The sequence below is a fragment of the Zea mays genome, chromosome 2 (assembly GCF_902167145.1).
Source record: "Zea mays cultivar B73 chromosome 2, Zm-B73-REFERENCE-NAM-5.0, whole genome shotgun sequence".
Lineage (NCBI taxonomy): Eukaryota > Viridiplantae > Streptophyta > Magnoliopsida > Poales > Poaceae > Zea > Zea mays.
The window spans coordinates 229,378,407-229,449,787 of NC_050097.1; the positions used below are offsets into that span (position 1 = coordinate 229,378,407).

The window sequence follows — 71,381 nt, forward strand, 5'->3', positions numbered from 1 at the left end:
GTTCGCAGAAAAGGGAACCGACTTAAAGATGAAAAGGCCATTTAGACCTCGATAGAGTGCTATAGAATTATCACCAAATGTAAAGGGCATGTATGTAATTTTGTATGGGTTGTACCCCGTGCCTATAAATAGGTGAACAGTACCCCCGTACTGTTCACGTGGACTTGGCATTTGCTTTTGCGTCACACTTGTATTTTTCATCTCCTTTCAAGCCGAAGGTACATTTATAATTCGATATTGTTTCTATTTCTCTATGATAGTATAATAAAGTTAAATGGATAATGTTATATGATTATTCATGTTATCTTTTATGTTTCATATGCTTCGTCTTTCATTAATGTATACTGTGATGATGAAGGTTCGTCCTTCATGACCTTCGTCCAAAGATCGTTATATCCTAAGGGAAATAATGCTTCAAAGGACGAAGGACTTTATCGTTTAACATTCTCTGTGTTGCCTTGTTCTTAACTCATAGCATTTGAGAACAAGTCCCCAACATTACTCTTGTGAGGGTGCAAGCCGCTCATGACCATGAGCACAACTGATATACCAGTATTTCACTCTGCAGAGGTTGTGTATCTTTACCCACAAGCTATGATACCCATCTATAATAGGGTCATACGAACCCCATACACCTCTACCGAGGAGGAGAGGCAGGTAGCACTATGATTTCTTTATAAAGTTACACTAGCATGAGAGAACCTACTTTAGAATCAAGCAGGAGGGTGTGATATTGTAACGCCCTGAATTTGGGGGTAGAATTTTTTTCTTCTTTTCTCTCACCAAATTCGGGCGTTACTCTCTTTTCTCTTCTCGTTTCGCTCCTTCTTCCCAAGTTCAAAACCAGTATAGTGACAAGTGTCCGTGTCATGTATGAACAAAACCTAAGTGTCATGGGTGTTGCATCATGCCGATGCACATTTCTTTGTTTGATGTCGTATGTTCGTCTTGTTCTGTTTCGGTTTTCGACTCGCGATTGGAGTCCGTTTAATGGTCGTGCGTGTCGTGGGTTTCGATCCGCGTTGTGATCCAGTCCAGCCCAGTCTAGCCCAGCCCAGTCCGGCCCGGTCCGGCCCGTGCGCCCCTGGCGCCCCTCCTCTCCCCCATGCCCCCCTTCCCTAGATCTGTTTGGCTCATTTGATTTCTCCTGTGCAGCAACCTCCCTCTCCCTCTTCCACCTTTCTCTCCTCGTGGTGCCCTAGGGTTTGGAGTTGAGATCGCCGGAATTTGGATCCCCGGAGGTGAGTTTTCCCCTCCCCTCCCTCTCCCCCTCTCTCTCCTTCCCCTCCCCTTCTTCTTCCCCTGCGCGCCCTCCCCTGACCCCGTCGCGCGCGCCCCTGCGGGCCCCGTCCCGGTCGCGCCCTCCCCTCTCCCGCGCCGCGCCCTGCGCGCTGGCCGCCGGCGAACCGCCCCGGCGAGCCTCCCTCCCCCGCGTCCGACCGCGCCCGCCCCGGCCGAGCCCCTGCCCCGGCGAGCCCCGAGCCCTGGCCGCGTTGCGCGCCCCGTGTCCCGCGCTCGGCCGCGCCTCAGCCGCGCCCCTGTCCGCGCCCGTGCCTCGGTGACTCGCGTCCCGCGCGCTCCCGCGAGTGCGACCGTGCTCGCGCTGCATTTAACTCTCTTCTAATCCATTTTAATTTGTTTAGTCGATGTGCTGCGTCGCGCGCTTCGCCTCGCGACGGATTATTCTCATTTCATCTTTATTAATGTGTTGCGTCGCGTGCTTCATCGCGCGACGGCCCTCCTAAATTTATATTTATTAATGTGTTGTGTCGCGCGCTTCGTCGCGCGATGATTCGTTTAATTTATATTTATTACAAGTGCTGCATCGCGCGCTTCGTCGCGCGACGATTCGTTTTAAGTGCAGCTCTATTGACGTAAGTCGTCGTGCGTTTTGTCGCGCAACACTTAACGTTTGTCTTTAATTATTGCAAGAATCCTGTTGTGCGCTCTGTCGCGCAACGAGTCATTTATTTCTTAATTTAATTTAAATGTTGTTTCTCGAGTGCCTCTCCGTAAGGACCTGTTTGTTGGATGACCGCCCGGGAAAACAGTGCAACCATGAGGGTGGAATGGGATGCCCTTAGCTGAATAATTAGAGGATCCGGGGTGTAGTTCGCTTAGCCGTCGTGTCGTCAATGGGGCTCGGTGTATGCGGCTCGCTTTGCCAAGCTTGGGTTCGCCCCTTGGAGGAGTGCGGTGCATTTAGGAAACCTAACGAGCGGCTACAGCCCCGGGGAATCTTTGTAAAGGCTACGTAGTGATGCCCTGCTAGGCCACCTAGGTAGTGGTCAATGGGGAGTAGCTCTCTCCGGGTAGAAAGGGAATCATGGCTTGTGGGTGAAGTGCACAACCTCTGCAGAGTGTTATGAAACTGGTATATCAGCCGTGCTCACGGTTATGAGCGTCCAAGGGAGCTCCAGTGATTAGTGGTAATTGATCAGAGATGTTCGGTTTATAGGTGGCAATGAGATTGCTGGTTCTTGGTTTTGACTCTGGTAATGGTAAGTGGTACTCTTTCCGTTTGGAAAGGAGTACGTTTGGGTTAATAACGTGGGTTAATTCTAAAACTTGGCTTTCTCTACTAGTAATAATAATCTGACCAACTAAAAGCAACTGCTTCACTTACCCCCACATAAAGCTAGTCCACTACAGCCAAGCAGGATACTTGCTGAGTATGTTGATGTGTACTCACCCTTGCTCTACACACCAAACCCCCCCCCCCCCATCCCCAGGTTGTCAGCATTGCAACCCCTGCTCAGGAGAAGATGAAGCCGTCGAAGGAGACTTCTAGGAGTTCTAAGACTACGACGAGTTCTAGGCGTGGGTTAGCGGCAAACCCCCAGTCGGCTGCCTGTGAAGGCCGCGTTTATCTACGTTTCGTTTTCGCACTTTGATTATTGTAAAGACTATGTGGATGTCTCAGACATATGATGTAATCGACTATTTCCCTTTTTAATACTATTTGAGCACTGTGTGATGATGTCCATGTTATGTAACTGTTGTGTACGTGAATTGCTGATCCTGGCACGTACATGGTTCGCATTCGGTTTGCCTTCTAAAACCGGGTGTGACATAAGGTGGTATCAAAGTCGTGCTGACTGTAGGACCGCTAACCTAGAGTAGAATGGTCGTTCTAAGGATTATAGACCTCTGCCCCTGCCTTGACTTTGGTATCCCTTCAAAAGTTGGTCATATCGACCAAACCTATGTTCTACTATATATTATACCTTGCTGAAAATTGTGTTTTATTCTAATCCTTCATTTATTTATGGTTCATTACTTGCTGGTCATACTAGTTCTGTTCTCACTCTTATGCTTGCGTTGTCTTTTGTAGATGGCTCGTCTTAGACACACCGCACGGAAGTCTGTCATCCCCTTCTTACCCTCTCGTCTCGCGGAGCGTCCGCTTCGCCGTCCAGTGACCGGTCAGTCCAGCCAATTGGAGAGGTTGCACCACCGCCTGCATGAGGAGCAGGAGCGTCGACGATAGGAGCAGCAGGGCTCTTCTTTCACGCTCCAGCAGGAGATAGAGTCTGAGGAGCTGCTCCCCGTGCTTCCCCTGGAGGCGCCCCTTGCACCACCACTGGACGCTCCAGCCCCTGGAGTAGCTGCTGGAGGAGACCCAGACAACGGAGGTGGCGACAGCAGCTCGAACCACGACACCGACCTTTCTGCTGACTAGGAGCCAGAAGGATGGGTTGCTCGACCCATCACTCGCGACGCTGCTCGCGGGTGTCACTTCCACGATGCGCTCGACACCCTGCTACATCAGGCACTTGACCGGCGTACTTGGTCTATCGAGTATCGCTGTGTGGTCTTCCAGCACAGTCGCGGGGTCTACCCGGACCGCTGGGAGGCGACCTGCTTGGTGCACCGTCCGGAGAACAGTCTCCGGGGTGCGGAGGTCTGCTCAGAGCACTATTCCATCTCTGAGCGAGACTCAGCTGAGGCAGCCATGCAGGATGTCGCACGGCGTGCGCTTTCGCACTACTGCTCAGTTCTCGGCGGGGTAGCCGACGGTCTCAACCTGAAGTATTACCCTCACCGTCCATCTGGCAGCACAGGAGGCGTGATTGTTTCACCTGTCGGTGAGGACAATCCTAGGTTGAGCAGCACAGTCAACCTAGCCGCCGTGCTAAACATGGAGCTGGACCATGCGCTAGACGAGCTGAGTAGGGCTCGTGCAGAGATCGCCCAGCTGCGGGTTGAGCGCGCGGAGCGTCGTCACCTGGACGATGGTTCCCGCGCTCCCGTCGGGACTCAGCACCCATACCGCTCACCTCGGCGTGGACACCAGCCTTATGGCAATCCCGACTGCAAGACCAAGATAGACTTAGAACCATAGATCGTCAGAGTCGGATCTTGTAATTAATGTGAAATATATACATAGAAGCTATAGTCTTAGCGTTAGCCTCGCTCTTAGTCTTAGTTAGACAGGGTAGTTTGCTATATCTTGTGCATTTATGTTTGTCATAATGAACTATGTTTGATTTGGATCTTTGTAATGACTGTCACCAGAGTGTGGGTATCCCCCGCATTTTGGTTTACCTATTATATGTTAATGGAGTTAGTTATCTAGTTGGGAAGCCTTTTATCCCACTTTCCTCTTTATCTGAGAAGCTGTGTTGGTCTGTGTTGGAGATCAGTGAAGATGCTCGTTTGTTCAGTGTTGTGGAGAATTCTATACTCTTTTCTTATGCTGCAAGATTTGCGAGATCAGTTCTGATGTGTGGTTGCATTCTGCAGATGTCAGAAAATAGGCGCAGAGGAGGAAGGCGTGCTCAGCAGGAGCAGGCAGCTCAGCAGGATGAGGTACCCCAGCAACAGCAACTGCCGCCCCCGCCCTCGATGTCGATCGAGCAGATGTTCCTGATGCAGACTCAGGCAGTTCAATCCATCGGTCAGACTCTGGCCGCCATTCAGCAGCAGCAGCAGCCACCACCTCAGCCTCAGATGCCTCAGATGCCCAGGGACAAGCGTGTTGAATTCATGAGAGGTCATCCCCCAACGTTTGCTCATTCTTCTGACCCCATGGATGTTGAAGACTGGTTGTGCACTGTGGAGCGGGAGTTGCATACCGCTCAGTGTGATGACAGGGAGAAAGTTATGTATGGTCCCCGTCTGTTGAGAGGAGCAGCCCAGTCTTGGTGGGAGTCTTATCTCGCCACCCATGCCAACCCCGACACCATCACATGGGAAGAGTTCAGAGGTAGCTTTCGTCAGTACCATGTGCCTGCAGGTCTGATGACAGTGAAGAAGGAGGAGTTCCTGGCACTCAAGCAAGGGTCATCGTCTGTCAGTGAGTACCGGGACAGGTTTCTGCAATTGTCTCGCTATGCTCCTGAAGATGTCAACATCGACGCCAAGCGACAGTATCGTTTCCTGATAGGCTTGGTCGACCCTCTGCAGTATCAGCTGATGAATCATACCTTCCCGATATTCCAGCACCTGATTGATAGAGCAATCATGATAGAGAGGAAGCGTTAGGAGATGGAGGATCGCAAGCGTAAGATCAGTGGACCCCAGCCTGGGAGCAGCAATCGTCCTCGTTACTCAAGCAATCAACCTCAGCAGTTCAGGCAGAACCAGCGTCCACCTCAGCATCAGCAATTCCAAAGGCAGTATCCTCAGCACCAGTATCAGAATCGCCAGAACAATCAGTCAGGAGGAGGTCAGTTCTAGAGGAAGAATCAGAAGGCACCTCGTCTTCCTGCCCCAATAAACCAGCAGAACAGTCAGGCAGCACCAGCTCAGGTTGGAAACAGGGCATGTTTCCACTATGGAGAGCATGGTCATTAGGTGATGCAATGTCCGAAGAAGGCAGCCCAGCAGCAGTCAGGCCCCAATGCCCCAGCAAAGCAGAATGTGTCTCAGCCTGGAGCAGGCAACCGCTCTCAGCCACGCTATAATCATGGGAGACTAAACCACTTGGAGGCTGAAGCAGTTCAAGAGACCCCCGGCATGATAGTAGGTATGTTCCCAGTCGACTCCCATATTGCAGAAGTGTTATTTGATACTGGAGCAATGCATTCATTCATTACTGCATCATGGGTAAAAGCACATAGTCTTCCAATAACTACCATGTCAACCCCCATTCAAACTGACTCAGCCGGTGGTAGAATTTGAGGTGATAGCATTTGTTTGAATGTAAGTGTGGAAATAAGGGGGATAGCGTTTCCCGCTAATCTCATAGTAATGGGTACTCAGGGAATAGATGTCATCCTAGGGATGAATTGGCTAGATAAGTATCAGGTAGTTATCAGTTGTGATAAGAGGACAATCAAGTTGGTGTCCCCACTAGGAGAGGAAGTGGTGACCGAGTTAGTCCCGCCTGAGTCGAAGAAAAGAAGTTGTTATCAGATGGCTGTTGATAGCAGTGAAGCAGACCCAATTGAGAGTATCAAGGTTGTGTCCGAGTTCCCAGATGTGTTTCCAAAGGACTTACCAGGTATGCCACCAGAGCGAAAAGTCGAGTTTGCTATAGAGCTTCTTCCTGGCACCGCTCCCATCTTTAAGAGAGCTTACAGAATATCCGAACCAAAGTTAGTTGAGCTTAAGAAGCAGATTAGGGATGAAAGTAGGATGGGAAAATCCCGAATCGACCGTTATCGTATAACCAATTTTGTTAGTTTTGTCCCGATCGATTTCGAACCCGATGTAAAAAACGAAAACGGAACGAAAACGGGATATACAAAACGGTAAACGGAAACGGAAACGGTAGAGTTGTTTTCCCGACCGTTTAACCGGGATCCCGTTTTTAATCGGGATGATCCCGTTTTGTTACCGTATTTTGTAATTCAGAATCACTTCAATACAACCTACTGCAATCCAGACATCACTTTGAGGCCCAGCCCATCTAAACAAAAACCTAACCTAGCGTCGTCCTGCTCTCTCCTGGCGTCCCAGCCGTAGCACAAGCCGTCGTCCGCTCGTCCCTAGTGTCCTCCCTGCTCTCTCCAGGATCCTAGCCCGCCAGCCATACCGCACGCCGTCCAGCCGTCCAGGGGCTCCACAGGCCACGGCCAAGCCATCCTCCACCACACGTCGTCCTTCCCTCCACTGCTGGCCAGCCTCCAGAGTCCACCTCCACGGCTCCACCACACGCTGTCGTCCCTCTACTGCTCCACAGGCCATGGCTCCCTTGGTCCCTCGCAGTCGCAGCACCAGCACGACATGACACGGCAGCCGACAGCCCGACAGGAACTCTCTCCAGGGCTCCCAGCATCCGCCAGTCCGCCGGTTGGAAAAATCTGTTTATAACAGTGTTGAAAAGAAAAGCTGAAGCCTCTTCTAGTCGGATTCAGAATGTTGTTGTTTGATACTCCCTGCATGCTAAGTGATAGTCTATGCATGCTAAGTGATCCAGATGTGAGCAAGTGATTATAAATATGTGTTTTAAACTTTATATTGTGTCATGTGTGCTAGTAGATTTATATGGCTTCTTATGTTAGCCAAGAGCCCAATACTTATGTGCTACATTAAATTATGTGTGCTCCGGATTTATATGGCTTTTATCTATGATTAATTAAGACTTATGTTTACAATTTTTTATATTTGTTGTTAAGTTTTGAATATATGGTTTCAAGGTGTGATTTTACCGAACAAAAATACCGGTTCCCGTCCGATTTTGGCTTTAACCCGACCGGATCGTATCGTTTTTCGATTCCCGTATTTATCCCGTTCGTTTTCGTTACCGATATATCCCGTTTTCGTCCCGCAAGGTAAATATGAAAATGAAAACGGTAGAGGTATTTTTCCGACCGTTCCCGACCGTTTTCATCCCTAAAGCAGATTGATGAGTTGTCAGAGAAAGGTTACATTCGGCCAAGCACATCGCCTTGGGCCGCCCCTGTCCTATTTGTGGAGAAGAAAGATGGCACCAAAAGGATGTGTATCGATTATCGAGCTCTGAATGAGGTCACAATCAAGAACAAGTACCCTTTGCCCAGAATAGAAGATCTGTTCGACCAGTTGAGAGGAGCCAGTGTGTTCTCCAAGATAGATCTGAGGTCAGGTTATCACCAGCTTAGGATTCGACCTTCAGACATTCCGAAGACGGCATTCATTACCATGTATGGGTTGTATGAGTTTACCGTGATGTCTTTCGGTCTAACCAATGCACCGGCCTTCTTCATGAACTTGATGAACAGTGTATTCATGGACTATCTTGATAAGTTTGTGGTGGTATTTATTGATGATATTCTGATTTATTCTCAAAGCGAAGAAGAACATGCAGATCATTTGAGGATGGTATTGCAGAGATTGCGAGAGCACCAGTTGTATGCAAAGTTGAGCAAGTGTGAGTTCTGGATCAGCGAAGTTCTGTTCTTGGGTCACATAATCAACAAAGAAGGATTGGTTGTGGATCCGAAGAAAGTGGCAGACATTCTGAACTGAAAAGCGCCAACAGATGCTCGAGGAATCAAGAGCTTCATTGGAATGGTCGAATATTATCGGCGATTCATTGAAGGGTTTTCGAAGATTGCAAAACCAATGACAGCTTTGCTAGGCAACAAGATTGAGTTCAAGTGGACCCAGAAATGTCAAGAGGCCTTTGAAGCGCTGAAAGAGAAGTTGACTACAGCGCTTGTCTTAGTCTTGCCTGATGTGCACAAGCCCTTCTCGATGTATTGCGATGCCTGTTACACCGGTTTGGGATGCGTGTTGATGCAAGAGGGAAGAGTTGTGGCTTACTCGTCCAGACAGCTGAAGGTTCATGAGCAGAATTATCCAATCCATGACCTAGAGTTGGCAGCAGTGGTTCACGCATTGAAGACATGGAGGCACTATCTGTATGGACAGAAATGTGATGTTTACACAGACCACAAGAGTCTGAAGTACATATTCACTCAGTCAGAGCTGAATATGAGGCAAAGAAGATGGTTAGAGTTGATCAAGGACTATGAATTGGAGATTCACTACCATCCAGGCAAAGCGAACGTAGTGGTGGATGCTCTGAGCAGGAAGAGTCAAGTCAATCTGATGGTCGCTCGTCCGATGCCTTATGAGTTGGCCAAAGAGTTTGACAGGTTGAGTCTCGGATTTCTGAATAATTCGCGAGGAGTCACAATTGAGTTGGAACCTACCCTGGAGCGGGAAATCAAAGAAGCGCAGAAGAATGATGAGAAGATCAGTGAGATCCGGCGACTGATTCTGGAAGGCAAAGGCAAAGATTTTCGGGAAGATGCAGAAGGTGTGATATGGTTCAAAGATCGCTTGTGTGTTCCCAATGTCCAATCTATTCGGGAATTGATTCTCAAGGAAGCTCATGAGATAGCCTATTCGATTCACCCTGGTAGTGAGAAGATGTATCAGGATCTGAAGAAGAAACTCTGGTGGTACGGAATGAAGAGGGAAATCGCAGAGCATGTGGCTATGTGTGATATATGTCGGCGGATCAAGGCAGAGCACCAGAGACCCGCTGGATTGTTGCAATCGTTGCAAATTCCTCGGTGGAAATGGGATGAAATTGGTATGGATTTCATAGTCGGACTGCCTCGCACTCGAGCCGACTACGATTCCATTTGGGTAGTAGTGGACCGCTTAACCAAGTCAGCCCACTTCATACCTGTCAAGACCAACTACAGCAGTGCAGTATTGGCAGCGTTGTACATGTCTCGGATCGTTTGTCTTCATGGTGTGCCAAAGAAGATAGTGTCAGACAGAGGAACGCAGTTCACCTCTCATTTCTGGCAGCAGTTGCATGAAGCCTTGGGTACACATCTGAATTTCGGTTCAGCTTATCATCCGCAGACAGACGGACAGACCGAAAGGACCAATCAAATCCTTGAAGACATGTTGAGAGCTTGTGCGTTGCAGGATCAGTCCGGATGGGACAAGAGATTGCCTTATGCAGAGTTCTCCTATAACAACAGTTACCAGGCCAGCTTGAAGATGTCACCATTTCAGGCGCTTTATGGAAGGAGTTGTAGAACTCCATTGCAATGGGATCAGCCTGGAGAAAGGCAAGTGTTCGGGCCAGACATTCTGCTTGAAGCTGAAGAGAACATCAAGATGGTTCGAGAGAATCTGAAGATAGCACAATCAAGGCAGCGAAGCTATGCAGACACAAGAAGAAGACATCTAAGTTTCGAAGTCGATGATTTCGTCTGTCTAAAAGTGTCACCGATCAGAGGAGTCAGAAGATTCGGAGTCAAAGGCAAGCTAGCACCCCGCTACATTGGTCTGTATCAGATTCTCGCAAGGCGTGGAGAAGTGGCCTATCAGCTCAATCTGCCAGAAAATTTGTCTGTTGTGCATGATGTCTTTCATGTATCTCAGTTGAAGAAGTGTTTGTGCGTGCCAGAAGAACAGTTGCCAGTGGAAGGTTTGGAAGTCCAGGAGGACTTGACCTACATAGAGAAACCAGCGCAAATCCTTGAAACTGCAGACAGAGTCACCCGAAGGAAGACCATCAGGATGTGCAAAGTCAGATGGAATCATCACTCTGAGGAAGAAGCAACCTGGGAGCGTGAAGATGATCTGATGGCTAAATACCCTGAGCTCTTTGCTAGCCAACCCTGAATCTCGAGGGCGAGATTCTTTTAAGGGGATAGGTTTGTAACGCCCTGAATTTGGGGGTAGAATTTTTTCTTCTTTTCTCTCACCAAATTCGGGCGTTACTCTCTTTTCTCTTCCCGTTTCGCTCCTTCTTCCCATGTTCAAAACCAGTATAGTGACAGGTGTCCGTGTCATGTATGAACAAAACCTAAGTGTCATGGGTGTTGCATCATGCCGACGCACATTTCTTTGTCTGATGTCGTATGTTCGTCTTGTTCTGTTTCGGTTTTCGACTCGCAATTGGAGTTCGTTTAATGGTCGTGCATGTCGTGGGTTTCGATCCGCGTTGTGATCTAGTCCAGTCCAGTCTAGCCCAGCCCAGCCCAGTCCGGCCCTGTCCGGCCCGCGCGCCCCTGGCGCCCCTCCTCTCCCCCATGCCCCCCCTTCCCCAGATCTGTTTGGCTCATTTGATTTCTCCCGCGCAGCAACCTCCCTCTCCCTCTTCCACCTCTCTCCCCGTGGTGCCCTAGGGTTTGGAGTCGAGATCGCCAGAATTTGGATCCCCGGAGGTGAGTTTTCCCCTCCCCTCCCTCTCCCTCTCTCTCTCCTTCCCCTCCCCTTCTTCTTCCCCTGTGCGCCCTCCCCTGACCCCGTCGCGCGCGCCCCTGCGGGCCCCGTCCTGGCCGCGCCCTCCCCTCTCCCGTGCCGCGCCCTGCGCGCTGGCCGCCGGCGAGACGCCCCGGCGAGCCGCACCCCGGTCCCTGCGCGCGTCCGACCCCGACCACGCCCTCCCCGTCCCGCGCGCCGGCGAGCCGCCCCCGGCGAGCCTCCCTCCCCCGCGTCCGGCCGCGCCCGCCTCGGCCGAGCCCCTGCCCCGGCGAGCCCCGCGCCCTGGCCGCGCGCCCCGTGTCCCGCGCTCGGCCGCGCCCGTGCCTCGGCGACTCGCGTCCCGCGTGCCCCCGGCACGCGCAGCGCGCTCCCGCGAGTGCGACCGTGCTCGCGCTGCATTTAACTCTCTTCTAATCCATTTTAATTTGTTTAGTCGATGTGCTGCGTCGCGCGCTTTGCCGCGCGACAGATTATTCTCATTTCATCTTTATTAATGTGCTGCGTCGCGCGCTTCGTCGCACGACGCCCTCCTAAATTTATATTTATTAATGTGTTGTGTCGCGCGCTTCGTCGCGCGATGATTCGTTTAATTTATATTTATTACAAGTGATGCATCGCGTGCTTCGTCGCGCGACGATTCGTTTTAAGTGCAGCTCTGTTGACGTAAGCCGTCGTTCGTTTTGTCGCGCAACGCTTAACGTTTGTCTTTAATTAATGCAAGAATCCCGTTGTGCGCTCTGTCGCGCAGCGAGTCATTTATTTCTTAATTTAATTTAAATGTTGTGTCGCGTGTCTCGCCGTGCGACCACTTCCTTTCATTCCCCTTATTTAATTATAATGATTAAATGTAGAACATGACTTTACTTTATGCTCAACGCAGTGGCCAAATTAATACCATTCTGTTAAGCGAGTGGTTTAATTTATAATTACGTAACGTGATCGCTTCTCGACCGTAAACTCGACTGTCTTTTCATCTTTCTCTCTTAACTGTAATTGCGAGCCCCGCGTGGAACGTCTATTTATTTATTGCATTCTATTGTATGGTGTATTGTTCTCTTGTATTAAACATGTGGATGTATGTATGTTTGCGCTCGCATAGAGAACGATCCGGTCGGAGAGCCCGAAGAACTCGCAGGAGAAGCCCCTGAGCAGCAGTCGGTTGGTGGAGGCAAGTGTCCCTTGACCCATCTCTGTCCTATACATTCTTCAATTCACCTCCCGCATTACACATTTATACCTAAGGATTGACTAGCTTTTGTTATCCACATCCTTGTTTACCTATCTGGGTTGGATTATTATTGCTTAGTTTTATGCTATTGCTCAACTCTAATCAATGAACATGATGAGATTTATTTATGATACGTTGTTTTCCCTCTTATTCATGATTATATACTTGTGGCATTCAAGGGGGCTCGAGCGGTTTCTCGAGTGCCTCTCTGTAAGGACCTGTTTGTTGGATGACCGCCCAGGAAAACAGTGCAACCATGAGGGTGGAATGGGATGCCCTTAGCTGAATAATTAGAGGATCCGGGGTGTAGTTCGCTTAGCCGTCGTGCCGTCAATGGGGCTCGGTGTATGCGGCTCGCTCTGCCAAGCTTGGGTTCGCCCCTTGCGGAGGAGTGCGGTGCATTTAGGAAACCTAACGGGCGGCTACAGCCCCGGGGAATCTTTGTAAAGGCTACGTAGTGATGCCCTGCTAGGCCACCTAGGTAGTGGTCAATGGGGAGTAGCTCTCTCCGGCCATGTGGGTAAAGTGCACAACCTCTGCAGAGTGTTATGAAACTGATATATCAGCCGTGCTCACGGTTATGAGCGGCCAAGGGAGCTCCAGTGAGTAGTGGTAATTGATCAGAGATGTTCGGTTTACAGGTGGCAATGAGATTGTTGATTCTTGGTTTTGACTCTGGTAATGGTAAGTGGTACTCTTTCCGTTTGGAAAGGAGTACGTTTGGGTTAATAACGTGGGTTAATTCTAAAACTTGGCTTTCTCTACTAGTAATAATAATCTGACCAACTAAAAGCAACTGCTTGACTTACCCCCACATAAAGCTAGTCCACTACAGCCAAGCAGGATACTTGCTGAGTATGTTGATGTGTACTCACCCTTGCTCTACACACCAAACCCCCTCCCATCCCAGGTTGTCAGCATTGCAACCCCTGCTCAGGAGAAGATGAAGCCGTGGAAGGAGACTTTCAGGAGTTCCAAGACTACGACGAGTTCTAGGCATGGGTTAGTGGCAAACCCCCAGTCGGCTGCCTGTGAAGGCCGCGTTTATCTACATTTCGTTTTCGCACTTTGATTATTGTAAAGACTATGTGGATGTCTCAGACATATGATGTAATCGACTATTTCCCTTTTTAATACTATTTGAGCACTGTGTGATGATGTCCATGTTATGTAACTGTTGTGTACGTGAATTGCTGATCCTGGCACGTACATGGTTCGCATTCGGTTTGCCTTCTAAAACCGGGTGTGACAGATATAGGAATCCCTCGCTCGAAAAGCTATCACGAACAAATCGGCCCAAAAACCTCCCTATATCGGTAGCTCCCAACACGCCGCTCATGTCGGAAAAGGATTAACTCACACTAGCTTTCCTAATTAATCGACCAAGGGCGTCCCCTTTCAACCTTGTGGTAGCACTATTTTCTTGGGTGGTCGCTCTGTGTTCTAATTAACACAATAATCTTATCTTGATCAATAATTAAACCAACAATAATAATGGAGCATGATCATAATTGAGATATTAATCCTAAAATCAGGTAGAGCAATAGCAAGACTATCCAAATAGTTTAGTTTGCATGGTGCAGGGTAAACAAAACTAGGGTAACATATTAGGTCCCATCAAGTTAACTTGAGTATGTCGCGGTGATTATCGAGAACATTATTAGGTAAAAAAAGTGATCAAGGGCACAACTTGCTTTTTTGGTGCAACTCCATGTACTTCTCCAATTGGACTTTGGGTCCCTCGTGACCTCGCTTCTAATCACAGCAATACATAAAAATAAACAAATAATTGATATAATAACATTACACCAAAACATGAGAACAAACTTCGTAAGAATATTCTGCACATCGCTACGAAAACATAGGTTCGACAACCATTAAAATCGGAGTTAAAATGAGAAAGTTATGAATTTTATAAGTTTCATTGAATTAATTCCACTCTTAAAATCATTTCAGAATTATTAATATATATGAGTCAGTTATATGGAATGGTGCGCACTAATTTCAGGAAGCTTGGGGTGTGTTTTGTATATAAACGTATTGAATTTAAACAATTCTATATTGCATGTGGACCGTGGGTTAGTTTCCAAGAAGATGAGGGTCTCTAGAAAGATGGCCCTGACCGAAGGGGTATCAGTCAATTTGAGTCGTTTGATCTAAAGCCTACGGCTAGATCCGACCTCCTCATATTATGAAATGGTACGAATTCTTAGTCACTAGATCTAGGATCCACGGTAGGGATTTTAGATATGCGCGATTTAATCCTATACATCCATAGCCGATCCAACGAACACTGCATCTCCATATGCCTCTCTCTCTCTCCCATCTATCTTGTCATCTACCCTTGGCAATCCGAGCACGGCGGCGAACACGCCTTCGCAGCGGCGCCCTGGCCGGGGCTTGGCTCCGTTCATCTTTGCGACCTATTCCTTAGGTGAAAATCGAGCTACATGTTGTTGAGATCAAGGCGAACTGGTCTAGTGCTGTCTTACCGGGAGTTATGGTGTCATGGTGCTCTGCCCACGTCGAAGGGTGAATCTGTGATGGCCGACAGAGCCCGGTGAGCAATTCCTTGCTCAAAGCACAATCATGCCCCCCATCGACCACCACACCATGTACGTCTCCTGTCGAACATTATAACCAAATCTCTGGGCAAAGTGCATTGGAAGGGTCGAGAATCGATCGCGGCGACGGTCTCTTAGTTTTCTTCACGCGACGACGCTCTTCGGCCCTCCTTCCTCGGTGATGACTTCAAGATGGTTAATGATGGGGAAAAAAGCAGCTTCATATTTACACAAGTGGAAGGGACCGACTCTATGTGCTTGGTGTGTGTGCCCCATCGTGATCCTTGACGAGTTTGTTATGCCTGAGTTGAGCTCCGTGTCGCTCCGTGGGAGATGAGCCCAATGGGCGGGACTCACAAGATCAGAGAAACAAACTTACGTACAGGTGTGTGGAAGAATGTCGCTAACGCGACAAACCCACGCGCCAGTGACCGACTACGTGCCCGCGCGGGGTGAGAACCCATGGTGCATCAACTCCTTCGGGGAGTGGAGGGTGTGCCAAAAGTTGGGCCGGGTGGGGGAAGAAATTGGGAGATGGGCTGACTAGAGATGTGAAGCAGGGTTCAGACTGTCAAGGGTGCGGTGATTTGTTTTTTTTTCTTTTTCTTTTCTATTTTCTGTTTTCCTCTTTTTATTTTAATTTATTTTTCAAATCCTATTTCAGATTTGGTTCTCATCGTTAAATTCAAACTAAGTGCACACAAACTCCATCATGAGATGCAACAATGTATAGTTTTATTAGCACTTATTTAATTCCCATATGCATAAGAAAGCAATAAGAAAACATTAGTTTACTCACTAAAATTAATAGAAACCTCTACTAAATCAACCCTAAAAAAACTATCTCATCTCACAAGAGCATATTTTAAGGGTTTACAATATAACGCATCCATCATATTTCTTTTTTCTCTCGATCGAGCAGGAGAGTTGTGCATCATTAAATTAAAATAAATGCTAAGTCCAAAATAGACCAGAACAATACAATAGGTCACCCACTTAGGCCTAGTTTGGATACTTTGGGATTAGAGTGTTTTAGAGGGATTGAAGAGGGTGTAAATCCCTAATAGATTAAATACTCTCTCAATACATCTCAATCCACTCTAATCCCACTCATTACTAGAGTACCCAAACTAGGCCTTAGGGAGGCCAAAAACATAGATACCCAAAAGGATCCATTGGCAAAAAACAAAAAACACCACCACTACCACTAAGATCTTGTTCGGTTAATCCCGTTACCCATGGATTGGATGAGATTGAAAAATTTTAAGTTTGACTTGCTTAGGATTTAAACTCTTCCAATCTCACTCAATCCACATGGTGGATTGAGAGCTAACCGAACAAGTCCTAATTAGGCTATCAAAACAGGGATTGGAGTAGTTAAGAGGAAAAAGTTCTTAGCCCCTGCCATCCTCCAAAACTCCATTTCTTGTTCAGCCATCCTGAGAGCAGCATCCAGGTTGGGGCTGGTTTTATAAAAAAAAACAAAGCCATTACGATGTTTCCAAATTATCCATACTCCCAACCACAATCCATTAAGAACTTGTTCGGTTATTCCAATCTCATATAAATTGAATAGAATTGGAAAAAAATTATGAAAGATTTTACCTTGTTCAGGATTTAAACTCATCTAATCCCAACCCAATCCACATGGATCGATAGCCAATCGAACAAGCCATAATCTAGCCAGTAACCTATCTCGACCACTCCATATTCATCTACAAAATATAGACTCGATAAAGAGACATTTGGAACCATGTTCCCCAAAACAAAAGTTTTTAGGGAGCCATTTTTACATGCAAGGAGACCAAACAAACATAGCAAAATGTTTTCAGCTTTAGGTCGCAATGTTGAGGACCACCTAGCTCAGTAGCCAGTATTAGCCAGTAGTACCGATGTTACTGCTAAGACATCTAGCACTATATAAGGTTTCGACCTAGCAACAAAAGACAATAAAATGGTTATGACTGCAAAGAGTAGGGAGACATGCAATGAGGGGAAGGAACATGTATAGGATGCATCGGAGAGGGGACTTCTTTATACATTCAGTTAGAATCATCAAAACAACAAAAGAGCAACACACTGTTACCTTTCAAACAAATCAGTAAAAGAGGCGGACGGGGAAGACAAGGGGCTGCAAGGCGATTCAGGCCAGCCGTGGAGGATGGGCTGATGGGGCGGCTGCGAATGAAGAGGCCACAGCAGGAGACGAAAGGATCCTACGGGGGCCGGCGGAGGCGTCACGCGTGGCAGGGATGGTCGGCACTGTTTTTTCAAGCCTGCTCTTCATCTTCAACTTCTCGCCTCTCGGCGGCGGCAGCAACCATCAACTCATCGAATTTGTCACTCTTTCCCAAGATTATCTCAATCTGTGGAATTTGAGGTTCACGTTAGCTCAACCCTCAGGAAAAGAATTGCATGCAGTTTAAGATAGAATGACCAAACTGACAAACACCGCAAGTAGATAGTCCAGAAGTGTTAAAGCAGTAGTAGGGAAGTCCCTATATAAATCGTTCACATGTCGGCGGTACGGAAAACTCCCTGCATACAAAAGGAAACACTGAGAACTCTTTGTGTGTGTGGTAGTGAAAGTGAAGAGAGGAGCTCTACATGATCTTCGCTGGCAGTTTGAACCGCTTGAGTACATCAGCGTGCACCTCATGCTCACTCTCACTATCAACAATAGAATGGCAAACAAAGATGAAAGAACTTGCTAGCCATGGCATCACAACAAAGCAACTTTTTATTAGCTCAGTGAAAGGGGAACTACTAAATTTAACACAGGTAAGCGCAGCATCATATTTTCATTAGAAAAAGGTGGTTATGTTTAATTTAAACTTTAAATACAATAGATGCATGGTCCTACAAACATCGTCCTCAGGTTCAAATCCAGTCGCAAGGAAAATGAAGAACAGCCTTAAATCAGGGTATAACATCAACAGGACATGCAAAGTAGCACAAAAGAACAAGCACTTGTCTGAAATAACAAGGTTGGCGAATTAACACACATCAACAGAATACACTGCAGATCCCGTATTTCTCATGGAAACTGATTATTTTATATGTGATAGACCCCAGGGAAAGAAATACAGATAAAAATATAGCCCAGAGATCAATACCTTCTCATCTAGTTCATGGATGAAACTTTCTGTAGGGCTGAGTACTCTTCCAAAAGGTAGAGGGAATTCTATACCTCCCCACCTGCACAATTGATAAGAGTAAATCCAACAATGACAACAAGAAATGGTATCCCTGTTTATCAGATTCACTTCTTGAAGTTTTTGAAGGCTGTTGTGTCATCTAGTTCTCCTCTGATGTCCAGAGGATATGTCTCCCCGTTGACCATAGTGAACGGATTCATCTCAAGAAATGAGAAATCCATATGGAGATGGAGCATAATTATTATAAACATGGCAAATAAGAAAATATAGTGACATGAAAAATTCTTAATTCACTACAGCCAGCAAATAAACATTTCCCAAATCTGTGGTACCTTGGAAGACAGCAAATACTCCTTTAATGAAGTCGCCAATTTTTCTGTGTGCCTGATCAGCAAATAAGGAGTGCCTCCAATGTGAGAAATGAGTTAACATGGAGGTATTGAGGTTAGAACTGAGGAGAGCAACAAGTACCTCCAATGGATGGGTCGCAATCAAAGGAGCACATGAATCAGACGTCGTTGCCTCGTTGGCTTCTCAGTAGGAAGAAAAATAGTCTTAACTTTGTCCCAGTTCTCCTCGATCTCAATCCCTCCACACTCTGAGAAGCTGATGGTGCTGCCCAACCTCTCTGAAATAATCGAAAGCTAGTAGTCTTGATCATGTGGCACAAATGGCTCGACGATGAAGGTCGTAATTAAGCCTTGCAACCACCCATCTCAACCTAAAAATCAATAAATCACAGGAAACAGAATCAAATCATGTAGCTTGTCTCTAGGACAAGTTTTTTTTTCACACAACCAGCTGCTATACCTCAATCCCCAGCCGCTCCTTGATAAACTTCTTGACTTGATCGAAATCCAAGTTGAGAGCCACGAGACCACTCTTCCCAGGCTCCCCGAACAGCATATCATGCCTTGCGGAGCAAGCCAGGGCATGTAGAGTTGAGGTGGCGGGAGGTCGAGGCCAGAGACGATCCACGCTAACCGGTGCGCCCATCGCCACCATGCGTCCGTCGAGAGGGCCTCCCTGTGCGGATGCTCTTCACGAGACGCGCCGGCATTGCTTGCCTCGCGTCATAGAGGTCGAGCTTCCGCGACGCTGCGGCAGCCACCCCTGCCCCGAGCAGCGACGTAAACACAAGGGGCGATTCGAGGAATAAGAATAACATGGCGAGCGCGTCGATCAGGGAGAACGCCACCAGCACCTAGATCGCGCGGAGACGGATGCACAGAGCGCCGGCCCCAACGGTTTCCGCATTGCACCAGGCGCCACGGCCCCCCGCGACGCGAGCCCTAACCCTAGGAGGATGAGGCGGCGACGGGTGGGCAGACAGAGAAGTGTGGAAGGCTAGGCACGTGAGGAAGCTGCGTCGGAACCCCGCTCAGAGCGCAATTGAATGAAGATTTCACGTCTGGGACTTACAGGTGGAGGCACTCCCACCCCGTCAGAAAACGCTCTCGTGCGAACAATCCGCACCGGGTTTCAAAATAAGAGATGCGAAGGGAGAATCCAAGAACAATTCCAGGTTCCAGCCACAACAGCACTAGATGCCACTAACACAAGATGTCTTTTTCATTATCGATCACAAGTACACCAATACACCATCATTCAAAAAAGATGATATCAAATCCACCAGCAAATTGTTACTAATGTGCTACAGAGAACACTGGTGGTTTCGGAGACAAACAAGCAGCGTTCTGTGGCAACGCGATAAACACAGCCGGTAGAGCTGATGGTGGTCAAATATTCCAGATTTCAAGAAATGCTATTGCAATATAAGTATGCCAGGTAGGTCATTAGATAATGTGGCAACCAAGAAACCAAAATGGGTAAAACGAAAACCTGCAACGCCATAGTCATGCTATGGGTATTGTGTACTGGTAGGCCCAAAAATTAACATAGTGTTCCTCATCCAGCTCAAGCAGCATTTCCCTGCCAGAAGAGAAGCCAAAAAAGATCAGATGAAAAATGGATTCAAATGCTATTCTGGGGGTAAGCAGAGGCAGGATAACACCTTTGATTTGGACTTGTTTGATTTGGAGTCAGAAGCTTGTTTGACATCCAAAGGTTGCTTGAAAGGAAGAAACTCTATTCCACCCATATAAGGTTGCAGTGCCTTTGGCACCTCGACGCCGTCCTCCTTTTGGAAATTCTCCAGAATACAACAGAGGGTCCTCTCAGTGGCAGTCAAGGTAGAGTTCAGCATATGAACAAACTGCTTGGACTGCTCATCATTCTGTTCGGAAATGTTAAGATTCAGCAATTAGTAATATTTTAGCCCACTCTGGGTGAAGGTGCTGAGAGCAATGACACATCTACAATAATCTACGTGGCACAGAACCTTTTACCTTTTTCTGGCCATACCCAATTCCAAGTCTCCTTGACTGAAAGTCAGTGCAGTTTGAACAGGATACTAACTCTCGGAAGGTCTTTGATGCAGGGAACCATGCTTCCAAATCATATTTCTTAGCAGCAGCATCATTAAGAGCGCCAGAGACAATGGAAACAACTTGGTATGGTAGCCCAATCTGCAAGATGGACATTAAATAAAAATTTAGACAACTCAGGGAGGACAAACTAGGTTATAAAGATCACAACATACTGATTATTACCTCCTTATAGTAATCTTCTGAGTTTTTTAGCATCTCTTCATGCATCTCCCAAGAATCGTTGTCATTTGGGCTTGTAATGCAGAATTGTTCGATTTTTTCAAACTGGTGGACTCTGAAGATACCAGCTGTGTCCCTTCCATGCGAACCAGCTTCCTTCCGGAAGCATGTGGAGTACCCAGCATATCTATATGTATGTAATTTATTTATGATTAAATTTGATAGTGTGTCACTAAAAGATAAAGAAACTGAAGATCGAAATTACTCACTTGATTGGAAGTTCAGCAGGGTATATTCTATCACCTAAGTGATAAGCACATAAAGGCTGCTCTGATGTAGCTATGAGATATTTGTCTTCACCATCACCTGTAACCTGACAAATGAAACTGCTGGTAATGTACTTGTAATAAAAAATATGAGATACTATTATCAGAGAACTGACATATTTTGTGGATGAAACCTTTCAACAGATATATAGATAGTCCATAAAATATATTCAAAACCAAAGCTCAAAACTAAAACATTCATCCAAATAATCAAACTATTATTACGAGTAAAAACTATCATACCCACAGCAATCAAAATGGAACAGATGGGCTGAAAACAAAAAAAAAAATCAATACAGGAACGTATTATGGTAAAACCAATACATGAAGAGAATGTGATGTCTTTCTCTAATAAAATAGGGAAGCATAATTTACGTTAAGTCACAAAACTATGAATGTAGGTAGTTGTACTGTAACAACTAACAATATATGCACATAGGGAATATTTAATCAGACTTACTTTGTAAAGCTCCTCATCAAACTGGGCCAACTGGGCACATTTTGCCATAGTTTCCTTTCTCATGAAAAAGGGAGTTTGCATTGGTTTAAATCCCCGTTTTCTCAGAAAGGCTAGCCCAAAATTTATCAATGCCAGGTTAAGGAGGACACCTTCATCCTTTAAATAGAAACCCCTACCACCAGCCACATCAGCACCTGCAAAAAGTGTAAATAGGAAAAAGGTTGTGAGAGGCGAACTTGACAACCTGTTCCACAAATGTTCTTACAGCAAAAAAGCAAACAAAGAGCACAAGCACATCAAATTAGTTGATGCAGGATAATTGTTAGAAGCATGTTGAATATATAAAATGTGTGGAACCATGCATTCTCTAAGAAAGGGATGTTAAGTTAACGGAGACAGCATACAATCACATGCAGACATACCAGAATGCCAGCAACGAAGAAAACTAGCAAGTTACTCCAGAAAACAATCAGAAAGAGAAGAGAAATAGGCAATTGGTTTGTAATAACTTTGAAGCATGCTTAAACAAGCAATCACGGCGGTAAAAAAGCACATGTAAATAGAGAAAAGTTGAGAGCATATACCCTTCTCCAATGCGACAATGTCAAGCATCCTGCAAAGGTCCACGTGATTCTTCAAATTTTCCTCTACTCTCTTCTCTCCAAATGTCCGTACAATTTTATTGTTTGCCTACAAGTAGTAGTATAATCACTTCAGCTCAAATTTATAATAATTAGGTCAAAATCAGAGGGACCACTTGCAATTTCAAGACTGGGCCAGAATAGGAATGCAATATTTTTCTGTATCTTCACATAGAACCCTAAAGTACAATAGGAATTCCAACAATCAACGGGTGAGGCAATGTTTTCAGATCGTCCAATTAAACGCGATTAATCGACGGTTAATCGACTGATCGTAACTACATAGACGATCAGGGATAACAACGCAATCAGAGTGATCAGAAACCTGATCGTCCGAATAATCATCAGTTAATCGCAATTAAGCGACCGATTAGGTCGTGGACGATAAGTCTGCTTTGTTTGTGGATTTTCAGTTTCGGCCCACTTCAATTTTTTATCAATCGTTTTGGCCCAGTCCACCCCAGCCCACTGGTAAACCGAACGGGGGAAAACACACACAGGTACAAGCGCTAATTCCACACGCAGCCGCCGCTCTGGCTCGGTGCTCTGCTGCTCGCTGACTTCGGAGACTGAAGATTGAGGAACCCTAACACTGCAGCAGCACACGGGCAACAGCGGCACACCACTGGCGACGGGATTCAGCGCCCCCCCCCCCCCTCCATCCCCAGCGCGGCGAGGCCCTGCAGCAGGTAGCCATGTACCTCCACGGCGCCCTGCTGATGAGGTTTACCAGTCCCCGTTCATCATTTCGGTTTAGACTTTAGGCTGCAGATTTGCTGAATGCTGATAAGGTGATACTATGGAAGGATTTACTAGTTGAATAGCAAGAGAAATTAATCATGCGCTAGTCGACTATCTCTGTGCTGTTCGGTTTTGGTGTTCTTGTCATAAATTTATAATTCTTTAAGGATTATCAAAATTAGAAGTCAGATAACCTTAGCTAGCTTGACCTGATGTGGAAGCCTTCTCTTCATGACAATAAGATGGGGGCGTCCCATTGTGCAGGCAAGTAACGATGATACATGATACTCTGGCACTCTGCTAGCATACTCAACAAGTTATTTGATGTGTTGTTATATGTAGATTAACTTCCACAAGTTATTTGACTATGCTTTACCTACGCTAATGTCTGTAGTAATATATATACAAAAGCCTGATTGGTTTCCATGTGTCCGGACGATTTGGAGGTCTGATCGACTGATCAGAAAGCGATCAGATTAATCGACGGCTGATCAGCCCTATGGCAATTAGAAACGATCAACCAATCAGGAAACATTGGGTGAGGGTGAGAATCAGTGCAGGAGTTGACAGTGGAGCTAATAGTTAGGCTGCCACATTACAATCTAACAGTTACTTCAGTGGAAAGGAAATAGCCAGAACAAGCACCAACTAAATTTCCAGATCACCTCGTCTTCGCTGACTGGCACGGACTCATGCACGATGTTCCCAATCGTCGTGAGCTTGGCGTCGAGGGTGCTCTTGGCCTCCTGCACCTCAACTTCTTTGGCTGCCAACCTTTTCTTAATTTCGTCTGTGCTCTCCATGAGCTTCTTCGCTTCCTCTTCTTGCTTGCTCTGCAAAGAAACACGCCACCGAACACATACTCACACAAAACCCAGAACCCCGAGAAGGAAAAGGGATGATGAGTGCATCGCAATTCGAGACAGAACGTACGGCTTTGAGCTTGCCAATCTTCTTGCTGGTAGCGTTGAGCTCCTGCCGGATCTTGTCCAGCTCGAACTGCCCTGCAGCAGCGACGCGAACCACTGAGAGTCAGAGACCGACCGGGATCTGGAAGACGTTTGAGGGAGGGGGGCGGGGGCCAGGGTAATGAGGGGAGTGGACACTTACTTTCGCGCCATGCCTTGTCGAGGGCGATGACCTCGTCGACGAGCTCGACGGAGGCGAACCGGCTGCGCTGGGACTCACGAATAAGCTCCGGGTTGCCGCCCTTGTCGGTGCGGAACAAGTTGATGTCGAGCATCGTCGCTTGCGACGGCGGCGGCGGCGATGGGGTGAAGTCGAGCAAGGGAAACAGGCGGGCACGTTGCGACGGCGGCGATGGGGTGAAGCCGAGCAAGGGAAACACGAGGTTAGGGCAGGCTTGACGTCGCGGGTGAGCTTGGGCGCTTGCCCCTTGGCATGCTATTTGGGCCGACTAGTACAAAGAAGCTGAGCTGAGGGCCTGTTTCCTAACATGGTTTATTTACGGTTTCAATACAACTAGTTTTTTCTTGTGATTCCTTCCTTCACCCATACAGATATGAAGAATTTTTCTTGAGGCAGTTCTTCGACTCTGAATACGATACGATGAATACGCACAAAGACTACACTCTGGAATACCATTTATTAAATGAAAGTATGGCATTTGCCAAGTATGCTCTTGAATCCTTGACTTTTAAGCTCCCATTTGATACCGTGTACTTCAAATTTTAAGATTTAGTTAGCTGTTCTAACATGTTTTCTTTAATTTCCAAACCGAGAGGTAGTGCTATAACAAAACAGAAGGATGCATGCTTTCTCATAGAAGAAAGAGAGCTTGAACAATAATCTCATAGCTTTGTTTCTTTTCTCATAGGAACATATGTAGTTTGAATATTTTATTCCTAGCCCTGAATTATAGTTATTTTGTACACAATAATTTCTCACAATTAATTTTCAAATTTAAAGTGTTTTTACACTATATTAAAAATTATGTGTTTTTCTCAGTCACGCAAGAGAGTTATGTATCTTTGCATTAAGAAGAAAAAAAAGGAAAAGAAACCAATTACAACCACCTCAACCTCTCACACGCCATCTCTTTAAAAAAAGGGCAAACAAGCTAGGGACAACTCGCACACTACGACAAACTACCAATGCAACCTAGTCTATTGTCAATCCTCTCGCAAGGTTGTTAGGAAAGCAATAACTCTAGCCCCAACCAAGCTCTAGAAAAGTGTCTCTTTCTTTGCTCAGAGCATAGCCCTTTCCAAGTCAGGAGAAACCCCATCAAAACATAAGTGCCACGAAAGTTCTACGAGGTCCAGAGACAACGGAATTGAAACCTTTCTGAATTTCAACGCCGACTCTTTGGCTCCTCCTCTGCTGCCAGCTAGCAAAGGATTCATCCTCATTTGTAGGTGGTAGCTCTTGCAAATTGAAGTGGAGAAGAAGGAACCAAAACCGCCTGACATAAACACAACTTGTTAGCAAGTGTTCAATTGTGTCCTCTTGTTAATCACACAGGGGACATGCAGCAGGGTTGGTAGGTTACGTCGGGCTACCGATCTGCTGTCGAGCACCTCTTGTATATCACTAGCCAAATAAAGAATTTGCATTTGTTTGGTGTCCAAGATTTCCAAATACGTCCCCAAGCTTCAAAAACTACGGATCCTTGTAAGAGTATGTACTGTTCATAATATAACATATCCTTGTGGCTTGACATCTCACATTTTACATGCACATAATTATGAGCAAATGTGACTCTGAAAGTGCATTCATCCCTTTTGTGAGTTTTGGTGATTTGGGTAACAACACATTTAAAGGCCTAACAAGTTTGCTAAGTGTTTGAACAGGAGATTCAGTATGATGAACATACTTGAATAATGTATAATGATCAGTGAACAAAGATTCAACACAAGGTTAAATAACCAGTGAGACAATGCAAATGGATATAATATGATCTCTATATTGGTTTGAATATATGGACAATACCTGAGAAATCACTGCATACATATGATCAGAATAGAGGATGAAGTGATTAAGAGGATTGGTCAAGCCAAAGTGAATAAGATATGAGGAATCGTGAATTGGCTTGACCATATTACTATTTGTCCATATATGCTTCTATGAGAATCAAACTAGAGCTTGATTAATCTTAACAGGTATATGTAGAAGACATTCAAGCAAGGTTCACAATATTGAAGAAATGATTCTCGCAATGGATGCTCAATATGATGTGACTCGAGAATGGTTTGATAGGGTGCAGATAGCAAGGAAAGGGCTTCGAGGAACTAAGCGAAGGTGGAGGCCAAGCGACGGTTTGTGGACCGAGGTACCATGGCTAAGGTGAATAAGAGAGTACTTGCACTAAGTCGATAAACTAATCAGCTATGAAGAGTTATAATATGTTGATGTATCAGTAAGGTGATTTGAAGTCATGATTTGAACTCATATATGGTGAAATGGTACAAGTCATAGGGTTTGATTTGTGTTTGCTTCAAAAGGTGAGACAAAGATGTTTGTGATCCTTATGAAGCAATGCCATGGAGAAATCACACGTGAGACACCAATTACTCAAGGAGTTTACTTAATTATATTTTATTTAACTTGAGTATAGGAATCGTCGTACTATCAAGGGGGGTCCAAATAGAAAGTTGATGTTTGCCAAAGCTCAAGCCTCTATATTCAAAAGCTATTTCGAAAAATCAAAATCCCTTGGACACTCTGTGTCTGACTGTTGTTAGGATTGAGAAACTAAGTGTGTTCCTATTGAAAAGAAGTTGAGCTTTTTCCAACTGAGTTGAGCTTCTTCAACTGCAGTTGAGCTTTTTCAGCTGAGTTGACCTTCTTCAACTGCAATTGAGCTATTTCAGCTGCAGTTGAGCTTTTTCAACTACAGTTGAACTTCAACTGTGAACCTCTCTGACCATACTCTAGTTAAACTTGCCTCCGGACCAGTTGAACTGGGTTTTCACTCCTGAACTTTCTGATCAAGACCAGTTGGACTGGTCCCCAAGGGCGGTTCAACTGGTCCCTGACCCCTCTGCTCAGATTGTCTAGTAGTCTGCCAGTCAGACTAGCAGACAGGCTGACAGGTCTGCCAGGGGCAGTTCAACCGCCCCCTATGGCGGTTCAACCGGTCTTGGTCAGTCTGACCAAACTGTGCAACAGTCAGACAGGCTCACAGTCAGACCGGAGGCGGTTCAACCGGTCCTCGCCGGAAAAATCAGTCCAACGGCTAGTTTTGAAGCCCCATCTATATATATACTCACTCCTACCTCTTTTCCAAAAGGGGGAGCACGATTTGAACTCCATTTCTAACCTAAGAAACACCTCCACTCTCTCTCACACATCTCTTGTCTCTCCCATTTCAAATATTTGGAGAGAAATCTTTGAGTGAGTTTGAGAACTGCGGTTTTGTGCTTTATCTCTAAATCCCTCTTGCTCTTTTCCATTCGAGCTTTGGTACTACATCAAGTTCTTTGTGGATTCATTACTCTTAGAGCTTCTAGCTTCTAGACGACTAGGTGTCTCTTATGAGTCTCCAAATCTTGTGGAAGACCATGAGAAAGTTTATATTACCCGCTCGTTTGAGCAAAGATTAGGGTGTGGGCTTGACCTTTGTGGTCGGTGAAGGGAGGATTAGGGTTGAAAGAGACTCGGCTCTTTGTGGGCGCCTCAACGAGGAAGTAAGCACCTTTTATGGTGTGACCGAACCTTGGGATAAATCTTGTGTTCTTGTTCATTGTGTTTGTTCATGTTCTTCGTTCTCTCACCATTCCGTGGAAGAACTGTTCATATGTTTTTGGTGTGTGGATTTTGAGAAGTGCCCTTCTCAGATCTACTACTTTGAACCATGTGGATCATCTAAGACATCCCATTGGCAAAGTTAACTGGGTGAATTTTGAGATCAATTCAGTTTTATATCTCATTCTATAGTTGCGCTCGTGCAAACTGGTTGAACCGGTTGAACCGGTTTTACCCAGTTTGTTTCTAGTTTTGTTGAAAAAGTTTCTGCTTGCCTATTCACCCTTCTATAGGCAACTTTCAATTGGTATCAGAGGCTAATCCTCGTTCTAACGCTTAACCGCGTGAGGAAAAGATCATGTCGAGGGGACTAAGAAACGAAAGTGCTTCTAAGCTTGAAAAGGTTGAGGTTGTCTTGACTCCATCTTTTGGTGCAGATGTTGATCCTAGGGCAATAGACCTTGCCATGAAAATTGCCGAAAGAATGTTCCTCAAAATGAAGAAAGATGAGGCGAAGAACAGGATTGAAGAAGAAGAAAATGATCGATGGGGACCAAATGACGAATCCACCTCTTCATAAGGTTCGTCTTTCAAATCCACTTCTCATATGTGCTTTGTCGCTAATGGGAGTGACAGTGAAAGCGAAAATGAGGATGAGGAGCAGCATGAAAGTGATAGTGAAGATGAGGATGATCTTCAACAATTCTTCGCTCAACTAAGCAATAAAAATAGATTAGCTTGCTCAAACTCATGAAAACAGCAGAAGAACAAAAAGAAATGCTTCATAAGCAAGAAGATTTCCTCATCAGAAAAATGAAGACTTGGAGAAGTTGACCAAAGAGCATGAGAAGCTGAAGTGCTCTCGTGATGATTTGGTCCAAATGTATGAAGACATTTCAATTGAGCAAATTAGAATCGTTAATCATTCATCATATATTGCTTAATTAGAAAATAAAAATGTTATTCTCAAGGACACGATAAAAAAGCTAAATATAAAATCTAGCTTTGCAAGAAAAACATGATATGCTTGTGTGCTCTCATAATAAATTTATGGATTCACATATCATGTTAGAAATGGCTCATGAGGTTGTGTTAACTAATTTGAAATTATACCAACCTCACATATGCACATGTGTTGAAATTGAAACTATATTACCATGTGCTAATAATTGTTGTTATCAAGCAAGCCAATTTTCCATTGAGCTAGAAATTTCAGGAATTAGTGATATTTCTATCACACAAGAAAATAAAGAGCTCAAGGAAGAAGTTGGAAGGGTAAGAAGGAGCTTAACTCTTTTAAAGGGAAAGTGTCATCCTCAACATTATCACGATAACCGTGCTAACATGGTGAAGAAGCTTGAGAAGGAAACAACGGTAGCATGCACAAACCCCCTTTAAAACAATGCTAAGTTCCCTAAGAAGGACATGAGCAAGACTCAAGGTGAGAAAAATAATGCTCGTACTATTTGCTCTAACAATGTACCTATGTGCTTCAACAAAGAAAGGTCAAAGAGAAACGATAGGAGGTGTTATGGATGCAAGGAGAAGGGTCATGAAATTGGTTCATGCCCCACATGAAGAACCAAGACCTTGCACGATCAAGAAAGATGATCATCAAGAAAGATGAAAGCAAAAGGCAAATGCATTGCAAGGACAAGCACCACATTTGCTACAATTGCCGTAAAAAAGGTCATTTATTCAAGGTTTGTCCAAAGGGTAAAACTCTGAAGCCTAACTTGTCAATACATTCAAATATGCTTAGGAGACCCAAATTTGAATCTTGTGCTAGAAAGTTGATGAGTTCACCACATTCTAGGACCAAGGCTATTTGGGTGCCTAAGTCCTTATTGACTAACCTTGATGGACCCATCATGAGATGTGTACTAAAATATGTTTGAAAGAATTTATAGGTACCCAAAGATGATATGAAGCTTTGGGGTGCTTGAGCGGTTTAACTCAATTCTTATATCAAGCTATTAATCTTACATTGACTATTCTTTTAAGATTGACCCAAAGAAGAATTGAGTTGTTATATCTCTAACTTTATATTCATCTCTAGCAAGAATTTGTGTTGTAGGGAATAAGGATTAACCTTTGTGGGAATCAAGCAAAAGGCCTACAACTAAAGGATATCCAAAGGATGAGATTGTGCCCTTTCAATTGGTAAAAACAAGCATTAAAGGTTAATCTTCACCTAAAAGAAAGATTAGGAATGCTCAAGGCAAAGGTATGGAACTAGTTGTTTCATTTGGTATGTGATCAATAATAGTTCCTTTCAAGTGGCATTCTTTCAATTGGTGATAATTTATTCCATGGAAAGAAATGTCAATATGAAGGTTAAATTCCTTTTGGCTTAAATATTAAATTGGTGTATATTGTTAATTCACTCCTCCATGTGCACTAACTTAAAAAGAATTTAATTTATGCCTTTATGCCTCACAAATGATGATTTGTTTGCAATTCATATCTAAAGATCACCATTCATTAAATACTTCATTGTACTACTAATATCTCTTTTCAAAGTTTTTGTTAACTAGTAATAAAAGGAAAAGAGATAACAAGCTAAAGAAGGAAGTCTCTGCAAATGAAGAAAAGAAGAATACTTAGATGACACCATCTCATATAGTAAGATCTTTCAATTGATATAACAAATAGTACGTTCTATATGGTGGTAAGTATTTGAAAGTCGGCTAGAGGGGGGTGAATAGGCAGAATCTAAAAATTATAACTTAAAACACACTACAAGTCGGGATTAGCGTGTAAACTTAAACCATTTCAAATTTGTCATGCTTTGACCAATATATGTAATGTACTCCTCATGAGACTCTTAACTGAATTGAAAGTGCCTTTGGCAAGTCATTCAAATACTTGATGCACATATCTAGTGGGAGCACCTTATATATATTGTGTTGTAGAAATAAGTTTCCCTTGAGTAAGCTATCCTAAGACAGTCCATAATGGTAAATTTGTATCTCATTCATATGGATTTTAATCTTTGTTTTCTAAATAGCTACTCTTGATGCAAATTAAAATTCCCTTATCGTTAAATCTAAAAGTGCATAAGAATCTTTTTTTGTTGATATTCATCACATGCATATGCACTAACATGGATATTATTTTTAAACTGTAAAAGATGCAATTAGTGATCCATACTCTCTAAATTTTGGAAACCTACAAATTGATATTTTAGGAACCTACTTCAATCAATATCTATATGCTTCACACTGGATTGGATCACTAAGTTGTAAATTCCATGCATAACTTGTCCTCATTGGTTAAGATATGATATGAATGCTTGTGTGACTAACCTTGATATGCTAGGTGCACTCAAGGTCAAGTGAGGTACATTATCAAGAAGACGTTCACCAATGATGATTTATCAATAAAAGTTAATGCCAAGTACAAACTCCTAAGAAACAACCATGGAAGAAGGGCACTTGGCAGCAACCCATCCAAGCTCATAACAGGATCAAGATGGGTTTTTTGAAGAGCAAGATAAGAGAAATGTAACAAAAGGAGAAAAGACTCCTATTCTTAACTCTAGCTCTTATCTGTGTGATTAAATATTGACTTGAAACCACGTAAGATGGTTGTCAAGTATATGTGGGTGCCTACACAAAGAGAAAGGCCACAATAAGGATTGTGTGGTTACTCAAGGTTCTTACTACTAATCTCAAAGGACCAAATTTAAATTGGGTACCAAAATATGAAGCTTAAACTTGTTTTGTAGGATCACTCCTTCAATGGATCAAGTTGGGTGCTCGATAATGAATGTATAAATCATATTTGGAGATAGTAGCAAGGGTGGTAACAACTGAATCTCAAGTGCATATTATTTTCAAATTTTATCTCTTTTGTGAATTGTGTAGCCACTAAGAAAAAAGAAGCACTTGAGGATATACATCAGTTATTGATTATGAAATAAAGGTCCAATTGGAAGATAAATGAATATTATCATATGGTCGACAATCCAAAATTATGTGATGTATTCTTTCTCTCTAGTCAATTTGGATTTGATTCTTCTATATTAGACACTCACCATAATATGGATTAAGTCAGCCATTTAGACTTCATTGAATAACCATGCATATTATCCATGTCATTCAAAATATATTGTGCATGAGGGCTAAAGGGAAATTTAGTCCATATTATGAGGTTTCTCTATTTTAGCAACTCGCTTGCTATCACACCCAGTTTTGGAAGGCAAACCGAATACGAACCATGTACGTGCCAGGATCAGAAACTCACGTACACAACGATTACATAACTGGACATCATCACACTTTGCTCAAAGTAAATAGCAGAAAGGTACTTTATTACATCAAGATGTCAAAGACATCCACAGAGTCTATAACATAGTCATTATCATAATCAAAGTGCGGAATACGAAACGTAGAAGATAAGGCCTTCATAGGCAGCTCACTGGGGTTTGCCACTAAGATAACTAGAACTCGTCGTAGTCAAAGTCCTCCATGTTGCCAGCATATCCTCCTGAGCACTGAATATAGTGGGGACAACCTAGGGTGGGGTGGTTTTTAAAGCAAGGGTGAGTACACATCAACGTACTCAGCAAATGTCCCGTTTGGCTAAAGTGGACTAGCTATATGTGGAGTTAAGGTTAAGCAGTTACTTTTAGTTGGTCAAGTATTTATTGCTATTAATAGAGCCAGATTTTAGTAATAAACCCAGTTATTACCCAAATGTACTCCCTCCAAGAGGAAATATCAGAGATCATAATTATAACCATCATCTTTAAACATCATCATAAAAGTTTCCAAAGTTCTTCTAATCAAAGAGGATCCCAAGGTCGCTCTTAACCGTGAGCACGACTGATATACCAGTTTCTTACACTCTGCAGAGGTCGCACACTTTACCCACAAGTCGTGATTCATGTTTTGCCCAGAGATCATGACTCTCTATTGATCACTACCAAGGTGACCTAGCAGGGTCTCACTATGTAGCCTTTACAAAGATTTCCCAGAGGTCATAGCCGCCAGTTAGGTTTCTCCAGTTTGATAAACACAGTACCTCTCCCCAAAGGAAGGGTGACTAACAAAACCAAATCAAAGAACCTCTGCAACCAGCCTCGGCAGAGCAAGTACTATACCCGAACCCCATTGATGGCCCTACGGTGAAGCCAACTACACATTAGGTTCCTCTAATTAATCAGCTAAGGGTGTCCCATTCCACCCTCATGGTTGTACTGTTATCCCGGGTGGTCACTCCACGAACAAGTCCTTACGGAGAGGTACTCAGAAAACAACCTGAGTCCCCTAAGTATCACAAGATCATCATCGGGATAACATCATTGTATCATAAATATTCACATCATGTTTTTTGATTAAGTTAAAGCAATAACATAAAGCTAACCATGATAACCCAAAAGGTAAACAAGGATAAGGTAAATACAGACTAGTCAATCCTTAGGTTTCGATAATGTAATGCGGGACGATGAATTATAAGTATGTAGGACATAATAGGTCAGAGGACACTTGCCTTCACTAGGTTGTTGCTTAGGAAGATCCTCGACAACACGCTCAGGAACCATGGGTTGCTCATCGTCTAAATAAAGCGATCATACATTCAACACATTTGGAAAATGACAAATGAACAACACACCAATCATGTACAAACGATGGAACACATCTCAAAAGGAAAAGTATAAACTCAAAAGGGAGTTTAGGGTATAGGGTGAACTAATCACATTTAGTAGTTTGTTATTCTCTAAGTGTTGTCTATCTCCATGATTACATAATCTAATTCTACTCATTTTAATGAAACATAAAAGTTAAACCAGGGATAGATTCATATACTACATATTATTAATCTCACAAGATTAAATATCCATTCACCACTAGGGCTTTCCTTTTTATTTATCTTATTAAACAAATAAATTATCACATAAACTAACCTATAGCCTAGTCATAAAATTAGAATGCACAGACAGAGGATGAGCATAATTTATATGAATAGAGAATATTTCTATGAACATTTTGCAATTTGAATCACTAAATTTGGAGCTCATATGAAAAATATGAAATAAACAAGTTTTGAAGTTTGAAATACAAAATTAGGTCCAAATATGTGATTATTTAATAGGTCGTGGTTTGTTTATAAGAATCCAGGGGCCTACGCGCAAAACCCAAGGACGACGGGTTGATTCTCGGAAAACCGAGGGTTTCTTTAGCAGCTTTACCACGCGAAGGGGTACGGGGCTATACTGACTGTCTGATCTCTGATCAAAAGCCCATATTAGAAACAGCGAGCGAGGGCGCAGGCGTGCGGAGCGCGGGAGCCTGACAGGTGGACCCAGGGCAAGGCGAGTTGCCGACGCATCGGGACCACGAGCCAGCGGGTTGGGTGGGTGGCTTGGGCGTAGGGTGAACTGACAGAAGGGCCCCAGCAGAATGGGGACCGTTGACTAGTGATGGTTCCGGTGTGGGGTACGCGGCGCGCGATACTGACACGTGGGGCCACGGGGCTCCACCGGTCAACGATGAAGGGTGAGGCGCGGGCGCAACCTGGCGGGTGGGGTCTACTCGTCAGAGGTTCGGAGGGGAGAGTGAGAGCAGCGGTGTGGGAGAGGCTGGCCTGAGGGTCCTAGGTGTCAGGACCTTCGTCCTCCTCCCGCACGCGCACGGCGCATAGCGCCATGACCGGAATCGGCGAACGGCGAGGGTCGAGGGCGGGTCAGTCGGCGGGGATCGCTCGGGGTGCTCGCCTCTTTGGCGTGACATAGCCCCCAGGCGCATTCTAGCGATGGCAGAGAAGGTAGGGGAGAACAGACGGGGAGAGAAACGAGGGAAAGGGGATTAGCGGTTCTCACCCTCGGTGGAGCTCGGCCGAGCAGCTCGACGGAAGGGCGACAGTGCTCCGAGCGTGGCAAGTGCATAGGCGATGACAGAGGTGATCCCAAGGCTCGACAATTGCGCGGACGACAATGCTCCTCGACGAACTTCGGTGAGGCACGGCGGGCGAAGGGGGGAGGAATTGGCTAGGGGATGTGGCGGAATGAAGCGAGCAGGAGGAGGAGATGACCGTCGGGGGGGTTTATGCCTCGGCTCGCGATCGTGGCCACGATCCTCGTGGACGTGGGCACGACGGGCACGGGGCGCGGTTGCGACGAGGAAAGGGGGGGAAGCTGACAGGCAAGACCCATCCGTAAGTGGCTACGCGCGAGCGAAGCGCCTGGCAGTCGGGTCCTACACGGCAGCGAGAGCAGAGGGGCACGCGCGGGCACGCGGTTGCGCTGATAGGGCAGGCCCACCTGGCGGCGAGGGCGGGGGAGGGGTGAGACGGGCGCGAGGTCACGGGCCAAATGGGCTGAAAGGCCGGGGCAGGGGGCAGCTGGGCTTCTTTGGCTTTTCCTATTTCTTTCTAAATTTCCAATTCATTTTCCTTTTATTTTCTCTAATGAACTTAATTCAAATTCAAATCCAATCTAAATTCAAACCAATTCAAACATGTGCATCAATTCAAAGAATATTTTAAGCTAGCATGATGCAACATTTCATGACTCACATTGTTTTGACAAAACAAATAATTAATCCCTCTCCTAATTAACTTAATTCTAGCCAAAAGAAAGAGAGAGACAAAAGGTAACATCTGAATTTGGTAGGCATTTAGAAAAAGAAATTTTATACCCCCAAATTCAGGGTGTTACAAACCTATCCCCCTTAAAAAGAATCTCGCCCTCGAGATTCAGGGTTGGCTACCAAAGAGTTCAGTGTACTTGGCTTTCAGGTCACCTTCTCTTTCCCAGGTTGCTTCTTCCTCTAAGTGATGGCCCATTTTACTTTGCACATCCTAATGGTGCTTCTTCGAGTGACCTGATCTGTTGTCTCCAGAATCTGAGTTAGCTTCTCAATGTAAGTAAGATCTTCTTGAACTTCAAGGTCCTCTGTTGGCAACTGCTCTTCTAGCACTCGCAAGCATTTCTTCAGCTGAGACACATGGAACACGTCATGCACGACAGATAGACTTTCTTGTAAGCTGAGTTTATATGCTACTTCTCCACGTCTTGCTTGAATCCGGTACGGTCTGATGTATCGAGGTGCTAGCTTGCCCTTGACTCCGAACCTTTTGATTCCTCTGATGGGTGACACCTTCAAGTAGACATAATCTCGCACTTCAAAACTCAATTCTCTTCTTCGGGTGTCAGCATACACTGCAAGAAACTAATAAAAGTTCGTGGGTTAATTTAAGAACGTGGGTACCCACGTTCTTAATTGAGTTATGTTCGTGGGTTAATTTAAGAACGTGGGTACCCACGTTCTTATATTAAATTCGTGGGCCCGTGGGAAAACAGTCGAACTTATAGTATTAGGAACGTGGGTACCCACGTTCTTTACTTAAATTCGTGGGCCACGTGGACCCCGTCGAACTTAACCTAAAACCTAAATTTCTCTGCCCCCGCGCGGCTGCATTGTTTTCCCTGTCGAGACCGCGCGCGTGCGCCTGAAGCTAAACCTCGCCGCGCGCGCCCGCCGCCACAACCTCACCGGCGCCACGCCTCCACCCCGCGCCCACCCCGCCGCCCCTCGCCGTGTGCCCCCGTCGCTGCACCCGCCCTGCCTCCAGCAGCAGAACGAAAGGGATCTCTGGTCCCCGAGCCCTGGCTCGTCCCCTTCCGATTCCAATCTGGTCTCGCCGAGCCTGGCGACGAGGGAGAGATGGGGAAGAACCAGGCGTACAAGGCAATGCAGTGGGCGCGGCTGGGGTCCTCGTCCGACGCGCTGGGCACCGCCGACGCCCTCGAAGACGGCATGGTCGGTCCCCTTCCTCTCCCCTAGGAGATCTCTGTTTCCCATCTGCACTTCCGAGTTCCAGGTTCACAATCCATCCTGATCTGATTATTTCCGCAGCCATATTGCTATGCTAATTATATACGATAGAGTAGGCTTCCAACCGCTGTGGAATTTTGGCTACCATCCCACTTTCGCTTTGGGTGAAAGATAAAGAAAAAGAACTTTGGCTAATGAGGGTCGTCGCAGGAATTCAGGTACCAACATGCTCCCGTATAACTGACTACTGACTCACCTTTGTGTTGTGTTCCTGATACTAGCTTGCTCACCAAATGTTATGCCCAAATTTGCTCATGCTAGTTTATGTTCTGATAATGTTTATTGCCTTTCTAGATTACATTAGTAATTTGCTTTAGATGAAAATGCAATGCAACTGCCATAATTGGATACTTAGCATCCTAAAATTTTGCCCTGGCGGACTAGTATCGTGCTCATTTTATGTGTCGTCCACTTTGGTCACCTCGCCATAATCTAATATCAGAAGCCTTTATATAAAACATTCACATCTTTTGCCCAAGAAGGCCAAACCGGCCATCGACGGCGGCCCAGGGACGTGCCCCCGCGCCATTGCCCCCGGCCTCGTGTTGCCCGTTTGTATGATTATGCAATTATTTTATGTCTATGTATGCTTTTGGTGTTAATGTGGTTGTTGAAAGCATCAAATATCCTCATAGAAGTAACTTTTTGATGTAGCTATTTAACCAAAATGTCTGCATTGAGCCTTCATGTTTACTTGAAGCATTTACTTTACTGTCCTTTAAGGATGGGATGAAACAAGGAATTATTAATCCAAGTGATATTGATGTTACCTTTGAGGATTTTCCTTATTATGTCAGGTGATATGCTTTGGATTCATGTTCCTTCGCTGCTTTGAAATTATTCTGTTTTTGCAAGATTCTTATCATGCTATCTATTTGAAGTTTTGCATATGCATCTGTTATTTATACACTACATAAAAATCTAATGTTGTCTGCAGTCCAACCTTGGAATGCAACTTGATATTTCTTTTTAGTTTCATGTCCATATCTTTGTATTTCATTAGTTCTCATTTGATGCAGTGAGAACACAAAGAATGTGCTCTTGTCATGTGCATTCATACACTTGGAAAAGAAGGAGTTCATCAAGCAGTTTGCTGAGATTTCATCAATAAACCAACGAATTTTGTTATTCGGTCCAGCAGGTACTTACTTTGTCTCTGTTTGGAGACCTGTACTTCCTTTGTTGTTTACCTTTTCTCGTTGATTTGTAATGTCAGTGGCCATACTTGTTTGATAATTATCCAACTTCATGTGCTTCTGTATTTCTCTAATTTTTTGCGGCAATGCATTTAGGTTCTGAGATTTATCAGGAAACATTGGTAAAGGCACTTGCGAAACATTTTGGTGCTAGACTTCTTGTCGTGGATTCACTTTTGCTACCTTGGGTAAGCTCATAATGTATATTTATTTACCTGCTCATGAACATTCAGAAGCTACGAAACTTTGAATTATTGCACGTTCTATTACAATTTTTCTATACTGAACATGAGACTTCTCATAGGCAACCCAGTTATGAGCTTGCTTTTGTATTGACTATCTTGTGAAATCAGATATTCTTTCCCCATATCACATTTTTTGTAGCACCATATTAGTCCAATACATATATTTGTTTATATAAATTGCTTGATTGATCTCCAGGGGACCAAGTTATGGTTATCGAGGCAGAGTGATGCTTGCTTTTGAAGATAATGGATCCTCAAAAATTGGAGTCTGATTTGACAAGCAGATCCCTGATGGTAATGATCTTGGTGGTTTGTGCGAGGAAGATCATGGCTTCTTCTGCTCTGGTTAGCTCAAACTTCCGAAAATTCTCAACTTCTTTGGCAGTTATTTTAACTTTTTTATTTGTTGCTGAGGCTGTTATATTTCCACAGCTGAATCACTTCGCCCAGACTTTTCTGCTGGTGAAGAAGTTGAGAGGCTAGCTATGACCGAGCTAATAGAGGTATTGCTGCTTTTTAGGATAATGAATCCTGTCGAATATGAAGTTATCACTCTGTATGATAGTATGATTTTCATTTCCTGTCAGGTCATTTCAGAAGAGAACAAATCTGGACCTCTGATTGTGTTACTTAAGGATGTAGAGAAATCATTCATTGGAGTTACCGAGTCACTTTCATCTTCACGGAGCAAATTTGAATCGCTTCCATCTGGTGTTCTTATTATAGGATCCCACACTCAGATGGACAGCCGCAAAGAAAAGGTACATGCATTATTACTGATAATCTAGACAAATTTGGACAGTGCGAGTTTCAAGTCCTGATGGTATTGTGGCATATTGGTTCCTGCATGCATTTTGCAAATGAACAAGGCTAAGAGTTATTTTATACCTTGCATTGCTGTAATTTTTACTTCTCCCCATCAGGGACAGGGGTTCTTGTTGAGATATCATGTTAACCCTTTATTTTTGATCAGTTATCTCTCTTCAAGTTTATCTGTTGGGGCCTAATCCTCTTAGCGACGCGTCATATTAGAACCCGGGTGTTGTGTTAAAGCTTGGACAACCAATCATTTATTATTCGAGAATTTAATTTGGTTTTATTATCAATTTAAACCTTTCTATAGGAAGAGAGTGGCTCTTCACTCCCATCGGATTGACAAAAAGTGAATCTCATGTTTTCTTATTTATTTGACTCATGTTGGTGTGATATTTTGCTAAACAGATTTGTAATGTTAGAATCTTAGAATTTCCATCACTTGCCATTCCTCAAATATAAATATATTGCATCTATTATATGGCTCTTCTGACAAAAGAAGTTTGAAAACAGAGAGGAAGGATAAGGACACAAAGAAAAGAAGTAAAAAGAGGATAAAGGTATACTCTAGCTTATGACCTGCTGCCTATTTGTGAAATTGTTGCGATTTATCTAGTGGAAATATATTTAGTTATGATAACTCTGTTCTAGGTACTTTGCTTACTTAAAATTTGTTTGATGCCCTCACCAATTAGAAACAGGGACTGATAAACATGTCCAAACAGAGCATGTTGTCTCATAGAAACAAACTGCTAAAAATGGAGGCCAGGTGACATCTAGCTATGAACGATTGGCATCAAAGTCCACTGACCCTCTCTCTTATATATATATATATATATATATATATATATATATATATATATATATATATATATATATATTGTGAAAGAGCTGAGCATTTGTCGGAATTTGAAAGGGGAGCTTTTGGAGTATTTTTCTTGAATATAGACCAATTTAGAACTGGTGGATTTATTTTCATTAAAAAGCAAACATACACCTAGATTCGCTTCAACTGAGGCCCAGACATTCAACGTTTACTTAAAATTTTGTATTTATGGGATGTGTTTTCCTCTCCTCGTAAGGAATGCTAGATAGATTTTTTTGCTTGCAAACATTTGTAGGCAAGGTTTTTCACCATATAGAGTAAATAGCTAAGCTTTGGAAATTTATTATTGACTTTGCTTAAAGGTTTTATTTTGGAGGTAACTTCTGGTTACTAATATCTCAGACTTACAATTTGGAAAATATCAGTCAGTTAGGAATTCCGCATTTACTGTTAACCATGAAGAACATGAGGTGTAAAAGGTATTTGGAGAAGAAACAAGCTGGCATGGAAAAAGGAATCAAGATTTGATCACAACCAAATCCTTCTCTGTTAGAATTCTAGAAAATGTGTCCTTGTATTATTTCAGTTTCATACGTATTCATGATTTAACAATGCACACTAGGATAATGACGCTCAGTATCAAAGGCATGGAATTTGTTCTTTAACTCAAAAGGAACAACTGCTCTACATGGTTTTCTTATTTCTTTTGTTTTCTGCTATAAAGTTTTTTTAGATGTCCATTTTGGAATTGTAAAGATCTTTTTTATGGTTCATGTGAATATTTTATCAGTCTAATCATTTTTCCCTGGGAGAAGATGTACGATTTTCTTAATATTCAGCTAGAAAGTGATTTAAATCTAAAAAGAAGTAAGAGCTCTCTGCTTTCCTCTTCTATCAACCTATTTTTTCTATTTCCTGTAACTGATTGCACAAGCTGTTGTGGGAGCAAAATCAAACGAATTTCAACAGCTCTTTGCTTCACTCACAGTGCAAGTCAGGGCATAGCTCCTGCAAACTATTCTATCTTTTTATCAAAACAATCTATTGTGTCCAGCACCATTTTTCTTATATACATCTTGTGTTTAGTAACTTGTATTCTGCAATTCTAAAAAGAAGATTCAGGTCCCATTTTCCATAGTGGATCCGTTTCCACTGTAGCTATTGTTTTTGTTTGTTCTCTGGCAAAAAAACTTAGCAAATGCTTATAGGAATAATGAGTTATCTTGGAAGATGATTACTTAGATAGGTGCATGTTTATTTCAGAGCTTATTTCAACCATTTAACTATGTGTCCAACCATTTTGGGATGGTAACTTCTTTATTGAACCAGTTTTTGTCATTAAATTTACTCTACTTCAGAAAACCTAACCTGGAAAAAACTGCAGAGACTGAACAAGGGGTGGCGCAGGTTATTCTTCGTGGAAATATCGATTTTAAGCGGGAACCCTGGCCTAATATTTCGGAAAATGCAAAAGATTTAGTTCGACACATGTTGGAGCCTGATCCAAAGCTCAGGCTAACTGCAAAGCAGGTTCTTGGTATGTCATCACTGATGCTAAAAAATAGGCCTTAATATGTCACCTGCCTATTTCCTCGAGGATTCTTGAAATTATCAAGTTGATCAGTTTTTCAGTCCCGCATAAAACTTTTTACAACCATTTTCTTCCATTTCTTCCAACAGTGCAAAACCGTGATGGTGTCCAGTTTGATTTTGCATTCCTGATGTATTTCCATTTCTGAGGTGGTCAATATGCTTAGTAAACACTATTGTTGTCCTATTGGTCTGGAGCATCCAATTGAGATATTTGCAGTGCTATTCGACTTTATCCCTAAAAGAAAGAGCTATCTCAATTCATTGAGTTCTCAACCTATGTAAAAGATAAACCATGCTTATAATCTGAAATTAGCTTCAACCTCTACCTGTTTCTGAGACAGTGCAATTTGTGACATAATTGGAGGCCAAATGCAGCAACATTATGCACTTTCATTATTTATAAAATAGAGGTTCCATCAAAAAATGTTTGGATAATACTTTACCACAATTCTTTTCCCTCAAAAGTCATACAACCCCCACCTCTGTATTATCTTTTTTCACTTTGTCCTTTTTCATTAAGGAATGCTGACATTTCCCTGCAAAAAATACAGAACATCATTGGCTTCAAAATGCGAAGGCTCCTAATGTCCCTCTTGGAGATATTATAAAGTCAAGGCTCAAACAATTTTCTAGGATGAATAGATAAGATTAGGTGTATGTGTTTAAATAGGTCATTGCTGATCATTTGTCTGCTGAGGAAGTTGAGGATATAAAGGATATGTTCAAGACTATGGATACTAACAATGATGGAATTGTATCTTATGAAGAACTGAAGACTGGAATAGCAGAACTCCGAGAACAGCTTCTAGGCTGAATCAAGGAGGAGCTCTGCCAAGTAGGTTTTTTTACAGAGACCTTAACTTTTGTTGATTCCATGAACAGCTTCTAGGTGTGAATTTGTGATATGAACATATATCAATGTGTTTGAAATCTGTATTGTATGTGATATTCTGTGTTGCATGTGATATTATGTGTGTCTAATTTTTCATTTCTGTATTTTTTTATTTTTTTCTGGAAAAGGGTTAAGAACGTGGGTACCGTCGAACTTAATGGGCAGCCCTCGCCGACCCACGCAGGACCCATAAGTTTGACGGCCACGTGGCCCCGTCGAACTTAAATATAAGAACGTGGGTGCCGTCGAACTTATGGGAAAAAATTCGACGGCCCCCGTCGAACTTAAAAACCCACGTTCTTAATGTTAAGTTCGACGGTACCTGTCGGCGTTTCGAGACCGGGGGTCCCCGAGCCGACGAGTGAGTGTGCTGCGTGCCCCAGCCCAGATGGGTCGAGCGCGTGGACGAGCGCGAAGGGGGGAGAGGCGAGGTGGCCGGAGACGGGCGTGAGAGAGGTGGAGATCCCGCGGCCTTCGTGTTCGTCCCGCGCCCAGGTCGGGTGCGCTTGCAGTAGGGGGGTTACAAGCGCCCACGCGGGTGAGGGAAGCGAGCGGCCCCAAGAGAGCGCCTGTCTCGTCCTCGTCCCCGCGCGGCCAACCTTCTCTGAGAAGGCCCTGGCCCTTCCTTTTATAGTCGTAAGGAGAGGATCCAGGTGTACAATGGGGGGTGTAGCAGAGTGCTACGTGTCTAGCGGAGGGAGAGCTAGCGCCCTAGGTACATGCCAATGTGGCAGCCGGAGAGGTCTTGGCACCTTGCTGGCGTGATGTCGTGGCTGTCGGATGAGCAACGGAGCCTGGCGGAGGGACAGCTGTAGGAGCGGTCGAGTCCTTGCTGACGTCGCCCTGCTTCCGTAAGAGAGCTGAGAGCCGCCGTCGTCATAGAGCTTTGAAGCGTCCCCAATCCTCTGGGACTCAAATGTGATACAATTACTAGTCCCAGGAGGCTAGTAAACACATTTATACATCAGATGATACCAAATCTGCTTAAACGAGACAAACCTACAAAGGTGGCGAACAACTGTAAGAGTTGGTCCACAACTCGGGACATATCATCAGAGTGGGGCTGAAGCAGCCCGATATACGCAGCGAAGCAATTCAGCGGTCCAACAGCCACAGGCAAGGTTGGGAACAGTCGTAACTCTTACCCGATCTCCTTTTTCTGAAAAACAACAAATAAGCAAGGGTGAGTACAAACGTACTCAGCAGCCCACCTTCACCCGCGGAATGGGGAAATCAGATATAATGCATGGAATATGTGGAGCTCAGGATATTTTGCAGAAACAGCAATATTTTATGCAGAGTTGTTTTGAAAAACATTTTGAATTTTTGCAAAGCGCATCCTCTCCAAAAGGAGCAGGAAGTTTTTCAGTATTATAACAAAATCCCCTGGACTAAACCATCCAGGTATCTCAGCAGTTTCCCACTGGTTTTTCCTTTTTCAAAAACAGCTACTGGACTTCCCGTCCACCATAGCTCACGGCTCAACCGCCGAACCTTTTAAAAAACCACTTTTCAAAAGCATCTCTTTTTTTTGGAAAACAAAACATTAATTGCCATACCATACCAGACTCGTCCATTCCTGTGGACACAGACTATTCGAATAGGTTTTCAAACTCTGCGCAGAGGTGTACACTTTACCCACTAGTCCGGCTCTGCGATCTCATGATCAGTGAGATCCGAATCCGAATCTCTTTCTTTCCTCGCACGTCCTAACCTTAACGGTTATCCGGAAGGAGTCAGGCCACCGCCATGTCCAAACCGGACAAAACTTTCCCCCTCCTTATCCTCCCGGTGCTCCCCAGCCTTCATAACCCTGGGGTTGGACCGTACGAGTTCAGATTGAGTGACTGCCCACACAGTCTCGAGTGGTTGTACTATTAAAGAGTACAGGTAGTGAAGATGACAAACCGGTCCTTATACGAGGGGATAATCCTTCTGCTCACGCCTAAACTAGCTGAGCCATCACCTTAGGCCCTCCCCTAAACCAGGGAGTCCCTGATTATCCCACTCACAAGGTGATAAGGGTGAAAACCCTTCATCATACACATTTTGAAAAGCATTTTCTTTTGAAAACTCACACCCTTTCTCAAATCATTTGTAACAAATATATTAAGGAGTGATTGCGGCAAGCGGCTTGGGTGGCCATAATAACTTGTCACAAAATCATATCATGCATAAAATAACAGGCTAAGGGTTGTGGTTGAAAAACATAGGTAATTTATGCATCAAAGGGATCCAGTGAGCTTGCCGTGCTTATTCGGCGAAGGGGGAAGGGGAGCTCGCGGAACTGGCTTCTGGCTCCACCGCCTAGCGTAGACTTGCAGATCTGGCCTCCACGAGACGGCACGAACGCTCCGATAACTATGCAACATGAACAAGCAAACATACAAACCAGCAAGTATACCAACAAATATTTAGTATAGTGGTCAGAAAAGCGATATATGGATGGGTAGAGTCTTGAGTAGAATCTGTGTCATGTGGTGTTGTGATATTACTGGTGGTGGAGCGGAGGTGCTTACCAGGAGGGTGGACTGGAGGCGAAGCGACACTATGCGTGTAGCCGGCAGAGCGGAGTAACTGAGTGGGTGGGGTGTTTGCCTTGGTTGAGGGTGTTGAGTGTGTGTGGAGAGGGAGAGGGTAGTTGGGTGTATTTATAGCTGGGTGTATGTGGTGTAGCACAGTGAAGTTCACTGTTGGTGAGAATAGTGACGAATGAATCGTCTGACTTAGTATGAACAAGAGAGTTATAGGCAGAATATGGGACGAGAGTATTTTGGGAGTCTTCTGGAACATGAACCATGCTTAAGGGATGACATGGTTGGATAGGGAATAGTTTGATAAGAATTTAGAAACGAGAATTATTGGAATCTGAGTTTGGGAGCCTGGTTCGGAGGAATCTCAAAGTTAAGCGTGCTCAACTTGGAGAAACCTGGGATGGGTGACCAGATGGGAAGTTCCCTAATGGAAGGAAAATCACAGTCACCGGAGTTCGTATGATTGGAACATGGGTCTGGCTGGTCTTAGGTGGACTGGACAACATGATGGATGGGTAGTTGAAATTTGGGATGACTAGATGACGATGAATAGTAACGATGAATAGTGGCGATGGAAAAGTAATTATAGATATCATCGATGAATAGTAACGATGATGAATAGTAATGATAAATAGTAATGATGATGAATAGTGTATGTGAATAGTAACGATGAATAGTAATGGTGAATAGTAATGGTGAATAGTGACCGTGAATAGTCGTATGAACGAACGATGAACGATGAATAGGAACTATGAACGAACGGACGAACGATCGAATGATCGGACGAACGAACGATCGGAATTTCGGCAGCATAACGGCAGGAAAAGATTATTTGGACGAACGAACGGACGAACGATCGAATGATCGTACGAACGAACGATCGGAATTTCGGCAGCATAACGGCAGGACAAAGATTATCTGGAAGAATGATGAATAGGGACTATGAACGAACGATGAGCGATGAATAGGAACTATGAACGAACGATGAACGATCGAATGATCGAACGAACGAACGATCGGAATTTCGGCAGCATAACAGTAGGAAAAAGATTATTTGGACGAACGAACGGACGAACGATCGAACGATCGGACGAACGGACGAACGAACCATGAACGATCGGACGAACGATCGAACGATCGGACGAACGAACGAACAAACTAAGAACAGGGGACGAACGATCGAAGAACGATCGAACGATCCTTGTGCTAGTGTGTGCTTGTGTGGAACATGGAGTGGGTGTGTGTGGGGGGGGAGAGAGTTGCCATGAAATGGCTTGGGGTGGGATGAGAGGAGGCCCTTGCCCCTCTATTTATAGCCATGGTGGGGGGATTAGGGGGAGGGATGAGAGGATTAGTGGGAGGATGAGATGATTAGTGGGAGGTTAGCATGTATTTGTCTTGTATAAGTGAGATTAGCTTGTAGAGCTCACCGTATGACACTGGAGGCATACATATACGTATGAGCATGAGAAAAGTTATGAAGAAATATTTGTAGGGACTTGAAAAATGATTATAAAGGTATTTCTTAGGAAGAAAATACTTGGAGATATATTGGTGGAATATCTAGGCAATATTTCTGGAAAGGACTTGAGGGGGATTACTGGGAAATATCTGGGCAGTATTTCTGGAAAGAATTTGAGGGGGGTTACTGAGGAAATATTTGTAGGATATTTTGAGGAGGATTTTGGAGAGAATATAGACCACTATATTTTATTTGCTGATATCAACTCGCAAACAAACATTTTGAAATGAAATTTGAAATTCATTTTGAATTTAGAGCAAGTTTGAGAAAATTTCAAGATTTGAATTTTTGGGATGCTACAAATCTACCCCACTTAAAAGGAATCTCGTCCTCGAGATTCGGCTTAGAAGGGTTATGGGTATAGCTTTACTTCAGCTACATATCTTCACTTTGCAAACTCTTCGAGGAGATGGAACTTCAACAAAATCTGGCCTTGAGGGGCATCCGGTTGCTAATTGCAAGCGCTGATTCTGGCTACTCAAAGATCATCTTCAGGCTTCAGCTTTCGCTTGGCAGCTAGCTTATTGAAGAAGCATCGATGCCAACACACAAACCTTTCTCTTGCGAACTCCCTCATGGATTCCTTCCTTGATTAGTCTTTTGGTGCTTCATTAACGGAACTTGGGTGACCACTTCTCATCCAGAAACTTATAAGCTTTGATGATCTGGTCCTCCACAAACTTGCTACAGGCCTTCTTCTTTTTCTCCATAGCAGGAACTTGGCTGGAACACTACCCCACTTAAAATGAATGAGGGTAGATCTCTTGAATCTTGGGGATTTGAACTCCTTGAAGTACCTCATAACAAGGGTGTCACGGGGCCTTCTTCTGCTGTTGCTACTTGAGCAGGCTGCGGAGAGATGACTGACACAGGGTTGATTCTGGGACAACCTTCTTCTCATCTTCTCTTCACTATCTTCTTTTCACTGACCCTTTCTTTCTCTTTGCTCTTCCCACTGGAGGATTCTATCGATGAGTATTACCATCATACAGAGGAGGAAACCAAAGACTATGAACCATGTGCAACAGTCTTCAACCCAAGAATCACCAAGCATTGTGATCTTAGGGGCGAGGGAGTGGAAAATGGAGTTGCTTGCGATTTGGCAGAGGGGATTTATCTGGAGTGTGCTTTGAGCGAGTTGGGAGTTGAGGGAGCTGGTGGGGGAGTTTATAGGCGAGTGGGGTGCTCGGGGGGGGGGGGGGGGGGGGGCGTGGAGTGGTGGTGATGGAGCAGGTGCCACACGGTAGTAGACGCGACAAGGGGAGGGGGGACTTGGTGTTGCCGGCGACGATGGCGGTGGGTGCGCTGCAAAAAGAGTGGGTGTGGCGGTGGTAGTGCGCATGGAGGCGGGCACGCGTGCGAGGGGCACGGGTGAGTGGTGGGGTCGATGACCCTGATGTTTGTGGTCTCTGGTTCCAAGAATCTTTGCCTCTCTGTATGGTAATAACTCCTTCTGTCGTCTTTTCCTGTTTACTTTGACTCAGGGGCAGTGCTTTGATTCTCACGGTCGGTCCTTTTGACTAAGCGACTGAATAGGTTCCTCTGTAGCTTATTCCAGGCTTCAAGGGTAAGCTTCCCGATATCTTCTTGGGTAAGGCACCTTTCTCTTGAGATGGGTTAAGATGAGAATGGAAGCATAAGGTGAGGATTGGATCTAATTTGTGATCTATGTTTTTAGAGAAAACCTTTCTTAAAAAGAAAGAAAACACACAAGCTCAACAATGATAAGCACAAACAAATCAAATGTTTTGAATAAGGGAAGAATAGAGTTTTTCCAAAGCACGGACTACTCAGATTCGTGGGCTAAGCATAACTACTATTGCTTGGCTCCTGAATTGAGAACTATGCTAATTGCAACTTATGAGCACTAACGTTAAAGCATCACATATGTACTCAAAAGGGGAGAAAACATCAAGCGAAATTCATTTTGAAATGCCCTAGGGGGCCACACAATTAGAGTTTTTGAAAACACGAGGCTACACGATTACCTCTCATACATGCAGGGCTCTAGCCAAAGTGAAGAAAAACTTCACTACCCAATGCATGCAGAGGACTGGGCATAACTAACTCAGATCTGGCAGCTTCTCTTCTAGCAAGGCTGACGCACAACTTTAATCTGAGATATCTCCTGGATGGGTCAAGAGGGAGCTGATGTTGATGACTTCTTCTGGCGGCGACTGAGATGGCAGAACAGGGTCAAACTCTTCTTCAAGCGGGACTGGCTCTTGTAGCTCCTCTGAGGGCGGCGGTGCTGGTGGGGTGCTTGCAGCTTCTTCCTTGACTTCAAGGGATGGTGCTGGAATCTTCTTCATGGTGAGGGGCTCAAACAACTCTGGTGGGGGATCTTGGGAGGACTCGGGGTGCTCTTGCTTATCCATATCCTGAGGGAAGACTGGAATTCCTTCCAAGACTATGGCTCCTTCCGGGAGTTCCCAAGCCTTCTTCTCTCCCCTGATAGAGACCGGGTGACCTTCAAGAATCTGGGGGTCTTCAGCTCTCATGGGTTGAACAGGGTTGGATGGAGCGGGCTCTTGGATCCGCACGGCTCTACGTTGGTTATGGGTGACCAAGTAGGCCTCCATCAACTTTTGGACGTGCTCATCCTCGGCTTGCTTCAGGGCTTCAACAACAATGACTTCACGACTCTCCAAGGCAGTTGCACGGGCTTGAGCTATGGTGAGATCCACATGCAGCTGACGGTTGCGCTTCTCTGCATCTTCTGCTTGGGCAATCATCTGACGGTGGTGCCGAGCCAAGAAATCATACTGCGCATCCAGGGTGAGCAGGTATGCAGTGAGGTACACGACTGTGGGGTCATCCTCAAGCAGCTGCTTCCCTTCCAATGCACGCATCCTGGCCATCCAAACAGGACGGTCTCTCTGAAAGGGCGGAAAGAATCTGAGCGGTGTGTCGGCCACTTCTTCTTCATAGATCTGACACAGGGCCCTCAATGCCTTGCGAGCGACGACTTGGCAGGTGTCTTTGAATCTGTGCCCAGCAGCAGTGACACTCCATTCCACATGGTGTGGACTGGATCCAATGTATATAGTCACGACACACTTCTCTGTGCCATGCTCGACGAATTCACGACCATCATACTCTGGCTGGCTCCTGATTCCGAGGCGGACTGTGCATGCTCTCAGCAACTTGGGGAAACCATCTTCATTCTGGCAGAAGCTGGTTTGGCAGCGAACCTCCATCTGACTTCTGAGAGAAGGAAAGGGGGAAAGCATTTTTGAAATGAACGGATGTGAGCAAGAATTTTTTTAAGAAAATAGTTTGGACTCAAAAGCTTTTGGATCAGGCTAAGGGTTACGTCCTGCGGCCAACCTAACAGCTCTGATACCACCTGAAGCGTCCCCAATCCTCTGGGACTCAAATGTGATACAATTACTAGTCCCAGGAGGCTAGTAAACACATTTATACATCAGATGATACCAAATCTGCTTAAACGAGACAAACCTACAAAGGTGGCGAACAACTGTAAGAGTTGGTCCACAACTCGGGACATATCATCAGAGTGGGGCTGAAGCAGCCCGATATACGCAGCGAAGCAATTCAGCGGTCCAACAGCCACAGGCAAGGTTAGGAACAGTCGTAACTCTTACCCGATCTCCTTTTTCTGAAAAACAACAAATAAGCAAGGGTGAGTACAAACGTACTCAGCAGCCCACCTTCACCCGCGGAATGGGGAAATCAGATATAATGCATGGAATATGTGGAGCTCAGGATATTTTGCAGAAACAACAATATTTTATGCAGAGTTGTTTTGAAAAACATTTTGAATTTTTGCAAAGCGCATCCTCTCCAAAAGGAGCAGGAAGTTTTTCAGTATTATAACAAAATCCCCTGGACTAAACCATCCAGGTATCTCAGCAGTTTCCCACTGGTTTTTCCTTTTTCAAAAACAGCTACTGGACTTCCCGTCCACCATAGCTCACGGCTCAACCGCCGAACCTTTTAAAAAACCACTTTTCAAAAGCATCTCTTTTTTTTGGAAAACAAAACATTAATTGTCATACCATACCAGACTCGTCCATTCCTGTGGACACAGACTATTCGAATAGGTTTTCAAACTCTGCGCAGAGGTGTACACTTTACCCACTAGTCTGGCTCTGTGATCTCATGATCAATGAGATCCGAATCCGAATCTCTTTCTTTCCTCGCACGTCCTAACCTAAACCAGGGAGTCCCTGATTATCCCACTCACAAGGTGATAAGGGTGAAAACCCTTCATCATACACATTTTGAAAAGCATTTTCTTTTGAAAACTCACACCCTTTCTCAAATCATTTGTAACAAATATATTAAGGAGTGATTGCGGCAAGCGGCTTGGGTGGCCATAATAACTTGTCACAAAATCATATCATGCATAAAATAACAGGCTGAGGGTTGTGGTTGAAAAGCATAGGTAATTTATGCATCAAAGGGATCCAGTGAGCTTGCCGTGCTTATTCGGCGAAGGGGGAAGGGGAGCTCGCGGAACTGGCTTCTGGCTCCACCGCCTAGCGTAGACTTGCAGATCTGGCCTCCACGAGACGGCACGAACGCTCCGATAACTATGCAACATGAACAAGCCAACATACAAACCAGCAAGTATACCAACAAATATTTAGTATAGTGGTCAGAAAAGCGATATATGGATGGGTAGAGTCTTGAGTAGAATCTGTGTCATGTGGTGTTGTGATATTACTGGTGGTGGAGCGGAGGTGCTTACCAGGAGGGTGGACTGGAGGCGAAGCGACACTATGCGTGTAGCCGGCAGAGTGGAGTAACTGAGTGGGTGGGGTGTTTGCCTTGGTTGAGGGTGTTGAGTGTGTGTGGAGAGGGAGAGGGTAGTTGGGTGTATTTATAGCTGGGTGTATGTGTTGTAGCACAGTGAAGTTCACTGTTGGTGAGAATAGTGACGAATGAATCGTCTGACTTAGTATGAACAAGAGAGTTATAGGCAGAATATGGGATGAGAGTATTTTGGGAGTCTTCTGGAACATGAACCATGCTTAAGGGATGACATGGTTGGATAGGGAATAGTTTGATAAGAATTTAGAAACGAGAATTATTGGAATCTGAGTTTGGGAGCCTGGTTCGGAGGAATCTCAAAGTTAAGCGTGCTCAACTTGGAGAAACCTGGGATGGGTGACCAGATGGGAAGTTCCCTACTGGAAGGAAAATCACAGTCACCGGAGTTCGTATGATTGGAACATGGGTCTGGCTGGTCTTAGGTGGACTGGACAGCATGATGAATGAGTAGTTGAAATTTGGGATGACTAGATGACGATGAATAGTAACGATGATTAGTAACGATGAATAGTGGCGATGAAAAAGTAATTATAGATATCATCGATGAATAGTAACGATGATGAATAGTAATGATAAATAGTAATGATGATGAATAGTGTATGTGAATAGTAACGATGAATAGTAATGGTGAATAGTAATGGTGAATAGTGATCGTGAATAGTTCGTGTGAACGAACGATGAACGATGAATAGGAACTATGAACGAACGGACGAACGATCGAATGATCGGACGAACGAACGATCGGAATTTCGACAGCATAACGGCAGGAAAAGATTATTTGGACGAACGAACGGACGAACGATCGAATGATCGTACGAACGAACGATCGGAATTTCGGCAGCATAACGGCAGGACAAAGATTATCTGGAAGAATGATGAATAGGGACTATGAACGAACGATGAGCGATGAATAGGAACTATGAACGAACGATGAACGATCGAATGATCGAACGAACGAACGATCGGAATTTCGGCAGCATAACAGTAGGAAAAAGATTATTTGGACGAACGAACGGACGAACGATCGAACGATCGGACGAACGGACGAACGAACCATGAACGATCGGACGAACGATCGAACGATCGGACGAACGAACGAACAAACTAAGAACAGGGGACGAACGATCGAAGAACGATCGAACGATCCTTGTGCTAGTGTGTGCTTGTGTGGAACATGGAGTGGGTGTGTGTGGGGGGGAGAGAGTTGCCATGAAATGGCTTGGGGTGGGATGAGAGGAGGCCCTTGCCCCTCTATTTATAGCCATGGTGGGGGGATTAGGGGGAGGGATGAGAGGATTAGTGGGAGGATGAGATGATTAGTGGGAGGTTAGCATGTATTTGTCTTGTATAAGTGAGATTAGCTTGTAGAGCTCACCGTATGACACTGGAGGCATACATATACGTATGAGCATGAGAAAAGTTATGAAGAAATATTTGTAGGGACTTGAAAAATGATTATAAAGGTATTTCTTAGGAAGAAAATACTTGGAGATATATTGGTGGAATATCTAGGCAATATTTCTGGAAAGGACTTGAGGGGGATTACTGGGAAATATCTGGGCAGTATTTCTGGAAAGAATTTGAGGGGGGTTACTGAGGAAATATTTGTAGGATATTTTGAGGAGGATTTTGGAGAGAATATAGACCACTATATTTTATATGCTGATATCAACTCGCAAACAAACATTTTGAAATGAAATTTGAAATTCATTTTGAATTTAGAGCAAGTTTGAGAAAATTTCAAGATTTGAATTTTTGGGATGCTACAAGCTTGTGGAGCCCCGAGCCGACGAGTGAGTGTGCTGCGTGCCCCAGCCCAGATGGGTCGAGCGCGTGGGCGAGCGCGAAGGGGGGAGAGGCGAGGTGGCCGGAGACGGGCGTGAGAGAGGTGGAGATCCCGCGGCCTTCGTGTTCGTCCCGCGCCCAGGTCGGGTGCGCTTGCAGTAGGGGGGTTACAAGCGTCCACGCGGGTGAGGGAAGCGAGCGGCCCCAAGAGAGCGCCTGTCTCGTCCTCGTCCCCGCGCGGCCAACCTTCTCTGAGAAGGCCCTGGCCCTTCCTTTTATAGTCGTAAGGAGAGGATCCAGGTGTACAATGGGGGGTGTAGCAGAGTGCTACGTGTCTAGCGGAGGGAGAGCTAGCGCCCTAGGTACATGCCAATGTGGCAGCCGGAGAGGTCTTGGCACCTTGCTGGCGTGATGTCGTGGCTATCGGAGGAGCAACGGAGCCTGGTGGAGGGACAGCTGTAGGAGCGGTCGAGTCCTTGCTGACGTCGCCCTGCTTCCGTAAGAGAGCTGAGAGCCGCCGTCGTCACAGAGCTTGTGGGGCGCCATCATTGTCCATCTGGCGGAGCTGGCCAGATGGGACGCCGGTCTTGATCTCCGTGACCCGAGTCGGCTCGGGGTAGGATGATGATGGCGCTCCTTGTTGATGTGGCGGGCCTGCGCCCTAGGTCGGGCGACGTGGGGGCTCCTCCGAAGCCGAGGTTGAGTCTGTCTTCTGTTGCCGAGGCCGAGTCCGAGCCATCGGGTCGGGCGAGGCGGAGGTCGTTCGGCCGAGGCCAGGGCGGAGTCCGAGCCCTGGGGTCGGGCGAGGCGGAGTTTCGTCGTCTTCTGGGGCTGAGCTCGAGTCCGAGCCCTGGGGTCGGGCGGAGCGGAGTTCGCCGTCTTCCAGGTCTTAGCCCGAGTCCGAGCCCTGGGTCGGGCGGAGCGGAGTTCGCCGTCTTCCGGGTCTTAGCCCGAGTCCGAGCCCTGGGTCAGGCGGAGCGGAGTTCGCCGTCTTCCGGGGCTGAGCCCGAGTCCGAGCCCTGGGGTCGGGCGGAGTGGAGTTCGCCGTCTTCCGGGTCTTAGCCCGAGTCCGAGCCCTGGGGTCGGGCGGAGCGGAGTTTGCCGTCTTCCGGGTCTTAGCCCGAGTCCGAGCCCTGGGGTCGGGCGGAGCGGAGTTCGCTATGGCGCCTTTGGCAAGGCCTGACTGCCTGTCAGACTCACTCTGTCGAGTGGCACTGCAGTCGGAGTGGCGCAGGCGGCGCTGTCCTTCTGTCAGACTGGTCAGTGGAGCGGTGGAGTGACGACGGTCACTTCGGCTCTGCCGGGGGGCGCGTGTCAGGATAAAGGTGTAAGGCCACCTTTGCGTTAAATGCTCCTGCAACCTGGTTAGTCGGCGCGGCGATTTAGTCAGGGTTGCTTCTAAGCGAAGCCAAGGCCTCGGGCGAGCCGGAGGTGTGTCCGCCGTAAAAAGGGGGGCCTCGGGCGAGACGGAAGTCTCTCGAGGTCGGCTGCCCTTGGCCGAGGCTAGGCTCGGGCGAAGCGTGATCGAGTCACTCGTGTGGACTGATCCCTGACTTAATCGTACCCATCAGGCCTTTGCAGCTTTATGCTGATGGGGGTTACCAGCTGAGAATTAGGCGTCTTGAGGGTACCCCTAATTATGGTCCCCGACAGTAGCCCCCGAGCCTCGAAGGGAGTGTTAGCACTCGCTTGGAGGCATTCGTCGCACTTTTTTGCAAGGGGACCAGCCTTTCTCGGTTGCATTTTGTTCCGGTGGGTGCGCGCGAGCGCACCCGCCGGGTGTAGCCCCCGAGGCCTCGGAGGAGTGGTTACACTCCTTCGAGGTCTTAATGCCTCGCGTAATGCTTCGGCTGGTCTGGTTGTTCCCTCATGCGAACTGGTCGTAGCCCGGGTGCACGGTCGGGGCCCAAGCTCTCGGGCTGGTATGTTGACGCTGTCAACGGTTTGGCCGGAGCCGGGTTTGCGAGAGCAGCCCCTGAGCCTCTGCACAGGGCGAGAGGACGATCAGGGACAGACTCGGCTTTTTTACATACGCCCCTACGTCGCCTTTCCGCAAGGAGGAGGGGGGGAGAGCGCCATGTTACCCTCGATGGGCACCGAACATGGTGTCTCCGGTGAGCTGCAAGCGGGTAATCCGAGTGGACGTCCGTGCCCCGTTCGTTGGGGGTCGGCTAGGGGCCCAGAGGCACGCCCAAAAGTACCTGCGGGTGATTTGCCGGACCCGGTCCCCTGGCGACGGGGTCCGAGGGCTCGATGCCTCCCTCCAATGGGATTCCGTTACAAGATCGTTCCCGCTGGTCTCGGAAATGTCCTAGGGTACCTCGGGAGCGCAGCCCGAGCCTCGGTTATGTATCGAACGTACCCCTGGTCATCCCTCGCTCTGCGTCTGAGGCGACTGTGAACCCTTCGGGGGCCAGCCTTCGAACCCCTGATCAGTAATGGGCGCGGAGCCCGAGTAGCCTGAGGTGGCCATGGAGCCCTTCGGGGGGCCGGCCTTCGAACCCCTTACCAGTAGTGGGTGTCGGGCCCACGCGATCTGAGGCGACTGTTGAACCCTTCGGGGGCCAGCCTTCGAACCCCTGATCAGTAATGGGCGCGGAGCCCGGTTCCTTCACAGAGAAGGATCCTTTTCGGGGTATCCCCCTTTCCCGGTCCCTGTTGCAAGAGATAGAGAAAGAGGAAAAAAGGATACGAAATCAAATGACGTGGCGTACCTTTTTTGACGCGGTTATTACGGCGAAGGCGAAGCGTCGTCCGCTTCTCCTGCCAGAGGCGCCGCCTGTCCCGCCGCGAAGTTAATGCGACGGGGCGAGTGGTTGGCGGGGCGGCCGTTGCGCGTGCGCGAGCCGTTCGAGGAACGGATCACGGGTGCACCGTCTTCACGCCGTGGGAGGAGGCTCTCTTGCTGTCCCAGGATGGGACGTGAGCCTGGCTGACGACGTGACTGCTGCGCCCGCCCGCCTGCCACCGCCATTACTGCCGGCCCACTTTCGGCCGCTTTGACCAACGCGCCAGGCTGGCGCTGCTGGGTCGTGCGCTGGGTCGCCTCGAGTCGCGGCATAGGCTCTGCAACCGAAGAGGTGCGACGGTGGCACAAGTGGCGGTGCGGTTGCTTGCATGCAGCAACTGGCGCGCTGGTTGTGCGACGCGTGGGCCTGGGCCTCCAAGCCGGCGCGTCAGAAGTCGGAGAAGTGCGTCCACCTGGCGCGGTTGCATGCCACCTGCATGGCTGCCCGCCCCTCCCGCCCGTTGGTCTGGGCGAAAGTGGGGAATTGCTTGTAACCGCTGGGCGGTTGTGTGCACCGCGCGCGGCGGTTTGGCTTCTTCTGCTTCTGAGTCGGTTTGCATGACATGCGGGACCCAGCCCCCGCGCCGCAGGGGAGGGCCTTGGAGCGTGTTGGAGAGGACTCGGCCCGTGGCGTTTGGGGGCGCACGTAGGGAGAGTCGCCTTTAAAAGGAGGGCGACCCCTTTCGGAAGGCAACCATGTCTTCTCCCTCCCTTATGCGTCGCGTCTTTCCATCTTCCAAGCCCCCGGATGGGGGGTACCCGCCGTCTTTCCGCCTCCTCGTCGGAGGAACGCAACTCCGTGGGAGTTGGTACCTTTCAGCCATCGTTCGGCTTCAAGGATTTTCATCATGCAGCCCGGCCGCACCCCTCCACCGGCGGTCACCCAGGATGGTGACCTCCGGTTTGATGGTGGGGGAAAGCGAGCCGGGCTGCGGCCCCTTCCCCTCCCTCAGCCTCAAGGATTTTCATCACCAAGGCTGGGGAGGGGAGAGTGCCGAGTTGGGGTCAGCCCCTGCGCGGGCGGTGGCCCGCTCCTTCACTCAGTGATGGGGAGAGGAGCGGTCGTTGTCCGTAGCGCCGGCAGCTGCAGCGTGCCCGGTCTTCAGACGCGAGTGGCTTCGGAGCCCCTCGCGGCGCCGGCGTCCGCCACGGCAGCTGGAAGAGGTTCTTCCGCCGGCGTGACAGCCCGGGCCGGCCACGGACTGACCTCCAACTCTACGGCCTTCTGCCCGTCCTTGCCTCACGAGTTTTGGCGTATGCGGGGGTCTCCTGGCAGCAGCACCCGCCCTGAGGTCAGTGCTGCCGCTGTTCGACCCCTCGGAGCAGAAGTCGTCGTCGTCGCCGCTGCTGGAGCAGGTGACGGCGCGCCGTTCGTCGTCCTTCCGTTGCTCCGCAGGCCTTCCCCCTCGGAGTGGGGTTGTTCGTACCTGCGGAGGGGGAACCGGAGTTCCGTTTGTAATGGCACTTCGAATGCCAGTGTTTCTTGTTCATTGTGGCTGTCGAGGCCTGAACATGTATGTAATTTCGGCACGGAGCCGTGTTTTTTCCTCATTTTCGAGCACTAAGTCTCGCCTGTTGATTATCTGAACCGCTTCACCAAGCGTGAGTCGCCCCGTGTCAAGGTGACGAGTGAGGTATCCGTATCCCGGAGGCGTAGGAATCCCTCGGCTCGATCGGCCTTGTTGTCTGAGGCTCCTCTAGCTTAGTTAAAGGGACCCCTTGGCCGCTCTTCGATGAGCCGAGGCCAGGGGTAGCGATATCAGTACGAACAGAGGCGGAGTTGGCTCGAAAATGGGAACCTGGTTGGCCGGAGCCTAGCCGGGTTGCCCGTCAGCGGGGCTCGATGTCGGAGTCGATGACCCGAGGCCTCGGGTCGGGTTGGCGCCCTTGGAAGATGCTTGGCCGAGGCCCCAGGGGTAACCGGCCGAGCCGCCTGCTCGGGCCGGATTCCCGGAGAAGTCCCTGGACCGCGTCGCCGTCCGAGGCTGGGTCGGACCTTGCTGAAGGCGTCGTCGATGCCGAGGGTGTTGCGGCCCCCTTCAGCGTGAAGACCCGAGCCTGCAGGATCAGATTGTCTTGTAGCGTGTGCCTTCTGCGGCCGCCGAGGCCAGAAAACACACCCTCGCTCCGTTGTAAAGCCGCGTCTTCTTTCCTCTTATTTCGAGCATCTGGACTTTCCGTCGGTAACAGGGATGTTTGTGTGGGCGAGAGTTGCTTCTCGCGGAAGGTGATGAGTGAGGTATCCGTATCCCAGAGGCGTGGGAGTCCCTCGGCTCGGTCGGCCTTGCCGCTTACGCGTACTTTCGCCCGTCCATGAGGCCCTGTCACCGATTCAGTCGAGAAGGCTTGAAGGATCGTCTCGGCAGAAGAGCTTCCGAACATGAAGACTTGTTCGGTCTGCGGAATCACTTTATCCGAACGCGAGTTACTTATCACAGAAGGTGATGAGTGAGGTATCCGTATCCCGGAGGCGTAGGAGTCCCTCGGCTCGGTCAGCCTTGGCTGCTTACGTGTACTCCGTCGTTTCCAGGATCCGCTTTTCGAAGTAGTCAAAAAGCACGAAAGAAATTCTGCTAAAAAGAGATCCTTTTTTGAGGAAAAATTCGACGCAGAGGGGGTCTCCCCCTTTTAGCCCCCGAGGGAGGGTCGGGCTTTGCCGAGGCTAGGCCGACCCTTCCTTGATGACTAAACTTTGCGTAGGTGCGAGGTATATGAACAACTTGAAAGCATCTTAAGGGTAGAAGTGACGTAGCTGTTTGATGTTCCAAGCGTTGCCGTAGATCTCGCCTTGATTGTTGGCCAGCTTGTATGTTCCGGGCTTCAGAACTTTGGCGATGACGAATGGCCCCTCCCAGGGGGCGTGAGTTTGTGCCTTCCCCGGGCGTCTTGCCGCAGTCGAAGCACCAGATCACCCACCTGGAGGTCTCGGGACCGGACCCCTCGGGCGTGGTAGCGTCGTAGGGACTGCTGGTACCGCGCCGAGTGTAGTAAGGCCTTGTCCCGAGCCTCCTCCAGCTGGTCCAGCGATTCTTCTCGGCTAGCTTGGTTGCTTTGATTGGTGTAGGCCCTCGTCCTCGGGGAGCCGTGCTCCAGGTCAGTGGGCAAGATGGCCTCGGCCCCGTAGACCAGGAAGAACGGCGTGAAACCCGTGGCACGACTCGGCGTCGTCCTTAGGCTCCAGACCACCGAGGGGAGTTCCTTCATCCATCGCTTGCCGAACTTGTTGAGGCCGTTGTAGATCCGAGGCTTGAGCCCTTGTAGAATCATGCCGTTGGCACGCTCTACTTGCCCATTCGACATGGGATGAGCCACGGCGGCCCAGTCTACCCGGATGTGGTGATCCTCGCAAAAATCCAAGAATTTTTTGCCGGTGAACTGGGTACCGTTGTCGGTGATGATGGAGTTTGGGACCCCGAAGCGATGGATGATGTTGGTGAAGAACGCCACCGCCTGCTCGGACCTGATGTTGTTCAGGGGTCGGACCTCGATCCACTTGGAGAATTTGTCGATGGCGACCAGCAGGTGAGTGTAGCCCCCGGGCGCCTTCTGCAAGGGACCGACGAGGTCCAGACCCCATACAGCGAAGGGCCAGGTGATGGGTATCGTCTGCAGAGCCTGAGCGGGCAGGTGGGTCTGCTTCGCATAGAATTGGCACCCTTCGCAGGTGCGGACAATTCTAGTGGCGTCAGCCACCGCTGTTGGCCAGTAGAAGCCTTGCCAGAAAGCATTCCCGACAAGGGCTCGGGGTGCTGCGTGATGGCCGCAAGCCCCCGAGTGTATTTCTTGCAGGAGTTCCTGACCTTCGGCGATGGAGATGCATCGCTGGAGGATGCCCGAGGGGCTCCTGTGGTAGAGCTCCTCCTCATCACCCAGCAAGACGAATGACTTGGCGCGTCGCGCTACCCGTCGAGCCTCGGCTTGGTCGAGGGGTAGTTCTCCTCGGCGGAGATATCGCAGGTACGGGGCCTGCCAATTTCGATCAGGCATGGCCCCGCTCAGCTCCTCCTCGACGTTCAGTGCCTCGGCCTCGGGGGCCGAGGGTACCTCGGGCTGAGCCGAGGGTACCTCGGGCCGAGCCAAGGGTGCCTCGGGCTCGGGCGCGTCGTCGACCTTGACGGAGGGTTGATGCAGATCCCGGGAGAAGACGTCCGGTGGGACCGTCGTTCGCCCCGAGGCTATTTTAGCCAGCACGTCTGTAGTCTCGTTGTAGCGCCGAGCGATGTGGTTGAGCTCGAGCCCGAAGAACTTGTCTTCCAGGCGCCGCACCTCATCGCAATAGGCCTCCATCTTCGGGTCGCGACAGTGGGAGTTCTTCATGACTTGGTCGATAACGAGCTGCGAATCACCGCGGGCGTCGAGGCGTCTGACCCCTAGCTCGATGGCGATCCGCAACCCGTTGACCAGAGCTTCGTACTCGGCCACATTGTTGGACGCCGGGAAATGGAGGCGCAGCACGTAGCGCAGGTGCTTTCCGAGGGGCGAGATGAAGAGCAGGCCCGCGCCGGCTCCTGTCTTCATCAGCGACCCGTCGAAAAACATGGTCCAGAGCTCCGGTTGGATCGGAGCCGTCGGCAGCTGGGTGTCGACCCATTCGGCCACGAAGTCCGCCAACACCTGGGACTTGATGGCCTTCCGAGGGGCGAACGAAATTGTTTCGCCCATGATTTCCACCGCCCACTTTGCGATCCTGCCCGAGGCCTCTCGGCACTGGATGATCTCCCCGAGGGGGAAAGATGACACCACAGTTACCGGATGAGACTCGAAGTAGTGTCGTAACTTCCGCCTCGTCAGGATCACAGCATACAGCAGCTTCTGAACTTGTGGATAGCGGATCTTGGTCTCGGACAGTACTTCGCTGACGAAGTAGATTGGCCTCTGAACGGGCAGTGCATGCCCTTCCTCTTGCCTCTCGACCACAATCGCGGCGCTAACCACCTGAGTGGTGGCGGCGACGTAGACCAAGAGGGCTTCTCCATCAGCTGGGGGCACCAAGACATGCGCCTTTGTAAGGAGCGCCTTCAGGTTCTCGAGGGCTTCCTCGGCCTCAGGGGTCCAAGCGAAACACTCGGTCTTCCTTAAGAGGCGGTACAGAGGCAGACCTCTTTCGCCGAGGCGTGAGATGAAGCGGCTCAGGGCCGCGAGGCATCCCATGACCCTCTGTACGCCTTTTAAGTCCTTGATGGGTCCCATGCTGGTGATGGCTGCGATCTTCTCCGGGTTGGCTTCGATGCCTCGCTCGGAGACGATGAACCCCAGGAGCATGCCCCGGGGTACCCCGAAGACACACTTCTCAGGATTGAGCTTGACTCCTTTCGCCTTGAGACATCGGAATGTCACTTCAAGGTCGGAGAGGAGGTCGGAAGCCTTCCTTGTCTTGACTACGATGTCATCGACGTAGGCCTCGACTGTACGACCGATGTGTTCGCCGAACACATGGTTCATGCACCGCTGGTACGTCGCGCCCGCATTCCTCAAACCGAACGACATGGTGACATAGCAGTACATGCCGAACGGCGTGATGAAAGAAGTCGCGAGCTGGTCGGACTCTTTCATCCGGATCTGGTGATACCCTGAGTAGGCATCGAGGAAGGACAGGGTTTCGCACCCAGCGGTGGAATCCACGATTTGATCGATGCGAGGCATAGGGTAGGGAACCTTCGGACATGCTTTGTTGAGACCAGTGTAGTCAACACACATCCGCCATTTCCCCCCTTTCTTCCTCACAAGCACAGGGTTGGCAAGCCATTCGGGACGGAATACCTCTTTGATGAACCCTGCTGCCATTAGCTTGTGGATCTCCTCGCCTATCACTCTGCGCTTCTCCTCGTCGAATCGGCGCAGAGGCTGCCTGACGGGTCGGGCTCCGGCCCGAATATCCAGCGAGTGCTCGGCGACATCCCTCGGTATGCCGGGCATGTCCGAGGGACTCCACGCAAAGACGTCGGCGTTTGCGCGGAGAAAGTCGACGAGCACTGCTTCCTATTTGGGGTCGAGCCCGGACCCAATCCGGATCTGCTTGGAGGTGTCACCGTTGGGGTCGAGAGGGACGGCCTTAACCGTCTCCGCTGGCTCGAAGTTGCCGGCGTGACGCTTCACGTCTGGCACCTCCCTGGAGAGGTTCTCCAGGTCGGCGATGAGGGCCTCGGACTCGGCGAGGGCCTCGGCGTACTCCACGCACTCCACGTCGCATTCGAACGCGTGTTTGTACGTGGGGCCGACGGTGATGACCCCGTTGGGGCCTGGCATCTTGAGCTTCAAGTAGGTGTAGTTGGGGACGGCCATGAACTTCGCGTAGCATGGCCTCCCCAGTACAGCGTGGTAGGTTCCTCGGAACCCAACCACCTCGAACGTCAGGGTCTCCCTTCGGAAGTTGGAGGGCGTTCCGAAGCAGACGGGGAGGTCGAGTCGCCCGAGGGGCTGGACGTGCTTCCCAGGGACGATCCCGTGGAAGGGCGCAGCTCCTGCCCGGACGGAGGACAGATCGACGCGCAGGAGCTTGAGGGTCTCGGCGTAGATGATGTTGAGGCAGCTGCCCCCATCCATCAGGACCTTAGTGAGCCTGACGTTGCCGATGACAGGGTCGACGACGAGCGGGTATTTCCCCAGGCTCGGCACATGGTCGGGGTGGTCAGCCTGGTCGAAGGTGATGGGCTTGTCGGACCAGTCTAGGTAGACTGGCGCCGCCACCTTCACCGAGCAGACCTCCCTGCGCTCTTGCTTGCGATGCCGAGCCGAGGCATTCGCCGCATGCCCTCCGTAGATCATTAAGCGGTCGCAGACCTCAGGGAACTCTCCTGCTTGGTGATCTTCGTTCTTGTCGTCGTCGCGGGCCCTACCACCCTCGGCGGGTGGCCCGGCCCTGTGGAAGTGACGCCGAAGCATGATGCACTCCTCGAGGGTGTGCTTGACGGGCCCCTGATGGTAGGGGCACGGCTCCTTGAGCATCTTGTCGAAGAAGTTAGCACCTCTGGGGGGCTTCCGAAGGTTCTTGTACTCGGCGGCGGCGACAAGGTCCGCGTCAGCGGCGTCGCGTTTCGATTGCGACTTCTTCTTGCCTTTCTTCTTGGCGCCGCGCGGAGTAGACGCCTCGGGAGCCTCTTCCGACGGGCGGCCCTGGGGCTGCTTATCCTTTCAGAAGATAGCCTCGACCGCCTCCTGGCCAGAGGCGAACTTGGTGGCGATGTCCATCAGCTCGCTCGCCCTGGTGGGGGTCTTGCGACCCAGCTTGCTCACCAGGTCGCGACAAGTGGTGCCAGCGAGGAACGCGCCGATGACATCCGAGTCGGTGATGTTGGGCAGCTCAGTGCGCTGCTTCGAGAATCGCCGGATGTAGTCCCGGAGCGACTCTCCCGGCTGTTGCCGGCAGCTTCGAAGGTCCCAGGAATTCCCGGGGCGCACGTATGTGCCCTGGAAATTGCCGGCGAAGGCTTGGACCAAGTCGTCCCAGTTGGAGATCTGCCCCGGAGGCAGGTGTTCCAACCAGGCGCGAGCAGTGTCGGAGAGGAACAGGGGGAGGTTACGGATGATGAGGTTGTCGTCGTCCGTTCCACCCAGTTGGCAGGCCAGGCGGTAGTCCGCGAGCCACAGTTCCGGTCTCGTTTCCCCCGAGTACTTCGTGATAGTAGTCGGGGGTCGGAACCGGGTCGGGAACGGCGCCCGTCGGATGGCCCGACTGAAGGCCTGCGGACCGAGTGGTTCGGGCGAGGGACTCCGATCCTCCCCGCTGTCGTAGCGTCCCCCACGCCTGGGGTGGTAGCCTCGGCGCACCCTTTCGTCGAGGTGGGCCCGACGGTCGCGTCGATGGTGTTCGTTGCCGAGGTGGCCCGGGGCCGCAGGCGCGGTGTTGCGCGTGCGCCCGGTGTAGACCGAGGCTTCCCGCATGAACCGGGAAGTCGCGGCATGAGGTTCCGAGGGGTATCCCTGCCTTCGGGAGGCAGTGCTCTCGGCCCGTCGGGCCGCAGCGCCTTCCAGGAGATTCTTGAGCTCTCCCTGGATTCGCCGACCCTCGGAGGTTGATGGCTCCGGCATCGCGCGGAGGAGCACTGCTGCGGCTGCCAGGTTCTGACCAACCCCGCTGGATGCGGGCGGCGGCCTGACCCTGACATCGTTGGCGACGCGGTGCTGGAGACCCTAGGGCAGGTGACGTATTTCTCCGACCGGGGGTTGGCCCGCCCATGCTTGCCCGACGTCCCGACGGATCGGCTCAAGCGCTCCTGTTCCCTCGTTGAGCCTGGCCTGCGCCTCACGGACTTGCTCGAGTTGTGGGTCGTAACCCCCCGCCGGAACGGGGACCACAGCTAGCTCCCGCGGGATGTCGGCGCGAGGCGCGGGCCTAGGAAAATCACCGTCCTTCGGCATGCCAAGATGGTTGCCTTCGGAGGGATCCCCCAGCTCAACGTGGAAACATTCGCGGCTTGGGCCGCAGCCCTCGTCGTCGAGGCTGCGGCTTCCGTCGGAACAGTCGGAGAGGCAGTAGTCACATGCGGTCATGAAGTCCCGCATGGCACCGGGGTTGCCAAGTCCAGAGAAATCCCAACAGATGCTGGGATCGTCATCTTCCTCGGACCCAGAGGGCCCGTAGGTTGAGACGTCCGTCAACCGGTCCCAAGGCGACCGCATACGAAACCCCAGTGGGGTTGCACTCGCCTCAATGAGGGCGCCCGCCAAAGCGAAGTCGCTTGGCGGGTTGAGGCCGAGTCGAAATGACGTAAGATGGGAGTTAGTCGGTACCTTTTGGTCGACGAGGAGCGACGTAGTCACATCGGGGACTGGTTGCACCGTCATCTCAGGTACGAGGGCGACGTCCTGCAGGCTTTCCGCGAGCGCGCTGGCGTCGTCTTCTTGCTCGGGATCAGCGTGTCGCGGGGGGACGGCGCCTGCCTCTGTCTCGAACGCGAGGTCGACGCCCGGCGTGCCTTCCGTCGGGGCGCTGGGGACGTCGATTCGCTCGACAGCCGACGAAGCGCGGCCTCCCGCTTGGCCTTGGTTGCCTCGCCTCCTCCTCCGTTGGCGGGGGAGAGGACGGGACGAGCTCGAACGTTGTTCTTCCACCGTGCGGGGAAGATGTCGCCGATTCCGCCGCCGGCGGGCGGGTTGTCGGCCGCCATTGTGGTTGTCGCGCGGCGGTGGAAGGAGTATCATGTCGTAGCTGCCGTCGAAGGACATGAACTCAAGACTCCCGAAACGGAGCACCGTCCCGGGCCGGAGAGGTTGCTGGAGACTGCCCATCTGGAGCTTGACGGGAAGCTGTTCGTCAGCACGCAGCAGGCCCCTACCTGGCGCGCCAACTGTCGGCGTTTCGAGACCGGGGGGTCCCCGAGCCAACGAGTGAGTGTGTTGCGTGCCCCAGCCCAGATGGGTCGAGCGCGTGGGCGAGCGCGAAGGGGGGAGAGGCGAGGTGGCCGGAGACGGGCGTGAGAGAGGTGGAGATCCCGCGGCCTTCGTGTTCGTCCCGCGCCCAGGTCGGGTGCGCTTGCAGTAGGGGGGTTACAAGCGCCCACGCGGGTGAGGGAAGCGAGCGGCCCCAAGAGAGCGCCTGTCTCGTCCTCGTCCCCGCGCGGCCAACCTTCTCTAAGAAGGCCCTGGCCCTTCCTTTTATAGTCGTAAGGAGAGGATCCAGGTGTACAATGGGGGGTGTAGCAGAGTGCTACGTGTCTAGCGGAGGGAGAGCTAGCGCCCTAGGTACATGCCAATGTGGCAGCCGGAGAGGTCTTGGCACCTTGCTGGCGTGATGTCGTGGCTGTCGGAGGAGCAACGGAGCCTGGCGGAGGGACAGCTGTAGGAGCGGTCGAGTCCTTGCTGACGTCGCCCTGCTTCCGTAAGAGAGCTGAGAGCCGCCGTCGTCACAGAGCTTGTGGGGCGCCATCATTGTCCATCTGGCGGAGCTGGCCAGATGGGACGCCGGTCTTGATCTCCGTGACCCGAGTCGGCTCGGGGTAGGATGATGATGGCGCTCCTTGTTGACGTGGCCCTGCGCCCTAGGTCGGGCGACGTGGGGGCTCCTCCGAAGCCGAGGTTGAGTCTGTCTTCTGTTGCCGAGGCCGAGTCCGAGCCATCGGGTCGGGCGAGGCGGAGGTCGTTCGGCCGAGGTCAGGGCGGAGTCCGAGCCCTGGGGTCGGGCGAGGCGGAGTTTCGTCGTCTTCTGGGGCTGAGCCCGAGTCCGAGCCCTGGGGTCGGGCGGAGCGGAGTTCGCCGTCTTCCGGGTCTTAGCCCGAGTCCGAGCCCTGGGTCGGGCGGAGCGGAGTTCGTCGTCTTCCGGGTCTTAGCCCGAGTCCGAGCCCTGGGTCGGGCGGAGCGGAGGTCGCCGTCTTCCGGGGCTGAGCCCGAGTCCGAGCCCTGGGGTCGGGCGGAGCGGAGTTCGCCGTCTTCCGGGTCTTAGCCCCCGAGTCCGAGCCCTGGGGTCGGGCGGAGCGGAGTTCGCCGTCTTCCGGGTCTTAGCCCGAGTCCGAGCCCTGGGGTCGGGCGGAGCGGAGTTCGCTATGGCGCCTTTGGCAAGGCCTGACTGCCTGTCAGACTCACTCTGTCGAGTGGCACTGCAGTCGGAGTGGCGCAGGCGGCGCTGTCCTTCTGTCAGACTGGTTAGTGGAGCGGTGGAGTGACGGCGGTCACTTCGGCTCTGCCGGGGGGCACGTGTCAGGATAAAGGTGTCAGGCCACCTTTGCGTTAAATGCTCCTGCAACCTGGTCAGTCGGCGCGGCGATTTAGTCAGGGTTGCTTCTAAGCGAAGCCAAGGCCTCGGGCGAGCCGGAGGTGTGTCCGCCGTAAAAAGGGGGGCCTCGGGCGAGACGGAAGTCTCTCGAGGTCGGCTGCCCTTGGCCGAGGCTAGGCTCGGGCGAAGCGTGATCGAGTCACTCGTGTGGACTGATCCCTGACTTAATCGTACCCATCAGGCCTTTGCAGCTTTATGCTGATGGGGGTTACCAGCTGAGAATTAGGCGTCTTGAGGGTACCCCTAATTATGGTCCCCGACAGTACCCACGTTCTTAATGTTAAGTTCGACGGTACCCACGTTCTTAATGTTAAGTTCGTCGGGGCCGTCGAACTTACTTCTCTAAGTTCGTCCAAAAATCGCCGTCGGCTATATTCGTCGGTAAACCCACGTTCTTATGGTAAGTTCGACGGCCTATTACATTAAGTTCGACGGTTTTTCACCCACGTTCTTTAACCAGTTTTCTGTAGTGATAGCTTTGCTGTCTGGACTGTGCTGTCTTCAGATTCTCTCGAACCATTCTGATGTTCTCTTCAGACTCAAGCAAAATATCTGGACCGAACACCTGCCTTTCGCCGGGTTGGTCCCAATGCAACGGAGTTCTGCAATTCCTCCCATAAAGTGCTTGGAATGGTGACATCTTCAGAGTGGCCTGATAGCTGTTGTTGTAGGAGAATTCTGCATACGGTAACCTCTTGTCCCAACCTAACTTGTCTTGCAATGCACATGCTCTCAGCATGTCTTCAATAATCTGGTTGGTTCTCTCTATCCGACCGTCTGTCTACGGGTGATAAACTGAACTGGACTTTAAATGTGTGCCCAAAGCTTCATGTAGCTACTGCCAAAAATGAGAAGTGAATTGGGTGCCTCTGTCTAATACTATCTTCTTTGGAATGTCATGCAAGCATATAATTCGAGACATATATAGTTCTACCAACACTGCACTGTTATAGGTGGTCTTGACTGATATGAAATGGGTCGCCTTTGTTAAACAACCCACTACTACCAAGATGGAGTCATAACCAGCGCGAGTGCGAGACAGATCGACTATAAAGTCTATCACAATCTCATCCCATTTCCACTGAGGAATCTGCAACGACTACAACAAACATGCAGGCCTCTGATGTTCTGCCTTGATTCTCTAACAACTGTCGCATCTGCCAACATACTCTGTTATCTCCCTTTTCATACCGTACCACCAGAATCTTTTCTTCAGGTCTTGGTACATCTTCTCGCTATCAGGGTGTATAGAATACACTGTCTCATGAGCTTCCTTGAGAATCAGATCCCGGATCGATTTAATGTCGGGAATGCACATCCTATCCTTAAACCACACCACTCCTTCTGCGTCTTCACAGGAATCTAGGCCTTTCCCATCTATGATTAGCTATCGTATTTCGTTGATCTTCTCATCGTCTTTCTGGCCCTTCCTGATATCTTGCTCTAGAGTGGGTTCCGGCTCGACTATCACTCCTTGAGTGTTGTTCAGAAATCCGAGACTCAGCCTATCGAATTCCTTTGCTAGCTCATACAACATCGGGTGAGCGACCAACATATTGACTTGACTCTTTCTGCTCAAAGCATTTGCAACCACATTTGCTTTACCTGGGTGATAATGTACCTCCAACTCATAGTCTTTGATTAACTCCAGCCATCTTCGCTGCCTCATGTTCAACTCTGACTGAGTGAATATATACTTGAGACTCTTGTGGTCCGTGTAGATATCACATTTCTGCCCATACAAATAGTGCCTCCTGAAAGGGAATTAGGCTTACACCTAGTCCCTAATTAATTTTGGTGGTTGAATTGCCCAACACAAATCATTGGACTAACTAGTTTGCCCAAGTGTATAGATTATACAGGTATAAAAGGTTCACACTCAGCCAATAAAAAGATCAAGTTTTGGATTCAACAAAGGAGCAAAGTGGCAACCAAAGGCACCTCTGGTCTGGAGGCACCGGACTGTCCGGTGTACACCGGACAGTGTCCGGTGCACCACCGGACAGTGTCCGGTGCACCAGAGGACTCCAACTCAAACTTGCCACCTTCGGGAATTTCCAGAGGTGACTCCGCTATAATTCACCGGACTGTCCGGTGTACACCGGACAGTGTCCGGTGCGCCAAGGAAGAGCGACCTCAGGAACTCTCCAGCTTCGGGAATCTCCAACGGCTAGTCCGCTATAATTCACCGGACATGTCCGGTGTGCACCGGACTGTCCGGTGCAACTCCGGAGCAACGGCTACCTCCACACCAACGGCTACCTGTGGCGCATTAAATGCGCGCGCAGAAGTCAGGCGTGCCCATACTGGCACACCGGACAAGGAACAGTACATGTCCGGTATGCACCGGACACCCAGGCGGGCCCACAAGTCAGAAGCTCCAACGGTCAGAATCCAACGGCAGTGATGACGTGGCGGGGGCACCGGACTGTCCGGTGCGCCATCGAACAGACAGCCTCCCAACGGCCACTTTTGGTGGTTGGGGCTATAAATACCCCAACCACCCCACCATTCATTGCATCCAAGTTTTCCACTTCCCAACTACTACAAGAGCTCTAGCATTCAATTCTAGACACACCAAAGAGATCAAATCCTCTCCAAATTCCACACAACACCATAGTGATTAGAGAGAGTGATTTGTTTGTGTTCTTTCGAGCTCTTGCGCTTGGATTGCTTTCTTCTTTCTTGATTCTTTCATTGCGATCGAACTCACTTGTAATTGAGGCAAGAGACACCAAACTTGTGGTGGTCCTTGTGGGAACTTTGTGTTCCAAGTGATTGAGAAGAGAAAGCTCACTCGATCCGTGGGATCGTTTGAGAGAGGGAAGGGTTGAAAGAGACCCGGCCTTTGTGGCCTCCTCAACGGGGAGTAGGTTTGCGAGAACTGAACCTCGGTAAAACAAATCCGCGTGCCACACTCCTTATTTGCTTGCGATTTGTTTTTGCGCCCTCTCTCGCGGACTCGTTTCTTTATTACTAACGCTAACCCGGCTTGTAGTTGTGTTTATATTTGTAAATTCCAGTTTCGCCCTATTCACCCCCCTCTAGGCGACTATCAATTGGTATCAGAGCTCGGTGCTTCATTAGAGCCTAACCGCTCGGAGTGATGTCGGGAGATCACGCCAAGAAGGAGATGGAGACCGGCGAAAAGCCCACTACAAGCCACGGGAGCACTTCATCGGAAGAGTCTCGCACCAAGAGGAGGGAGAAGAAGAAGAGCTCCTCCAACAAAGGGAAGGAGAAGAAATCTTCTTCTCACCACAAAGAGAAGAAGGAAAAATCTTCCTCCCACAAGCCGCATCAGAGTGGGGACAAGCAAAAGAGGATGAGGAAAGTGGTCTACTACGAGACCGACACTTCATCAACATCGACCTCCGGCTCCGATGCGCCCTCCGTAACTTCTAAACGCCAAGAGCGTAAGAAGTTTAGTAAGATCCCCCTACACTATTCTCGCATTTCTAAACATGCACCTCTACTTTCCGTCCCATTAGGCAAACCACCAACTTTTGATGGTGAAGATTATGCTAGGTGGAGTGATTTAATGCGATTTCATCTAACCTCACTCCACAAAAGTATATGGGATGTCGTTGAGTTTGGTGCACGGGTACCATCCATAGGGGATAAAGACTATGATGAGGATGAGGTGGCCCAAATCGAGCACTTCAACTCTCAAGCGACAACAATACTCCTCGCCTCTTTAAGTAGAGAGGAGTATAACAAAGTGCAAGGGTTGAAGAGCGCCAAGGAGGTTTGGGATGTGCTCAAAACCGCGCACGAGGGAGATGAGCTCACAAAGATCACCAAGCGGGAAACGATCGAGGGGGAGCTCGGTCGGTTCCGGCTTCGCAAAGGGGAAGAGCCACAACACATGTACAACCGGCTCAAGATCTTGGTGAACCAAGTGCGCAACCTCGGAAGCACGAAGTGGGACGACCACGAAATGGTTAAGGTTATTCTAAGATCTCTCATTTTCCTTAACCCCACTCAAGTTCAATTAATTCGTGGTAATCCTAGATATACTAAAATGACCCCCGAGGAAGTTATCGGGAATTTTGTAAGTTTTGAGTGCATGATCGAAGGCTCAAGGAAGATCAACGAGCTTGATGATCCCTCCACATCCGAAGCTCAACCCATCGCATTCAAGGCGACGGAGGAAAAGAAGGAGGAGTCTACACCAAGTCGACAACCAATAGACGCCTCCAAGCTCGACAATGAGGAAATGGCGCTCGTCATCAAGAGCTTCCGCCAAATCCTCAAGCAAAGGAGAGGGAAAGACTACAAGTCCCGCTCCAAGAAGGTTTGCTACAAGTGTGGTAAGCCCGGTCATTTTATTGCTAAATGTCCTATATCTAGTGACAGTGACCGAGGCGACGACAAGAAGGGGAGAAGAAAGGAGAAGAAGAGATACTACAAGAAGAAGGGCGGCGATGCCCATGTTTGTCGGGAGTGGGACTCCGACGAAAGCTCAAGCGACTCCTCCGACGACGAGGACGCCGCCAACATCGCCGTCACAAAAGGGCTTCTCTTCCCCAACGTCGGCCACAAGTGCCTCATGGCAAAGGACGGCAAACGGAAGAAGGTTAAATCTAACTCCTCCACTAAATATGAGTCTTCTAGTGATGATAATGCTAGTGATGAGGAGAATAATTTGCGTACCCTTTTTGCCAACCTCAACATGCAACAAAAGGAGAAACTTAATGAATTGATTAGTGCTATTCATGAAAAGGATGACCTTTTGGACACTCAAGAGGACTTCCTTATTAAAGAAAATAAGAAGCATGTTAAGGTTAAAAATGCTTATGCTCTAGAAATTGAGAAATGTCAAAAATTATCTAGTGAGCTAAGCACTTGCCATGAAACAATAGACAACCTTAGGAATGAAAATGCTAATTTGTTAGCTAAGGTTGATTCTCATGTTTGCAATGTTTCAATTCCCAACCCTAGAGATAATAATGATGATTTGCTTGCTAGGATTGAAGAATTGAACATTTCTCTTGCTAGCCTTACAAATGAAAATGAAAAATTGCTTGCTAAGGCTAAAGATTTTGATATTTGCAATGCTACTATTTCCGACCTTGGAAGTAAAAATGAAATATTGCATGCTAAGGTTGTAGAACTAAATTCTTGCAAACCATCTACATCTACCATTGAGCATGTCACTATTTGTACTAGATGTAGAGATGTTGATATCAATGCTATTCATGATCATATGGCTTTAATTAAACAACAAAATGATCATATAGCAATATTAGATGCTAAAATTGCCGAGCATAACTTAGAAAATGAAAAGTTT

At 48.2% G+C, this 71,381-nt stretch overlaps 1 protein-coding gene and 1 long non-coding RNA gene across 8 annotated transcripts; one reads left to right on the forward strand and one right to left on the reverse strand.

Annotated features, from left to right (window-relative positions):
* Positions 1-16,914: 16,914 nt before the first annotated feature.
* Positions 16,915-24,233, reverse strand: LOC100272738 (seryl-tRNA synthetase). Of its 4 annotated transcripts, none has more exons than XR_004855882.1 (13): positions 23,947-24,233; positions 23,770-23,840; positions 23,502-23,669; positions 22,039-22,144; positions 21,455-21,648; positions 20,938-21,041; positions 20,672-20,855; positions 20,408-20,587; positions 20,074-20,295; positions 18,870-19,991; positions 18,531-18,780; positions 18,392-18,443; positions 16,915-18,099 (listed from the first exon to the last, which is right to left on the reverse strand). XR_004855882.1 is itself a non-coding variant. In NM_001147191.1 (10 exons), exons 1-10 carry the CDS (start codon positions 24,077-24,079, stop codon positions 19,977-19,979), a joined length of 1,377 nt encoding a protein of 458 aa, NP_001140663.1. In that variant the 5' UTR covers positions 24,080-24,160; the 3' UTR covers positions 19,609-19,976. The 4 variants fall into 4 exon arrangements, 1 of the variants encoding a protein (NP_001140663.1); XR_004855883.1 differs by having other exon boundaries at positions 16,922-17,439; positions 18,018-18,443; XR_004855881.1 differs by having other exon boundaries at positions 16,922-18,443.
* An 11,874-nt stretch (positions 24,234-36,107) lies between these two features.
* On the forward strand, positions 36,108-42,024 carry LOC109944092 (uncharacterized). Of its 4 annotated transcripts, none has more exons than XR_002749981.2 (11): positions 36,110-36,372; positions 36,443-36,544; positions 37,041-37,183; positions 37,406-37,527; positions 37,679-37,770; positions 38,024-38,172; positions 38,260-38,330; positions 38,415-38,588; positions 39,154-40,333; positions 40,851-41,003; positions 41,611-42,024. It is a non-coding gene; the product is annotated as an uncharacterized lncRNA (long non-coding RNA). The 4 variants fall into 4 exon arrangements; XR_002267430.2 differs by having other exon boundaries at positions 36,121-36,372; positions 39,154-39,200; XR_002267428.2 differs by having other exon boundaries at positions 36,108-36,372; positions 39,154-41,003.
* Positions 42,025-71,381: the final 29,357 nt, after the last annotated feature.

Bases quoted from the DNA above. Each gene is read 5' to 3' on its own strand.
- LOC100272738 (NM_001147191.1), bottom strand. From the start codon at position 24,079: ATGCTCGACATCAACTTGTTCCGCACCGACAAGGGCGGCAACCCGGAG. The intron at 20,856-20,937 runs GTGAGTAATTTC...ACATACATATAG, and splicing joins CCTGCTGAACTTCCAATCAA to ATATGCTGGGTACTCCACAT. The intron at 20,296-20,407 runs GTAAAAGGTTCT...ATTTCCGAACAG, and splicing joins TTGGGTATGGCCAGAAAAAG to AATGATGAGCAGTCCAAGCA.